This window comes from Castanea sativa, chromosome 7 (genome assembly GCF_040712315.1).
Source record: "Castanea sativa cultivar Marrone di Chiusa Pesio chromosome 7, ASM4071231v1".
In the NCBI taxonomy this organism is placed as follows: domain Eukaryota; kingdom Viridiplantae; phylum Streptophyta; class Magnoliopsida; order Fagales; family Fagaceae; genus Castanea; species Castanea sativa.
This window is the reverse complement of record NC_134019.1, coordinates 5,427,923-5,500,011: the sequence shown is the minus strand read 5'-3', so window position 1 is coordinate 5,500,011 and position 72,089 is coordinate 5,427,923. Positions and strand designations below refer to the sequence as shown.

At 32.0% G+C, this 72,089-nt stretch overlaps 5 protein-coding genes, 2 long non-coding RNA genes and 1 pseudogene across 9 annotated transcripts; 5 read left to right on the top strand and 3 right to left on the bottom strand.

The window, feature by feature from the left end:
• Window positions 1-9,980: 9,980 nt before the first annotated feature.
• On the top strand, window positions 9,981-15,948 carry LOC142642793 (GDSL esterase/lipase At1g29670-like). 2 transcript variants are annotated; one of them, XM_075817220.1, is made up of 6 exons: window positions 9,981-10,400; window positions 10,502-10,733; window positions 12,806-12,930; window positions 14,634-14,882; window positions 14,997-15,240; window positions 15,518-15,948. In XM_075817220.1, exons 1-6 carry the CDS (start codon window positions 10,398-10,400, stop codon window positions 15,742-15,744), a joined length of 1,080 nt encoding a protein of 359 aa, XP_075673335.1. In that variant the 5' UTR covers window positions 9,981-10,397; the 3' UTR covers window positions 15,745-15,948. The 2 variants fall into 2 exon arrangements, with proteins under 2 accessions (XP_075673335.1, XP_075673334.1); XM_075817219.1 differs by lacking the exon at window positions 9,981-10,400 and having other exon boundaries at window positions 10,422-10,733.
• A 15,002-nt stretch (window positions 15,949-30,950) lies between these two features.
• LOC142642795 (GDSL esterase/lipase At1g29670-like) lies at window positions 30,951-36,519 on the top strand. The gene is made up of 5 exons (XM_075817221.1): window positions 30,951-31,239; window positions 34,198-34,322; window positions 35,225-35,473; window positions 35,600-35,843; window positions 36,119-36,519. Exons 1-5 carry the CDS (start codon window positions 30,990-30,992, stop codon window positions 36,343-36,345), a joined length of 1,095 nt encoding a protein of 364 aa, XP_075673336.1. The 5' UTR covers window positions 30,951-30,989; the 3' UTR covers window positions 36,346-36,519.
• On the bottom strand, window positions 34,237-39,635 carry LOC142642796 (uncharacterized). Its single transcript, XR_012845731.1, has 3 exons — window positions 39,332-39,635; window positions 39,094-39,207; window positions 34,237-34,308 (listed from the first exon to the last, which is right to left on the bottom strand). It is a non-coding gene; the product is annotated as an uncharacterized LOC142642796 (long non-coding RNA).
• Window positions 39,636-40,669: 1,034 nt separating this feature from the next.
• Window positions 40,670-46,530, top strand: LOC142642375 (GDSL esterase/lipase At5g45670-like). The gene is made up of 6 exons (XM_075816727.1): window positions 40,670-40,927; window positions 42,931-43,168; window positions 43,366-43,490; window positions 45,257-45,505; window positions 45,627-45,873; window positions 46,164-46,530. Exons 1-6 carry the CDS (start codon window positions 40,778-40,780, stop codon window positions 46,379-46,381), a joined length of 1,227 nt encoding a protein of 408 aa, XP_075672842.1. The 5' UTR covers window positions 40,670-40,777; the 3' UTR covers window positions 46,382-46,530.
• Window positions 46,531-47,107: 577 nt separating this feature from the next.
• On the top strand, window positions 47,108-49,247 carry LOC142644469 (uncharacterized). 2 transcript variants are annotated; one of them, XR_012845941.1, is made up of 3 exons: window positions 47,108-47,381; window positions 47,503-48,017; window positions 48,780-49,247. It is a non-coding gene; the product is annotated as an uncharacterized LOC142644469 (long non-coding RNA). The 2 variants fall into 2 exon arrangements; XR_012845940.1 differs by having other exon boundaries at window positions 47,112-47,375; window positions 48,780-49,246.
• Window positions 49,248-54,366: 5,119 nt separating this feature from the next.
• On the top strand, window positions 54,367-56,387 carry LOC142641973 (GDSL esterase/lipase At5g45670-like). The gene is made up of 5 exons (XM_075816302.1): window positions 54,367-54,613; window positions 55,072-55,196; window positions 55,459-55,704; window positions 55,822-56,053; window positions 56,167-56,387. The coding sequence occupies exons 1-5, from the start codon at window positions 54,367-54,369 to the stop codon at window positions 56,385-56,387; spliced, it is 1,071 nt and encodes a 356-aa protein (XP_075672417.1).
• A 4,183-nt stretch (window positions 56,388-60,570) lies between these two features.
• Window positions 60,571-65,134, bottom strand: LOC142643894 (spermidine hydroxycinnamoyl transferase-like; annotated as a pseudogene).
• Window positions 65,135-65,755: 621 nt separating this feature from the next.
• LOC142642390 (spermidine hydroxycinnamoyl transferase-like) lies at window positions 65,756-67,148 on the bottom strand. The gene has a single exon (XM_075816735.1). It carries the CDS (start codon window positions 67,146-67,148, stop codon window positions 65,799-65,801), a length of 1,350 nt encoding a protein of 449 aa, XP_075672850.1. The 3' UTR covers window positions 65,756-65,798.
• Window positions 67,149-72,089: the final 4,941 nt, after the last annotated feature.

Sequence of the window (72,089 nt, the reverse complement as noted above, 5' to 3'; positions counted from 1 at the left end):
TTATTCAATATTCATTCTTCTTGCTTTCTGAGGTATATTATTACCAATTAAGTTTTCAGATTTAGGCTTTGTTAATATCTATTTTTATATTGATAATATGAATAATTCACTTAATATTTTTGTGATTAATCGATATTAAATATGATTTTATCAATTTTAAATTTGAAATACCTTTTCTTTTAAGAAATAGCGGTAATGAGTATTGTTAATAAAATTTTATAATCTCTATCTATCCATTTGGAAAGATCTAGTCTTTTATTTATTTATTATAAAAGTAAGAATTGTTTTATTATATATATTATCATTATTTTCATTGATATCTTTCTTTTATATTTTTTAATTAATTTCTAGATCTTTTTGATGAATTTCTTATTCATTTGTGATATTTTCTAAATTTTCTATTCTATCTTTTACAATGCCAGTGAAAATTTTATCAAGAGATCCCATTGGAGATTCAATTAAGTTTTCTACAATATAAGACTATAATATGAAATATATATATATATATATATATATATATATATATATATATATATATATATATTAATAGGTAAAGTTGATAGAAAATCTAATTAGATTTCAAATTGAAATTCAATTAGAGTCTAATTTTGTGCCACGTATCCCATCTAATCTAAGGCTTTAAAATTTTGTGCTGAGTGAGTTAATTCAGTGTAAAATTTGAATTTCAATTAGAGTTTAATTTTCCGCCATGTGTCCCATCTAATCTAATTTTTTTTTTGGTGTCAAATGAATTAATTTAGTGTAGAAAACGAATAATCCAATATAAATCATTCATAAAAAATATAATCATATATCTTGTAAAGTTTTAGACCCCTTAACACAGTATGATTAACTTAATATTAAGCCAAGTTGATCAACAAGTTTGTTAATTAACACTAGGTTAAACCAATATGTGTACAACAAATATAATGCGGAAAATATAAAGAATACAAAGATTTGATGACCTAGGAAAATCAAACGGGAAAAAAACCTGAGGATGATTTAACCTAACTATTCTCAAGATAAAACAGATCCACTAGGAAAGAATTGAAGTATATACGATAGAACTTAGACTACTAACATTCTATTACTACCTCGAGTAGAAAACTTACTACCACGACCACGTGACAGCTCTGAGTTCATAGACTACTTCTTTCTCTTAATCCATAGCAACCACAAGTTCTCCTACTTGTGACTTTTGATCTTCTTGAATGTTCTTTATGCAGCAACTGAAGCAATCACCAAGCTCTTGACATCAATCTTGATCTTGATAATCCTAAGTGTGTATGAAGGTAAACACTTCTAGATCTCACAAGAGATTCAAATACACAGCATATCAAAAGCCTCTAAAATGTAGCTAGGGTTTTTCTTTTTATATGAGGAGTAAAACATAAAACTTACACGTCAAACGGGCTTGGGTTGAGTTGGAATTCTGCAGAAAAAACAATCTGCACAATTCTCGATCAATCGAATCTAATTTTTGATTGATTGAGCCTTGCAGAATTTGCCCACTAATTTCTGCAATTACTCGATTCCAATTTTACCTAGACTCCATATTTTGATCATGATTTGCCAACACATTACAAATTGAAGTTCTAATTCATTAGTCCCTAAGGTATTAGACCTAACAATCTCCCCCTTCGGCAATCCATGACAAAACACATCACAAACATGACATGCTCAAAGTTACAAAAACATCCCATTTAAAATTAAAAAACCCTAAACACAATTCAACCTAACTACTATCTATCAATTGCCCAAAAAACTTTAATAAACACATAAACGCTCGTGTGGAAAATACAAGTAAACCAAAATAAATTCTTGATTTCACAAAACATAAAATAAAAGACATATACAATGAATAACCTCATAATATAAATTAATAACCAATGTAGCACATGTGAAACAAGAAACAAAGCATAAAGCAAAGTGTCTCCCCCTAACATATACAACTCATAAAAGAACAAAATACATCATGAGCCAAATAATACATCATGAAGCTCCTAAATACAATCTATCAAAAACTCCCCCTATCTCCATACATATGTACTTCTCTTTTTTGTGACGAATTGCCAAAGAGTAATTAGGACTCATCATCAAAAGGAGGTGGTGGAGAAGACTGTTGAGCACTAGCCAAATCCGCAAGCAAAGCCTGAAGTTCCGTGAGCACATCCAACAAAATCTGTCCATACGCCACCTGAACGGTCATGACAGTATCCAACATACTCTGAATGGATGGATCACTCAAAGAAGAAGGTGGAGGATCAACAGCGACAGTGGGATCGACAAACTCCTCAGTAGAAGGATCGCCTAAAGAAGGAGGTCGAGATGCATCACTTGTGGAAGACTCTACTCTAGGGTGTTTAGACCAATCTGAGTGTTGGAGTCATCAGAATGGATTGAGAGGTTCGAATAGAACTCTCTAATCAAGGTAGCTGGAGGAGGATGCTCCACATTTAAGAGAGATAACCAACCCCGACTCTCAAAGTTCCTCCTAATTATCGGATCTAACTCATCTAGAATCACCTTACGCTCAGCCCAAACCGACCAATAGATATTAAGCTTCTCATAGGTTTCTTGGTTTTTCTCAGTTTTGGACCTATCACTCTCAAAAACAAGGGTAGAGGAGGTTGTGGTTTTCTTATTTGCTCTAGTTTTCCTAATCATGATGCTAAGAGAGTAGGAAAATAGAAAAAAGAAAAAAAGAAAAGAAAAGAAACACAAGGGCAGACTGCATTAGAGAGGGTTAGAGCACAAAAAGCTTAATAAATAACAATCTATATGACGCATGTGATGAATGCACATATGATGTATGCTCTAATGCATTGACATTGTTCAATTTTATGTACAAAAAAAAAAAAAAAACCAATTGACTTGAACATTGAGTTTTATTCCAAAAACTCCAAATTTTGAAAAACCCAATTTCAAAAATTAAACCCAATTGATCAATTAACCATTACACTAGATAAGAAACATCATATAATGACATAATTAGTCAATAACCCAAGTCAATTTCATCAATTCTAGCCTAATTGAACAAAATCCTCAATTTCACAAAATTTCAAGCCTTGGAAATTTCAATTGATCTCAAAGCACCAAATTAATCAAATTAATGCATGGGAAACATGTTTACAACATCTAAGAACAAAAACCCATTGATCAAATATGATTAAAAATAACCCTAAAACCAAAAACCCCAAAAATTCAATGTTCGAAATTTCCAAGAAAAATGCATGAAAAATGTGATTAAGTTGAAAAAGAAAGGGTAAAAGAGACTTACAAGTACTTGAAGACAAAAACTCTTGAGAAATTTGTGGAGGAAAACGACAAAAATGGCTTAGATTGGATCGGTCGAAGAAAAGTTGTGAGGAAAAGTTTGAAAAGCTTTTGAACAAATGAAGAACACGTGAAAGAAAAAGCTTTTTAAAAAGTCCCTTTTCGAATTTCGATCGATTGAGATTTAGGTTCGATCAATCGAAAAATAAATTCGATTGCTCGAGTATCAATCGAGCACCAATCGAATCAAAATGATTCAACCCTCAATTTTAACACATTTTCAATCGGTCGAAAAACATGTTCGATCGATCGAAAATTTGGAAAATTCACATTTTTGAAAAATAGTGCAGTTTTATGCAAAAACTCCTCAAAGCACAATATTTCATGAATGAAATGCATGAGTATGAGATAAAAAGTTTTTCAAAAACATTTGAATTTAACCCAGATCTTCCACAAACAAGATTTTCACACAATTTGTCTCTAAAGACTCAAACATTAAACACATTTTACATTAAAATCATGGAACATATAACCTTGGATGGCACACCACGTTCACACACAATATCATGTAGTAAATTTAGCAAAGAATAACTTGTGTATTGTGTGCAACTAGCAAAAACATGAGATACATGTGAGGTGATAAGTAGATAGTAATCAATCACATTTTCTATAGAATTCATCACATAAGTTTGAAAGTGACTATTACCTAAAGAGTTACATCATATAACTCTCACATCTCCTAGAAAACAAACTTGCAATCATGGAAGTTTCTTGTAATGTCTCATAATGTACACACAAATTTTATTTAATTTGAATTTATTATAGCCCAATAATGTACACACCAATTTTATTTCAATTGAATTTATTATATCCGAGGCTACACCTTATGTTCTTTTTGTGCATGTGCTACACTTTCTTGAGCACAAAATCTTATGATATGCACTAAGGTGTTCATGATTGGCTAGTAAATAGTGGTGTGATAGTTATTTATGCATTTCTCTTAAGATTTTTTAGTCCTTACAATCAAAAGCATGTGATTTCAAAATTAAGATTATGTGATAAAAAACTATAAATAATTCCTACACAACATGCACCACATAGCCAAAACTAGCAAAGTGAAATAAAGTTAAGCTCATCCAGGCTAAACAAGCATGTTATGTAAAAATAATATGGCCAACCTTGATTACAAAATCCAAGATATATAATGCAAAACACATTTTTCCTTTCTCTTTTTATTTTTTTTATTTATATTTGGAAAAACAAAAAACAACCTATCATGAAATGCATGAATATAATGCAATACAATTTCTAAAAGCAAAAAGGAAAACAAAACAACAAAAGAAAATGGTCACAAGGAATATAGAGATGAAGCACAAGGACCAAGAGAACAAAGGGTGACTAGGGACACAAAATCACACCAATTACTTGATGAAGTGTCTCGAACTTACTTCTATCAAGAAGTTTGGTAAAGATATCAGCATTCTGACATTTAGTAGGGATATATTCAAGAGTCATAATTTTTCTCTCAATCAGATCCCTAATAAAGTGATACCTAATCTCTATGAGATGTCGATAGCACTAGAATACCACAATAGACAACCATGGTGTCTTGTGATATCCCATAATCACCTAAAAGCCTTTTCATCCAAAGAAGCTGTGAACAACAACTTCCAACAGCAATATATTCTGCTTCTGTAGTTGAAAGAGAGACAAAATTTTGCTTTTTACTCATCCAAGCAACAAGATTGGCCTCTAGATAAAAACACCCACCAGTAGTGCTTTTTCTATCATTGGCATTGTCGGCCCAATCTGCATCTGAGTATCAAGCAAGAGACATATTTGACTCTTTGCTAATGAACAATCCACTCACATATTTTATGATTCTTTTTAATAACATTTAAATGTAAAACCTTAGTATTAGATTGAAACCTAGAACACACACCAACACTAAAAGTAATATCTGGTCGACTAGCAGTTAAGTACAAAAAACAACCAATCATGCTTCTATATAGAGTAATATCAATAGACTCACCTGAAGGATCATTGGTTAGCTTTGCATTTGCAGCCATCGGTGTTCCAGCATGTGCAGCATTTTCAAGTCCAAATCTCTTGACAAGATTTCTAGTATACTTTGCTTGGTTGATGTAAATTCCAGACTCCGTTTGCTTCACCTGCAATCCCAAGAAATAAGTTAGTTCACCAACCATACTCATTTCAAACATCTTTTTCATTTCATCTGAAAAAGACATAGCAAGAGAATCATTAGTAGCACCAAAATATAATATCAACCTAACTACTATCTATCAGTTGCTAGTGTAGATAGCAACCACGACTGAATTAACCTATAAATTCCTGAAACACTTCAACAAACACATAAATGCATGTGTGGAAAATACAAGTAAACCAAAATAAATTCTTGTTTTTACAAAACATAAAATAAAAGACATACCATGAATAACCTCATAATATAAATCAATAACCAATGTAGCACATGTGAAATAAGAAACAATAAAAGAAACAAAGCATAAAGCAAAGTGTCTCCCCCTAACATATACAACTCATAAAAGAACAAAATACATCATGAGCCAAAGAATATACATCATGAAGCTTCTAGATACAATCTATCAAAAACTCAAAAACTTGTGGTTGAGTTTGAAATAGTGTCTGGAATATACATCTTGAATAAAGCTTTATTTCCTGTCATATGCCTGGAACAACCACTATCTAAATACTAAAGACAAGAATCACGTGCCTTTAAGGCGGTTAAAGCTGTATAACATACATAATTATCATCACAAGTAATTATACCCAAATGTTGAAGGAAAGACTTAACACATGCAACAAGCCATATAATCCAAAAGTAGACAAGTTGGATTTTTATTAAAAAGAACTTCAAAGAATCTATGACAGCAGGGGTCAAGGATCAACTCTTAGATCAAAGAATCTAAATACTAGAGCTAACCTGCTCTTATACCACTTGTAAAGTTTTAGACCCCTTATCACAGTATAATTAACCTAATATTAAGCCAAATTGATTAACAAGTTTGTTAATTAACACTAGGTTAAACCAATATGTGCAAAACCAATATAATGTTGAAAATATAAAGAACATAAATATCTGATGAGCCAGGAAAACCAAACCGGTAAAAAACCTGTGGAAGATTTAACTTAGCTATCCTCAAGGTAAAACAGATCCACTATGAAAGAATTGAAATTTATACAATAGAACTTAGATCACTAACATCCTATTACTACATTGAGTAGAAAACTTACTATCACGACCACATGACAGCTCCAAGTCCACGAACTACTTCTTTCTCTTAATCCACAGCAACCATAAGTTCTCCTACTTATGACTTTTGATCTTCTTGAATGTTCTTTATGCAACAACTGAAACGATCACCGAGCTCTTGACATCAATCTTAATCTTGATAACCCTAAATGTATATGAAGGTAAACACTTCTAGATCTCACAAGAGATTCAAACACATAGCATATCAAAAGCCTCTAAAACGTAGCAAGAGTTTTTCTTTTTATATGAGAAGTAAAACATAAAACCCTACACGTCAACAGGCTTGGGCTAAGTTGAAAATTCCGCAGATAAAACAATCTGCATGATTTTCAATTGATCGAATCTAATTTTCGATCGATCGAGCCTTGCAGAATTTGCCCATTAATTTCTGCAATCACTCGATTCCAACTTTACAATAAAAACATATTTTGAGTAAGCCTAAACCTAGACTCTATGTTTTGATCATGGTTTGCCAAAACATTACACATTGAAGTTCTAATACATTAGTCCCTAAGGTCTTAGAACCTAACATATATAACTCAATATATAAAATTAGAGAAAGAGAGAGTTTGAATGATTTTATATTTATGAGTTTTTTTTTTTTTTGTATAACTAAAAACAATTTAAATTTATAAGTTATTTATATAATATACCATGACTATGTATGGTCTTTTATTAACTAGGTAATATATATATATATAACCAAAGTTTAGAGAAAATTCAATTAAAATTATAATTGAATTTTGCTTTTGTTAGCTTTCCATACAAATTAATTTGTTTAAATTTCTATTTTTTTTTGAACAAATGATCATATTTTTTATACTGTTTCTATTTAGATATTTTAGTGCTGTTTGGATTCAGCGTTTTGGGCGTCTGGCGTTTTGCGTTTTCAGCTTTTTTTTTTTTTTTTTTAAAGCCCTGAATGTTGACTTTCTACATGAATAGTGCACCCGTGCACTGTTCACAAGACCCACAAATATCATTTTTTAGCAACTTTTTCATTAAAAATGGGTCCCATGATACTATTCACATATTTAAAAATTATTTTGCTATAGTGTTTTTAGTTTTCAGTTTTCAACTGTATCTAAATGGACCCTTTGTATACAAAGATATTGAAAGTAACAAATTGTAATTAAGCTGAATGATCTCAAATACTTATTCTCATTCAATTTAAGAGATACTATTTGACCAATTTATTATTTTATTTTGTGTTATATTTAGTATAGTTTCACAGACAATAATTATAAATTGATGGTAAATGATTATTCAACACAATAACATCAATTTCTTTTTTGGTGAAATAATTTATACCTTTAATTGAGATGAATTTCCTATCGGTTCATAATTTGGAGGCTTTGTTGGCATTAAGGGAGAGGGTAGGCTTCTTTTTTCCCTCAAAACCAATTGTTGACCTAATTTATTTGTTTATTAATTTTCAATGGGGGGCCAATGGCCTAGGCCTAGCAGGGCTTGCCCAAAAAAATAATAGTGGTTAATAGAAACTTTAATTCTCAAGCAATATTATTTTATGGGTCCAATTTACTATGGATAATGGATGCATGATTTTTTTTTTTTTTTGTGTGTGTTTTGAATAACAGTAATTCAGATATGATTTATAGTAGTCTAAATTTTCTTGTTTCTCAAAAAAAAAAAAAAAAAAAATCCTTTGTCATGAAATAGTTTTCTTTGCATTAAAATGGGCATCAATTTGGCTGTAAGTGGCAACTATTGTGTATTGGAACCAAAAAAGTTATTGATTAATTAAAAAAAAATTATAATGATTTGAATATCATCTAACAAATAGAATTCGGTTTTTCAGCTTAAGTTAGCGGTGGCTCTAGAAATATTATTAACGGTCAATTAAGAAATTTAAATTAAACAAAATTTAATAATGAGAAAAGGGTAAATTCCACAAACCTACCCTGAGGTTTGTGATAATACCAACTAGGTCCAGAACAATTTAAAACCTACCAATTTCATCCTCAAAAGACCATTTTGTCCCTAATTTTTATTATCTCTTCTTTCTCTCTCTTGTTTGGTTACTCTCCCTCCCTCAACTCTCTTCTCTGAGTTCTCTTTCTTAGAACACTCTCTCTAACCGGTGAAACCCATGAGTTTTGGGCACCGAAACCCATGCGGTGGTGATAGTGCTTCGATTTGGTTTTGCCAACAACAGCCCAACACTGTTAGTTTCTTTTCTTTCTCTCTCTCTCTTCTATCTGGTCCCAGATCCCTCTCTCTCAAACTCTCTCTTCTGCTCTCAAACTATTCTTTCAAATATCTCTATCTAATAGAACCATGGTCATCGGCGAAACCCATAAGCTCAGTCAGCAGTGTCAGCAACACCGCCATGCAAGGGTCTTCTCGATTCCCACCAAATTTGATGCCATCAATGGATTCTTGCCCTTCTCTCTCTTATCAGAACCCACGTGGTGGTGGTGATGGTGCTTCGACCTAGATCTCTCCATTGTCTTTGCAGCGGCAATGTGGATCTCGGCATGGGCTTCAAATTTCAAATTTGGCGTGGATCTCGGTGGCGTGGTGATGGTTTTTTATTTTATTTAATTTTTTATGTTTACTGTGGGGTCTTAGGTAGTTTTGTATTGATTCTTTGTGTTGTGTTTGGTTGGGATTTTTTCTAGTTTTTAGGGGGTTTTTGTTGGGTTTTTCTGGAGATTTCAATGGGGTTTACAAGCGGTTTAATGGGTTTTGAAAGAGTGATTCTTATGTGCTTTTTTGTAGCATTTTTAGGGGACCTTCAATGGGATTTTGGTACTGTTCTTATGGATATAGAGATTTGGGTTGGGTATTTTCGGTTAGAGAGAGGGTTGAGAGTGAGAGAGACGAGAGAGAATAGAGAGTTTGTATGTTTAGGGGCAAAATTGTCTTTTGAGGACCAAATTGGTGGGTTTTAAAATGTTATGAACTAAGATGGTATTATCACAAACCTCAGGGTAGGTTTGTGGAATTTACCCAATAGATAATTTGAATATATTGAGTTAAAAAAAAAAAAAAAAAAACACTCACAAATACATGAAGTTTCACAATTTCCTTCTTTTAGTTATGAGTTTTCATATTTTGAAATCGTTATATGATAGTTTATTATTAGTTATCATTATCTATTATCAATAAAGGTAAGTGTGACTATTTTATTTTGTTAAGTTTATATAAATTTTTTTTTTTTTTTTTCAAGTCAAATGATCCCCAAGAGTAGCTCTAGCACCATCCCTGTCCTTGGGGTACGTCTAATCAATGTGATACTGCTCTATAAACTATAGCTTAGTTGTTATTCAAACTCGTATAGCAGGCACTCCAATTCTCCATTGAAATTAGGCCAAGATATATTCTCTAAGGAGATCAATCTAGCATACGTAGAGTAGACATCTTTTTTTTTTTTTTTTTTTTTTTTTTTTTTTTTTTTGAGAATCAGTAGACATCTTAGTTTTATTACAACTTTAATGTGGTTGTCTGTGATAATTGCGGCAAGTTGGACCATTTTTGGGTTGACTTTCTAGGTTTCTCCATTTCTTAAGTTAACGTTTTAGGGTCATTTATTATGGTTGATGGTTGATTATAATTACTCATTTCTAGGGAAGAAAATTAATTAAGTTCTTAACTTAGTAATATAACTAGTGTGTGACGGTAGGAACAAATAATATAACTTAGTAACAATAGCATCTTTTCAAACGTTCTATATATGCTTGTGGTTTGAACTTTGAATCATGATATCTCCCTCTCCTCACCATCTATCTAAAAACAAAGGGTCCCTCCTAACAAATTCAATAGCGAGAAGCATTTACTTCCATTATTACCTGCTCGACTAGAGGCTATGGTGGGTTTATATATAGTTCTATTGTAATTTTTTCATTTCATCTCATTATCTCAATCAAAGTCCTTTACTCGTTTTGGTTTTCAATGGCATGTCTAATGAAGAAAATATTGTGGCTTCTGCTTCTTGTATTGCTGGTATTGAACTTGCAACATTGTGTTGATGGAACGCAACAAGTGCCTTGTTTCTTCATTTTTGGGGACTCCATGTCTGATAATGGGAACAACAACAACCTTGTGACAATGGCAAAAGCTAATTATCAACCATATGGGATTGATTTCCCTGAGGGACCCACCGGAAGGTTTACCAATGGTCGCAATCTTGTCGATATCATTGGTCAGCATTTACCTCTTTCTATAAAAATTTATATACTTTGCATTTTTCATAATTTGTTTCTTTTGGGCCATTTTGAAGCATTTGAATTTGAAAATATTGATTTTGATTCCAAGAGCTATCTATATCTACTCCCACTTTTTCTTTCTTTTTTATTTTATTTTAATTTTAATTTTTATATAGAAGATTTATACCTAGCTAAACCCACTTAATATACTAAATATTGTTTTTAATAATTAAGTAGTTACAACAAAAAGGAAATAGAGTTTTAAACTCTGAACATTTCCATTGAGAATACTAGAAAATATTAGTTGAGTTACGACTTACAACTTACAAGATTCTAGGTCTTAATTGACTAAATATTAGCTACATGTTTCAAAATGGCACAAAATACTCTCAAATTATTTGAAATGGAGAGAATCTATTTCATAATTTTTTTTAATATGATAGTAAAATACCAAGTTATTTAATTTTTTAATGACATGGCACTAGTGGCTAAGTAAAGATTTAATTTTACGGGGTAAAATTTATAATTTACATACATATATGTCTTCGTACATGCACATATACGAAGTTTTACACACATTATGGATAAGCACAATGTACAAACATAATATGTGTAATACTTAAGACCAATATGTCCAATAAAGTACCACTCATGTGGATACAAAGTGGTATTTAAATATTAAAAAATACTTAAAATAACATATATTAAATTGAATTTATTTGTTAGGGTTTTTTTTTTCATTTTTATTTAATTTAATCTAATTAAGTTGTGTTATAATTTTTCCATATTCAAAAGTTCACCTATAAATCATGTATAATGATTTCTAGAAGTTAAATAACATCAACTACAATTTATATTGATTTTGTTAAAATGATAAAATAGTTAAACTATAACAATTTAAAACCGTATAGTAACCATTTTTGCACCTAAAATTTTAGATTTAACTTGAAACAATATCAATTTATGAATTTTGTTACATAACTATTTACAAATTTTTATGAAAAATAATACGTTATTACATGAATGACTTATACTCATATAACACTTTAATTTGTAGGTAACAATATGTTTTTCTTTTGTTTGGCAGTTTTTCTCTTGCATTACATTTTTTGCTTCTTCGTCCCCCCCCCCCCCCCCACCCCCCCTTTTTTTTCTTCTTATCCTTAATTTTCTTTTATTACTTTTGAACCTTAACAAACATGGATATAATAGGATTTTAAAAAAAATCGATGAAACTTGTCCTATAAAAGAGGCATATTTGAAACAGCACATTAATAAAAAAAAAACCGTCTTATCCAAAAAAAAAAAAAAAAAAGGAAAAGAAAGAGAAAACTGAAATAACAAATAAGTAAAAAAAAGGTATATAGGGAGAGTTTTGGTGGGGCTAAGGGAAAATATCCCCTTTCAACTTTTTTTTTTCCTTGAATGAAAAAGTGGTCTTCGGTGTGGATTCATTGACCCCATGCCACGTGATGACCTTGGATAATACCACGTGGACCACAGGACCTTACTTGGGCTATTGCTCGAACTGCTCCTCTCTTGGTGCTGGGACAAAGACTCCTAATATCAATCCCCTTTCAAACCCTTACTCCTATACATATTTAGATATATAATATTTAATCTCACGGATATGTTTCCTAATACAACTTACTCAACCTGTGTGCATCTTTTTTTAATGATAACCTTGTAGACTTGACTACTTAACATGCTTTTCAACTTTTGCTTTGTTTGTTTAGACAAAAATGTTTTCTTAAAATCAGTTATTTTTCAAAAATTGTTTTACATAAACTATCTCATTTTCCTATGTTTGGTAATAATATTAAATGAATTGAAAAACAATTTTCCAAATTCTCTTATTTAGCTTGCTGTGAGAATTAAGATAGAGTTGTTTTTTTTTTTTTTAATTAATGAAAAAAATTTCTAAAAATAAATCGTACTTTTTCTATTAACCAAAGATAGTTTTTCTTTAATTCATTTTTTCTGATATTACAAAACATTGGAAAACACAGAAAGCTATCTTTATACAAAATTTTCCATTGAAATAAACAGAACTTTTTTCTCCTTACAGCTGAACATTTGGGTTTTAATAATTATATCCCACCTTTCGCAACTGCCAGAGGTCAAGAAATACTCAAAGGGGTCAATTATGCATCTGGTGCAGCAGGTATTCGCAAGGAAACGGGACAACAACAGGTAATTAGTCAATAGCAAAAATGTTAAATTAAGTTCTCTCATGTGCCAATTATGTACGCCAAATATGGAAGAGTACAAATTGAGAGCCATAAATTGTATTTTATGAAATTGATATTGTATGTGTTGTGAAAATTGGTGAAAACAATCTATTTACACAAGGTTAAAGAAGAGAGAGAAGAAAATGTTCCACAAGGAATTTACGTGATTCGATAATATGTTTACGTTTACGGGAGGCAACAGGATACAGTTTCATTATAATTTTGGAGATTACAATAATAGCTTGAAGACACTCTCACAAAAACCCAACTTCCAAATACACCCTTGATTCTTTTACAAATAAATAGAGAACACCCTATTGTATTAAGATAAAAGTTAAGAGGACACTTTAGCTTCTTATCTCTGGTGCACACACAAAAAAAGCTCTTTACCATCTCGTAGGAACTCTTTTGCTCCACCTCTATTTATAGCTAAAGGTTCAGCCAAAATATTAATAGCTTCAGCACATGAAACTTATCAAGTCAAAAGAAGATGGCCAAGATTTATTGCCAATGGAGTCATCCATTTTGGCTACAAGAAGAAGTACAATTTGAAGATTGTATGTTAGCTTTTGTTCCTTGTGTAAGTGCACAATTGCACCTGGACCCAAGAACAGTTATGGGCTCAGGCCCAATGAGCCTTAAACAATAAGAATTTGTAGAGTGTGGGTTTGAAACCCAGGTTGGAAGTATATGAGGATTAAATGACAAACTAAGGATTGCAAGTAATTGAAAACAACAAGGAATATTGTAACTGGGCCTCCTCGGACGTAAGCCGAGAGCTGTTCTTATATTATATCTCACCCTTAGTCTCTTGTCCTTTTAGGTTACAAAACGTTCCGTCCCTATTTCTGTTCCAGATCCCCCTTTAAATACCCTTCTTTTTAGTACTTTATACACGTGTTGCCCCAATCCATCCCTTAACCTAGATATTTCTTTTCTTAGTGCCTTTGAACAGTAACTAGAAGTTTCCCTTCCACTGTTCAAGTGTCACCTCCCCATTAATGCGGCCAGGGTGGTAGGTGCAGGGTCTTTAATGTGGAGGTAGCAGCCTTTATTTTTGACATTTCTTCAACACCGGTGCTTCTGGGACATTCTGGGGTTCACCCCCCTTAACCATTGGTCTTGACCGTGTCATTCCCTAACCTTTACCATGAAGTCTCAGATTCTCTGACGTCAGTCCGAGGGGAAAAACATCCTCGGCTAGGTCCTCGGATCCTCGGCGTATGGGCCGACCTAAACTATCAACAAGCCCTAAACTCAAGAGTAGGTCGGCCTTCCTTAGCAAGGCCCAATGGCCCATATCCCTATTAAGATATTTTTACTCCCCACACCTTGCTTTTTGACAATTCATGCAAAAAAGCATTAAATGCTTGCTTGTAATGTCAATCCACCGACATTAGAATTCAAGCCATTCCAACCTAATGTATAGACAGTAAGGTTAACTGGAGTAGTATTAGCCTTTAAAACTTCGTGTAAGAATTTTTAATACACTAAACTAAATGCCACAAAACTTAAACTATAGTCAAGAGGTTTGTAGTTCAAGTAACACATCTTAGTGTTTTTATTGAAAATGTTAAGGGTTTAAATATCCTCAAGCTTTCATTATTGTAATCGAGAATGAAAAAGCACCATCAAGTTAATATAATTTGGTGCATCATATTGCAGGGTGATCGGATAAGCTTGGATGGGCAGTTGCTAAATCACCAAGTCACAGTCTCAAACATCAAGATTCTACTTGGAAATAATGACTCATTGGCCACAGCTTATCTAAACAAATGCATATACTCTGTTGCAATAGGTTCTGATGACTACATAAATAATTACTTCTTGCCACAGTTCTATCCTACAAGCCACATATATAACCAAAAACAATACGCTACGGTTCTCGTTCAACGACTCTCTCAACAATTATTGGTTAGCACAACTTTGCTTTATTTGTTTTTCGTTTTTTGGTTCAATCAAAACATGGTTGTTTTTTCTCTTAAAATTGATAGTGAACATGGTTTTTCTTTTTCTTTTTTATGCTAGACTTTGCATAAGCTTGGTGCATTGAAAATAGCCCTTTTTGGGTTGGGTGTCTTGTGGAATACTCCAGTTGAACTCACTAGGTGCCGCATTAATTCTTCATGTGTGGACAACATCGACAATGCGGTCGCACTTTTCAATGATAAGGTTGTCACATTGGTGAATAACTTCAATAATAATCTACGAAATGCTAAATTTATCTACATAAACACTACTGAAATCTCACTTAGCAGCCTTACATCTGAAGGTAAGATTACCTAATAAACTTTTAAAACTCTTTTTATCTCTTTCCCTACTTTTATATTATCAATTGTTCTAAAATTTTAAGTTGTTACAAAATAGTGAATTTAATTATTTAACTAACATGTGAGATTTTTTTTTAAATGGGAGATAGATGAGTTTAAACTCAGAGCCACTTACTCTAACACTATAATAAATTACCGATTATCCAAAAAAAAGGAAGTTTAAGCTATTCAGAAATGTTGAATTCAATCATTTAACCACTATAACAAATTATGTACCAGGTTCCATAGTTACAAATGTTCCTTGTTGTGAAGTGTTCAAAAATCCGGAGCCACAGTTCCAATGCATTCCTTTTGGAATTGCATGTAGTAACAGGAGCCAATATTCAAGTTGGGATGCAGTTCATCCAACGGAAGTCGGATATGTGATTTTTGGGGGAAGAGCATATAGAGCTCAGTCCCCAGCCGATGCTTATCCACATGACATTGAACACCTCGCTCAAAGCTAATGAACAAGATGATGTGAGAAGAGAATTCTCAAATGAAGGCCTACAATATTGTTACTTGAATTTCTTTTGTGATTGTCCCGAACTTGATACTCATAATAAGGTTTATGTTCAATAATTGTTATAAAAATGACCTTGCACATAGACAAGGCACCATTATCCAAATATTATACTACCAGCAATAAAATAATCAATCATACAATATGTTCAATTATAATTGTGCCCTACGACAAGTTTTACTTTAGATGTATTTGAAGGAAAAATTCTGGTTTTGTATCTCATACAAAACACACAGCGGAAGCAACAAACAAGGATCTATTTCATTCATGATTGATAACGTGCACAAAGAAAATTTCAGAATTTAAGAACAAGATAGCGTACCTTGGTGTGGAGAAATTCAAAACAAAGATTAGAAGCACTTGGGAACACTTTTAATCTTCACTCCAATTCCACTTTACGCCCAAGATGTGTGGTCTCTCAATCAGTTCTTCAAAAGGAGAATGAAAGTGTGTCTCACACTCTCTTACACACCGTTTCTTTTTCTTTTCTAATCTCTTCTTAAAAAAATTCTGTATGTTTCTCCCTTTATAACTAACTGATTATCTAATTGGGCTGGCCTATTGGGTCTTTCCAATTGGGCTTTAGTGTGTGGCTTGGAGTGGGACCAAAAGGGACCAATAAGACACTAGCTCCAATAGGCCTTGGGCTTTTCCGTCAACTCTTGACAAGTCCAAAGTTACCATTAATTATATTTAATACCACTATATAAATATAATTGCACTCTACGTCTTATTAATAAATTATATTCCAAGACTTTATTATACACGTAACCCCTTCATAAAATATTCGTAGTAACACAAAGTCATAAATGTTGACTGCCACTTTGTAAATTACTACATCTTATCCTTAAGTATCCGGTTTAATCTTTTAAAGTTATTCATTATATATTTATGAAATCCAATTTCATAAATATATACTTTAGTAATTTCTTACTAAAATGGTTAGGCCTAACTCTCTGAATAACTGAAACCATTAAACTTATCTCAAGGGAATATTTTATATCTCCATCAAGAGACTATGAATTCCATCTTGAGAATATATGTTTCATCAACACTAAATGTGACTGCCCAACATACTGAGGTTTTGACCATCACTTCAGATCTCACTCCTGATATATCAAAGCAACCTACACTTCATGATCAAGTCCATTATTCTCTCAGGATTAAGAGTTCATGCAAATAGAAGTCGTGAGATTTATTATTCATTTGACAGTCATTAGGAGAATAATAAATCTCACAGCGGTCCCGTTCAATATGTTTTAACTCTTAAAATATATCAACATATCAACTAGAAGTCACCACTTCCATGATCAAGACAAATTATCTTAGTTGACACGTTATAGTCTTCGTAGATGAAATGCCCAATTTCATCACCGACTACGAACTATAAATTCTGAGTTTACAAAGAACTTGTGATTTACATCTTCTGTGACTTTTCACATAAATCACATACAATGCATCTCATGGATTATATGATAATGTCCAATATTCATGTTACCATTATTTTAGATAATAATAAAATAATTTTATCAATTACAATATTAAGTCATACATCATGTCATACATAATATCATACATAGCATCATACAATAGGATTTAAGGGCACAAATCCTAACAGTATTTTAATCCTATGATCCTCTCCCTATATAATGAATTGTGATAGGTGCACTAGCATGGGCAATGGTATAAAAGTTGGTATTTTATCATCTGAAAACCTGCTTTGTTTATTATACCAACTCACTTTACATTAATACACCTAACATCCTAGTTTTTATTTTTACATACAACTCATTAAAATTATATAACTACACAATAAAATAATATATAAAAAATGACTCTCTCTCTCTCTCTCTCTCTCTCTCTCTCAGCCACTCATTGTCATAATAGAGCAACTCAATAGCACCACCCACCACCACCGTTGAGCAATTCAAACCCAAACCCAAATCCCAAAGCACCCACCATCGCTACCCACCACCACAACTTTCAATGTGAACCTTTTAATGGGTATTAGAGTCACGATCTACTCTGTGGAGAGAGAAGCACCTGGCCCCGCATTTCCTAACTCACCAAATACCTAAAATAAAAATCACCAAAAACCCAAACCCCAAACAATTAGCCACTACCACCACTAACAGGAAGAAAGCCTAGCTACCGCTAAAACTTAAACATTGGAACCAAGCCCAGCAACTGCTACAACGCAGATCGTAGACCCAAACCACAACCACCAGTCCACCACAACCCAAACTCACCAATCTTCACCACGATCTCTGTGACCTAAGCCCACCAATCTCCACCATAAATGGCATTCTCCACCATGAGGGACAATTGGAAGAGAGAGAGAGAGAGAGAGAGAGAGAGAGAGAGAGAGAGAGAGAGAGTGTGTGTGTGTGTGTGTGTATGTGTGTGTGTGAGGCTGAAAAATGAATGAAGAGGAGAGAGAGAACAAACTCAAATAATAGGGAGGAGAGAGAATATTTTTATATTAAAAAAATTCTTTACTACCCACTATAGTCGATTCTTACTTATAAGAGCATCCACATCAGTGAATACAAATTTTTCGTCTATTTTGCACACAAAAAACTACTTTTTTTATTTTTTATTTTACACACATATTTTTACAAAACACCCACATAAATTATTTATTCTACACATTTATTCAATAAAAAATTCATTCTTTTACCATTTTTTATTATTTTCTTCACTACCTCTCTCTTTCTCTCAGAACCAACCACCATCATCATCACTACCCTAATCTCTCTCTTAGACCTAACCACCATCATCACTACCCTGAACTCTCTCTCAGACCCAACCACCAACCCAAGATCAGAAACCCATTCAAGATCAGAAAACCAATCGGCCCTAGACCCATTCAAGTCGGTGAACAGACCCAAGACCCATTCAAGACCCAAAGTCATCACCCACCCCGATTGGCCCTAGACCCATTCAAGTTGGCGAATAGACCCATTCAAAACCCCATCGCCTCGTTGCTTCAAGGCCATAGAGACATGGGTTCCAACGAAGCCAGCGGCGCCGATGACGAGGACGTTGAGGCAGGAGTCGGTGAGGCCGGTGACGAGGATGGCAAGGGTTGGAGCCAGAGGGAAAAAGAAGCAGAGACAAGAGATAAAAAAAAAAAAATGAGAAAAATGGAAAGCAACCAAAGAAGCAGAGATAAGATAATAAAATAATAAATGCAAGTGCTACAGTAACTGCGCATATATGCACGGTTACTATAGCAATTGTGCATAAATGCATAATTTTACACCCACTGATGTGTGTATTTTTTTGGGTCAAATTGTGTAAAAGGAGTAACTTTTTCTATTTTGTAAAACTTTATACAAGCTGATGGGGTTGCTTAAGAATCCATTGTACTAAGGTTGCAAAAAAATTTGGATATGCCCACTTGGATAAAGTGGGTATTTTTATGCTTTTGGGTTGTAAAATAGCAATTAAAACCCCTAATGCTAGTGCATTTAGATAAATGTATTTCTCTATTTTTTTTAATGAAATTTAGAATTAAGCGATGTATAATGAAGTACATACTTTTAGAAAATATTGTTATTGTGATAGGTTTTATATATATAGTGATAGCTAATGACCAAATGGGTAAATGCTGTTTTGTATTACTTTCATGGATCAAGATTTGCCTGAAACCATTTTTCATGTTTCTGAAAAAATTCTGGCAATTTTTTATTTTAGATATATTACATTAGTGGAAACATTTTATAATATATACTCCTTTTTCAATACCATATGTAAGGGCAAGTTTTACTTGGAAAGTTCAAAAGTGAAAAGGACTAAGGCTCAAAGAGCCCAAAACAATGAATTTATAGAGAGTGAGATAGAAACTGAACTCCAAGGTGTTGGACAGTAATCACAATAGGCTAAATGATATTTGAAAGCAAGAATAAGCAGTTCAATGCAAAGAAAATCCTCCTTGGCAAACACCGAGGATGGTAGTTCTTATATATTTCTCTCAGAATTAAGCACAATTACAGTTCTTGAGTGTACAATAATTTTTCTTTCCCTAGATTATCTGATGATCCCTTTGTAATGGGGATCTCCTTTTTTATATTCATTTTCACCACTTCATCTCCACCCTCCATGTGTAGATCAGATTACTGGTTTTGATACTTGTCCCATCAGCACTTTCCTGAAGTCTTCATGGGCAGTTGTAAGGTTGGAGGTTACTATTCAGGTATTACATCTACATTAATGTGGTCAGAGAATTAGCTGCAAAGCATTCAATGCGATGGTAGCAGCTTTCTTCTCAAATATTTTTATCGTTCCTTTGTCTTATCCCCATCGGATGCCTCGTCCTTGAAGAAAGGTCAGATCGTTGACCCCTACTGTTACGTCCCAAACCTGATACTTAGATTTGTGACCATGACCGGCATGTTAATATCAAGCCTAAACCTAGTATTAATAAGAACCAATTAAACTTTTTACAAAAGCTTCCCTCTTTCTTTTCATTCTTGTTTCTTTACTTCTTGAGATAACTTTTCACTTGATATTCAGAAAATCTACACTATACTCAAAGAATAACATAATCCACCAGTTACTCAAATTCTAAATTTCACATAATACATATCTTAATACTTTAAGGTACACAACTTTCATTAGATCCTAAAATACACAATACTACAAATTTAAACATCAAATTTCTATTTTGGAATCTACACTTTTAAAACTAAAACCAACTCCTTCCAAAACTCGGCTAAGGCTCCCTTTGCTCCAAAATAAAACCTGTTGACTGAAAGAGTAGAAGAGGTGAGCTACACAGCTCAGTAAGGGTAAGATACATAAAAATTTAATAAGAATGCATGTAAATTCAATCATTTCATTTTATAAATGTTCAGATAGGAGAACATCTTTTCATGCATAGTATTTTATATTATTTATAATAATAACTTATATGCTTTTCGTAGGAAAATAATTGTTCTCCCTTTTCTCATCAAAATAATATTACCAAAACCTTTCATGTTGAATTTCTTTAATTTCTTACAAAGTCACCAAGTACAATATTGATTGTTTAAAATCACACACACACACACACACACACACACACATATAGTCTTATTACAAAATAATCATTTTAACTTAAATCAAATAATTGGTAACTCTGTCTTCAACTAGAATCATCTTGACGAATAAGAAAAATTTTCTTTATAAACTTCTTCTCGTAAAATATTATAACTTTCATCGTCATAAAATTTAACGTTTCATAAAGAACAGATATCTAATGACTTTTTAACATAAACTTGTACTTTTATAAGAAGTTTTATCTTTATAGAACACTAAAACCTTTTCATTAGATTCTTTATCTTTAAAGCACACAAAACTTAGAAACTTTTATCTTTAAAGAAGAGCTCTTCTTTTCATTAGAAACTTCTTCTTTCCATGAGAGCTTTTAAATTTTCACAATGTATTTAAACAAAATCATTCGCTCATGATTAATAACATAATATAGCTGTTCACAAAAAACATATTAGTTAGTCCATATCTGATAAATCTGTACTTATTTGGGAGGCTTCTAGCACCACTGTGTTAGGCATCTAGTTAGGGCTGTCCAGACTCGACTAGAGCCCGACAACCCAGCCAAACCGCCAGACGCCAACCTGATTTCGGCCCGAACCGAAGGTCCAGTCGGTCAGCGGCGGGTTTTCGTTCTCAAAAACCAACACCGGCGGTTCGAATGGTGGGTTTGCATCTCCAAAACCCGAGCAACCCGAACCCGACCTGAGCTACAAAAAAATCCAGCCAAATCTTGCAAAAACAAGCTAGATTCAGCGAGATCTCGACCAAGTCCGGCTAGATTTGGTGGGATTTAGCTAGATCCGGCCAAATTCTAGCAGTTTCTATCCAAAAAATGCAGATTTCAGAAAAAAGAAAAAAGAAGAAAGAAAAAATCCAGTTTCCGGCGACTTTTTTTTTTTTTTCCAGATTTCGATGCCTTTTTAAAATTCCGGCAATCGTCCGACCTGACCGATGCTAACCATCACTTGAAACCGAACTGACCGATTTGTCCACGCGGTCGGTTTCAGGTTACTTTGCCCTCCATCCGATGCCGGTGGGTCGAGTCCGGGTTGGGTTAAAAACCGACCCGGCCTGACCCGTGGACAACCCTACATCCAGCATTCCTCACAATGCTAGGTATTCTCGGGATCACATCATAATACATATCTTCAACCATGGGATAGGTTGGCATCCTCCACAAGTTGGCTATTACCAACGAGGGCAGGTACAATAGAGCCAGTCCCACTTGTAATGGCCAATCACATAACATTTTCCATGGAAAGCTAGTAATTTAACTCCTACTGGCCGAGTTCAGATAACCAGAGAACATAACCCAAAAACATTTCATACTTATACATCATACTAAAATTCATAGTTTTCATAACATTTCATAATAAAAGTATTTCCATTGTTTTCTTTAAACATCATGTTCGTAGAATTAGTAAAAGCATCAATATACTCAAATCATATACATATGATTTCGAAAGCTCACAAACATATCCTTGTCTAAGACATGATTATATATCATACCTCTAATCAAATTCCTTTTAATGCATAATACACTTTAAAATAATTTCATGACTTACCAAATGCTCATATAACTTATCCCTTACCTGAAAGCAGAGGAATTGAGAGCCTAAAGTCGAAGGAGTTCAGACTTGGGTACTGGTAACACCTAAACCAAATATCAAAGCTTATTACTATCAATTATGCCTTAGAATAAACTTACACATTTATCTCAAGTCTATCTCTTAGAATCAAGGAAATCCTAATCCCACTTCAACGAGGTTCCCCAAACACAAGATACATTCATCAAACAACATGATGTACCAAATTATAGAGAAAACCATTATTTTAATGTTCATATCTAGAATGTGTTTGAGATTGGAAGCAATGGTGCACGCATAAACTTACACAAAGCAACATAACAGCTTTATAAAAACAACAGTTGAATGGTTTAGAACCCCTCCTATGAGTACTAAACCTTGAGCCAAGTTATACAAAATTTATCTATGATCTAGACATTCACCCTTGAACCAAGTTATACTAAACCTTAAAACAAAAGATAAGCATATTAAATTATAGCTCAAAACATTCATCCTAATTTTAGAATTAAATCATCAAAGTCAAAGTTATCATTTACTGTTTACTGCTCATTTTAGCAGCATATGCCTCATTGTTAAAATACAAATGAGCTATCTAAACACATCCAATCTTCATGCCAATTTATAGTACCACTCCTATGGATGTCTAGTAGATTCCATATAATATTTAGAGCCAAATAATAAAACCACGATTTAATAAAAATCATATAAGACAACATACTCAAATCTGTCTTGACAGAATTTCATGCAACTTAGAATTTAAACCATAATTTTTATATTGATCCAAATTCTGTGAGACCACTTCCATTACAACCATATGTGTCTTATTATTCATAAGAACTACTCTTAGCATTCTAATTCACTGTATAAAATTTAATACATAATTTATCATGCATAAACACAAAATTTGTCACAGTGACAGCTTTGCGACATTTTCTTGTAAATTCACAAACAGTTATCAAACAATGGTATTTTCTTATGAAATTTAATACACACATACTAGACGTATCATATAATAATTTTTGATAAACCTTTTACCCATAGCTATCCTAGAAGAATACATGATTTATAATGATTAAACAGGTTAGCCAATGAGTGCAACTCTTAACAAGTTCATGAACTAACTCTCAACAAGCTTCAATTATTGAATCAACTGTAGAGTTTATTTAGATCCCTTAAATCACAATTGGATTAACCTAGTTAACAAGCCAAGTTATTACTTAGTCCAAATTCCAGATATAGGTTAACACAATTATATAATTATATCAATGCAAAGTGCAGAATATAAAAACACAAAGATATGATGACCTAGGAAAACCAAACCGGTAAAAAAAAACTTGGGGAGGATTTAACCTAGCTATCTTCAAGGTAAACCTAAATCCACTATGAAAGAATTGAAGTTGTACAATAGCGACTTAGACCACTAACATCCTATTGCTACCAACCCGTAGAACTTACTGACACGACCACGTGCAAGCTTCGAAACCACAGACTTCTTCTTTCTTGGATCATCCAACAAGTACAAACATTCCTGCTTATGTATCTTTAAGCTCTTATGACAGTAACTGAATGATCATCAAGTTCTTGAAGTAATTTTATTCTTGATAATCCTAAGCTTGTGTGAAGGCAAGCATATCTCCGATCTCACAAGAGATTCACACAAACAGCAATATGAGCAACAAAGACTCTAGAGAGTTTTTTGGTACAAAACCCTAGATACAAAATGGGGCACACTCTTCTCTCTCTTAGAAGCCTTTAAAATCGTGCTTAGGGTTTCCTTTATATAGTGGGAGAAGTAGTTCTGAAACCCTAATCCTTAATGGACTTGAACTGTGTTTGGGCCGACTTAAAATTCTGCAGAAAATTCCTGATGCACGATTCTCAATCAATCTAGTTTATTCTTTGATCGATCGAGTCGTGCAGAAATAGAACAGTAATTTCCTGCAACTACTCGATTCCAAACTTACATTAAATCAAACTTTGAGCAAGGTTAAACCTAGACTAAATGTTTTGATCATGGTTTGCCAACACAATACACATTGAAATTCTAATACATTAGTCCCTAAGGTCTTGTTTATCTAGCTATTTTACTCCTCTTAACACTTACTCGTAACCGATTTTATCTTAGTCTATGATCTAGGAGCACATGCAAGCATAACAATGATTCAATTCATATTCATGAAATCAATAATCTCTAAAATCCAACACACCCATATACAAAATCATATAACTCTCACTTAAGTTTAAAATAGACAATAGGCTAAAAGAGTTATATTTTCCCCTTACTCAAAGCACAGTTCTTGGAGTGATAGAGCTAGAATCACTCTAGCTTTAAATTGAGAACAAAAGCTAGAGAAGAATTGAAAGAAACCTTTTTCCTTGCTGCTAGACCTGTAGGTGTGAGAGGGAGAGAAGAGTTGACAACTTTTCTTTCTTTTGGTGTTGGACCTGTGGGTATGAAAGAGGGAGAGAGCTTCTTAAGTCTTCTAGGTGCTTTGAGAAAGTCAAATAAGAGATAAGGTGCTGCCAATAAGAACAAAGAAAGAAGAAAACAAAGGAGCAAAGAAAGAAGGACCAAGAAAGTTTCTGGTGCAGCCAAGAAGTCAAGGGAAATAGCTTGGGTGGGGCACGTGTATGCTAAGGGAAAAATGGGCTGATGACTTCACCCTTACCACTTTTCAAAATATACTTACCACCCCTCCATAATCTTATATTTTAGATAGACCCAAATAATAAAATAACTTTGCATATAAATCTTTACCTTTATACACTTAATTAAACTCCAACAACTATATATCTAATAACTTAACCATTTAATATAGTTTTGCACATACTTAGTATATATTTATAATACAAAATGTCATTAATTATTTATAATATTTACAATTCTTATTCAATGGCATTATAAAATAATATGTTTATTAAATATTCTTATATTAGTTTTAGAAAGTAAGTGATTCAAATAATAATTAACCACTTGAACACATAGCTTAACTATAAAATTGGATCGGGGCCTCTTTGATACTATTGTTTAAACAACAATTTTCGATATTTAAACAAATAGTAGCTTGCCTAAGACATGGAGCGCGAATTGTCACACACATGACTTCTGGAAGATACTAGTCACCACGGGAGGCTCTTGAAAGGTGCAAGAAGGAGGAAGATCTTTGCCTCCACATTAATGAGAGGGTTCTTACCTAACCTCTGCCACATTAATGACACATAAGATAGTCTGAACAATACACCTCACCCCCAAGTCGTCAGAGTTACAAGATAAGAAGGTGCGGTGACTGATAAAGTAAGAAAAATATTCCTGCTACTCTGGGAAGAAGTGGAACAGCTATAATGATAAGAAGGAAGTTGAAGCTATAAAAGGAGGTGGAGGCCAAAAGGAAGAGGGACCTATCTTAAAAAGGAGAGACAAGTGATAACACAGAGAACACCATAGGAACGTAAGTGAGAACTTCCCATGGCTAGTGAAGCTAAGATTGTAATAGTATTTGTAGTATTATAATGGTCAATGACATCCACTGTTTGTGTTTCCCATTGTAGAGTGTATTTTCCCGTTTTCTTCCCTTTATTTTTATTAAGTAGGTGCTTGTAAAAGATTTCCAGGGGTTATTTCTTCAGGGATTATTTTCTGTGTCCCTACAATATATTGTCATTATTTTCATTGATATCTTTCTTTTATATTATTTAATTAATTTCTAGATATTTTTGATGAATTTCTTATTTATTTGTGATATTTTCTAAATTTTCTATTCTATCTTTTACAATGATAGTGAAAATTTTATCAAGAGATCCCATTGGAGGTTCAATTAAGTTTTCTACAATATAAGACTATAATATGAAAATAATACATTAATATATATATATATATATATATATAATATTAATCTATATCTATATATATAATAATAGGTGAAACTGAGAGAAACTCAAATTAGAATTCCAAATTAGAGTTTCAATTTTGCGCCATGTGTCCTAAATTATTTATTCTTAAAGAGTTTTATTTATTAATTTCAGAATCAAATATGAGACCACATCATAAATATTCATCAAAGTGAGTTATTAAGTATATAAATCAAAGAGTTTTAGAATAAATGAATCGTAAAAAAAAAAGTGATTTACAATAATTAAAAAAAAACGTGGATAATTTATATTTTATACTAATAATATCGTTACAGAATTTTTTTTTAAAGAGTTAACAAAATATAAAAATGACTATCAATAGTATTTAAATTATATATATAGAAAGTATATTATGTATCTTATTGTATATCTTTAAGTGTATCCATGCATATGCATGATGTTACAAGCTAGTAATAATAATAGGTGAAGCTGAGAGAAACTCAAATTAAAATTTCAAATTAGAGTTCTAATTTTGTGCAATGTGTCATAAATTATTTATTATTAAAGAGTTTTATTTCTTAATTTTAGAATCAAATGTAGAATCACATCATAAATATTCATCTAAATGTGTTATTAAGTACAAAAACCAAATAGTCTAAAATAAATGAATTGTAAAAAAAAAAAAAAAAAGTGTTTCACAACAATAAATAAATAAACATTTACATTTTTATACTTAATAATATTCTTACAAATTTTTTTAAAGAGTTAACAAAATATAAAAATGACTATCAATAGTATTTAAATTATATATATATATGAATTATACTATGCATCTTATTGTATATCTTTAAGTGTATCTATGTATATGCATGGAGTTACAAGTTAGTATATAATTAAATGCAAAGTTATGAGAAAATCCTATTAGATTCTAAATTGAATTCCAATTATTGTCTAATTTTGCACCAAGTGTCCTATTTAAGTTTTTTTTTTTTGTTCTTGGTGAGTTAATGTTGTGCAAAAGATGAAGGGTCTAATATAAATAAACCATAAAAATCCCAATAAAAAAGATAACCTCATGTGTATATAAAAAAAATAAAAAAAGAGTAAAACTCATGTATATATTTATGGCTTAAAAAATGTTTGACTCTTACACTAGGTATAATGTAAACTCATATATATATGTGTGTGTGTTTTTAATTGTACCGTGCATATGCACGGATTATACACTAGTAATAATAATAGGTGAAACTAAGAGAAACTCAAATTAAAATTCTAAATTAGAGTTCCAATTTTGCTTCATGTGTCCTAAATTATTTATTCTTCAAGAGTTTTATTTCTTAATTTTAGAATCAAATGTGGGACCAAATCATAAATATTCATCCAAGTGAGTTATTAAGTACAAAAACTAAAGAGTCTAGAATAAATGAATCATAAAAAAAGTGCTTCACAATAAAAAATAAAAAATATGGACAATTTACATTTTATACTTAATAATTTCCTTACAAATTTTTTTAAAGAGTTGACAAAATATAAAAATTACTATCAATAGTATTTAAATTATATATATAAGAATTATATTATACATTTTATTGTATCTGTTTAAGTGTATCCATGCATATGCATGAGATTACAAGTTCGTATATATTAATAGATAAAGCTGATAGAAAATTTAATTAGATTTCAAATTGGAATTCAATTAGAGTTTAATTTTACACAACGTATCCCATCTAATCTAAGTTTTTAAAATTTTGTGTCAAGTGAGTTAATTCATTGTGTAAAAATTGGATTTCAATTAGAGTTTAATTTTGCGCCATGTGTCCCATCTAATCTAAGTTTTTTTTTTTGTGCTAAATGAGTTAATTTAGTGTAGAAAACAAAGAGTCCAATATAAATAAATCATAAAAAACATAATCATACATCTAACTGTATATATAAAATTAGAGAAAGAGAGATTTTGAATGATTTTATATTTATGAGTTTTTTTTTGTATAATTAAAAACAATTCAAATTTATAAGTCATTTATATAATATACCATGACTATGTACGGTCTGTTATTAACTAGGTAATATATATATATATATATATATATATATATATATATATATATATATATATATATATATAACCAAAGTTTAAAGAAAATTCAATTAAAATCAAAATTGAATTTTGCTTTTGTTAGTTTTTCATACAAATTAAATTGTTTAAATTTTTGTTGTTATTTTTTCTCTGAACTAATGAGCATATTTTTTATATTGTTTTTATTTAGATATTTTGTATGCGAAGATATTGAACGTAACAAATTATAATTAAGCTGAATGATCTCAAGTACCTATTCCCATTTAATTTAAGAGATACTATTTGATCAATTTATTATTTTATTTTGTGTTATTTTTAGTCTAGTTTCACAAACAATAACTATGAATTGATGGTAAATGACGATTCAACACAATTACATCAATTTCTTTTTTGGTGAAATAATTTATACCTTTAATTGAGATGAATTTCTATCGGTTCATAATTTAGAGGCTTTGTTGGCATTAAGGGAGAGGGTACATTTCTTTTTTCCCCACAACAAATTGTTGACCTAATTTATTTATTTATTTGCTTTTTAATGGGGGCCAATGGCCTAGGCCTAGCAGGGCTTGCCCAAGTCAAAGTGTTTAAGAGTTAGTTAGTTTATTTTATTTTTTTATAAAAATTGTATTTTAAAGATAGACAAAACAAGTTAAAATTAATTAGGTATATAATTTTTTTTCCAAGGTGTTCAAATAGTCATTATGATTATGTCTAGGTACAAGATGCCAACTCAAATCGCTCTCCTCTATCTAATTTTTATTCAAAAAAAAAAGTCAAAGTGTTCATGAAAACCCGGCATCATTTTAAAGCTGCCACCTGTCCGCAGGCCTATAGGAATCCTTCAGATATACTAGAAACTACTTAACCATACGAGGAATATAGTCTAAAAAGAGCATTGGCCCTCAGCCACATTCTCAATATGGTATGGGTAATGGTGGGCGTGTTGACTTTTGCACAGTTTTGCATTAGATAAATAGGTGACCCTAAGTTAAGGTAATAACATTTCTTATCTCTTACATAACGTGTGGGAGGTTATAGGTCCGATTTGCTATGGATAATGAATGCATGATTTTTTTTTTTGAATAACAGTAATTCATACATGATTTATAGTAGACTAAATTTTCTTGTTTCTCAAAAAAAAAAAAAAAATTCTTTGTCATGAAATAGTTTTCTTTGCATTAAAATGGGCATTAATTTGGCTGTAAGGGGCAACTATTGTGTATTGGTACAAAAAAATTTATTGATTAATTAAAAAAAATTATAATGATTTGAATATCATCTAACAAATAGAATTCAGTTTTTCAGCTTAAGTTAGCAGCAGCTCCAAAAATATTATTCACGGTCAATTAAGAAATTTAAATTAAACAAAATTTAATAAAAAGATAATTTAAATATATTGAGTTATAAAAAAACTCACAAATACATGAAGTTTTACAATTTCCTTCTTTTAGTTATGAGTTTTCATATTTTAAAATTATTGCATGATAGTTTATTATTAGTTATCATTATCTATTATCAATAAGGGAAAGTGTGACCATTTTATTTTGTTAAGTTTATATAAATTATTATTATTATTTTTTCAAGTCAAATGATCCCCAAGAGTAGCTCTAGCACCACCCGTCCATGGGGTATGTCTAATCAATGTGATACACAGTGCTCTATAAACTATAGCTTAGTTGTTATTCAAACTCGTGTAGCAGGGCACTCCAATTCTCCAGTGAAATTAGGCCAAGATATATTCTCTAAGGAGATCAATCTAGCCTATGTAGAGTAGACATCTTAGTTCTATTACAACTTTAACGTGGTTGTCTGTGAGTCATTGTTTATCACTTTTACATGTACCCATTACACACAGACAATTACTTCAAAATTATGGTAAAAGTTGTGGATGAATTGAATGTGATAATTGTTGTAAGTAGATTGAACCATTTTTGGGTTGACTTTTTAGGTTTCTCCATTTTTTAAGTTAACGTTCGAGGGTCATTTATTATGGTTGATGACTGATTATAATCACTCATTTCTAGGGAAGAAAATTAATTAAGTTCTTAACCTCTTGGCATTGCCAAATGAAACTTTATTAGGGTTTAAAAGTTTAAAAGTGGGTCATTTGAGGAACAAATAATATATATATATATATATATATATATATATATATATATATTTTTAATACAAGATAGAATTATACTCTTTTTAAAATATATATATATATATATATAAAAAGATAAAATTCTACTCCACCCTAATCTATGTGTATATGTATGTGAAATTTCCTCTTGAAAACTTAAATCCTGGCCTTTACCGGTTTACCCCCACATTTTACAAACATTTATACTTATGAAATAATCATCGCATTAATAGTGTGTGACAGTAGAAACAAATAATATAACTCAGTAACAATGGCATCTTTTCAAATGTTCAATATATGCTTGTGGTTTGAACTTTGAATCATGATATCTCCCTCTCCTCACCATCTATCTAAAAACAAATGGTCCCTCCTAACAAATTCAATAGTGAGAAGCATTTACTTCCATTATTACCTGCTCGACTAGAAGCTGTGGTGGGTTTATATATAGTCCTATTGTAACTTTTTCATTTCATCTCATTATCTCAATCAAAGTCCTTTACTCGTTTTGGTTTTCAATGGCATGTCAAATGAAGAAAATATTGTTTCTTCTGCTTCTCGTATTGCTGGTATTGAAATTGCAACATTGTGTTGATGGAACGCAACAAGTGCCTTGTTTCTTCATTTTTGGGGACTCCATGTCTGATAATGGGAACAACAACAACCTTGTGACAATGGCAAAAGCTAATTATCAACCATATGGGATTGATTTCCCTGAGGGACCCACCGGAAGGTTTACCAATGGTCGCAATCTTGTCGATATCATTGGTCAGCATTTACCTCTTTCTATAAAAATTATATACTTTGCATTTTTCATAATTTGTTTCTTTTGGGCCATTTTGAAGCATTTGAATTTGAAAATATTGATTTTGATTCCAAGAGATATCTATATCTACTCCCACTTTTTCTTTCTTTTTATTTTATTTTATTTTATTTTTTATATAGAAGATATATACCTAGCTAAACCCACTTAATATACTAAAGATTTTTTTTTAATAATTAAGTAGTTACAACAAAAAGGAAATAGAGTTTTAAACTCTGAACATTTCCATTGAGAATACTAGAAAATATTAGTTGAGTTACGACTTACAACTTACAAGATTCTAGTTCTTAATTGACTAAATATTAGCTACATGTTTCAAAATGGCACAAAATACTCTCAAATTATTTGAAATGGAGAGAATCTATTTCATAAATTTTTTTTTTTAATATGATAGTAAAATACCAAGTTATTTAATTTTTTAATGACATGGCACTAGTGGCTAAGCAAAGATTTAATTGTACGGGGTAAAATTTATAATTTACATACATATGTGCATGGTTGTCAAAATCCCGATCTGGATCCTACGATCCTACGATTTTACGATCTCACCTGCTCAAAACGATTAAGATCTTTCAAGGATCTTTGCGATCGTTCAGGATCGATAGGATCACACGATTTTGACGATCCCAAACGACCTTTATTTCTTGTAATGTTTTTAAACTTAATAGATTGCTCAATTGGACTTAAATGAAAAATAAAATCCCAATAGACCAAAATTTTCAACTCTAATGTAGAGAGTGTGCCAGTTGGATCCGAATAAAAAATATTCCAATTGAGTGTCATGTTTTGAGATTTTTGACCTCTTTAAATAATGCTTATAAATGAATATAGTGATGTATGGTAATTATATTAATGAATGTATAATTTATGTGATTATTTAACACACAAATGTTTATTTTTTTTGTTTTTTTTTTCAAATAATATAGGATCTTACGATTTACGATCCGATCCTACGATCCACGATCTCACCTACCTCCTACGATCCTACGTAGGATCCCGATTTTGACAACCTTGCATATGTGTCTTCCTACATGCACATATACGAAGTTTTATACACATTATGGATAAGCACAACGTACGAACATAATATGTGTAATACTTAAGACCAATATGTCCAATAAAGCATTCTCAAAAAAAAAAAATGTACAATAAAGTACCCCTCATGTGGATACGAAAGTGGTATTTAAATATTAAAAAAATACTTAAAATAACATATATTAAATTGAATTTATTTGTTAGGGTTTTTTTTTTCATTTTTTTTTAATTTAATCTAGTTAAGTTGTGTTATAATTTTTCCATATTCAAAAGTTCACCTATAAATCATGTATAATGTTTTCTAGAAGTTAAATAACATCAACTACAATTTATATCGATTTTGTTAAAATGATAAAATAGTGAGACTATAACAATTTAAAACAGTATAGTAACCATTTTTGCACCTAAAATTTTAGATTTAACTTGAAACAATATCAATTTATGAATTTTGTTACATAGCTATCTACAAATTTTTATGAAAAATAATAAGTTATTACATAAATGATTTATACTCATATAACACTTTAATTTGCAGGTAACAATTTGTTTTTCTTTTGTTTGGCAGTTTTTCTCTTGCATTAAAATTTTTGCTTCTTTGTCCCCCCCCCCCCCCTTTTATCTTCTTATCCTTAATTTTCTTTTATTACTTTTAAACCTTAACAAACATGGATATAATAGGATTTTAAAAAAAAAAAAAATCGATGAAACTTGGCCTATAAAAGAGACATATTTGAAACAGCACATTAAAAAAAAACTGTCTTATCCACAAAAAAAAAAAAAAAAAAAAAAAAAGGAAAAGAAAGAGAAAACTGAAATAACAAATAAGTAAAAAATATATATATAGGGAAAGTTTTGGTTGGGCTAAGGGAAAATATTCCCTTTTAACTTTTTTTTTTCCTAAATGAAAATGGCGGTCTTCGGTGTGGACCCATTGACCCCATGCCACGTAATGGCAATGGGTAATACCACGTTGACCACAGGAACTTGCTTAGGCTATTGCTCAAACTGCTCCTCTCTAGGTGTTGGGTCAAAGACTCCTAATATCAATCCCCTTTCAACCCCTTACTCCCTTACATAGTTAGATTCATAATATTTAATCTCATGGATATGTTTCCTAATAAACTTACTCAACTTGTGTGCGTCTTTTTTTAATGATAACCTTGTAGACTTGACTGTTTAACATGATTTGTATGTTTACGCTCTGTTTGTTTCAGCAATGATGTTTTCTAAAAAATGAGTTATTTTCTAAAAAGCATTTTCTATAAAACTATCTCATTTTCCAATGTTTGGTAGCAACTTTAAATGAGTTAAAAAACAACCTCATAACTTCCCTTATTTAGCATGCTGTGAGATAGAGTTGTTTTCCAAAAAAATTTAATGGAAAACAATCTCCAAAAATAAGCCATACTTTTTATGTTAACTAAAGATAGTTTTTCTTTGACTCATCTTTTTTTATGCTACCAAACACTAGAAAACAAGGAAAATTATCTTTACACAAGGTTTTCCATTGAAACAAACGGAGCGTTAGATGAAAATGTTTTCTTAGAATGAGTTATTTTTCAAAAAGTGTTTTCCATAAACTATCTCATTTTCCTATGTTTGGTAATAATCTTAAATGAATTGAAATTTTTTTTCCAACTTCTCTTATTTATTAGCTTGCTGTGAGAATTAAGATAGAGTTGTTTTTTTTTAAATAAAAAAATTAATGAAAAAAATTTCTAAAAATAAATCATACTTTTTCTATTAACCAAATATAGTTTTTTTTTTAATTCATTTTTTTCTGATATTACAAAACATTGGAAAACATAGAAAGCCATTTTTATACAAAATTTTTCATTGAAATAAACAGAGCTTTTTTCTCCTTGTAGCTGAACATCTGGGCTTTAATAATTCCATCCCACCTTTCGCAACTGCCAGAGGTCAAGAAATACTCAAAGGGGTCAATTATGCATCTGGTGCAGCAGGTATTCGCAAGGAAACTGGACAACAACAGGTAATTAGTCAATAAGAAAAATGTTAAATTGAGTTCTCTCTTGTGCCTATTATGTATGCTAAATATGGAAGAGTACAAATTGAGAGCCATAAATTGTATCCTACGAAATTGATATCGTATGTGTTGTGAAAATTGGTGAAAATAATCTGTTTACACAAGGTTAAAGAAGAGAGAAGAAAATATGATCCAAAGAATTTACGTTTTTCGATAATATACCTACGTTTATGGGAGGCGATAGAATAAAGTTTCACTATATTTTTGGAGATTACAACAATAGCTTGAAGACACTCTCACAAAAACCCAACTTCCAAATACACCATTGATTCTCTTACAAATAAATAGAGAACACCCTATTGTATTTAGATAAAAGTTACAGGACACTTTAGCTTCTTATCTTTGGTGCACACACAGAAGAAGCTCTTTACTATCTCTTGTAGGAACTCTCTTGCTCCACCTCTATTTATAGCTAAAGGTTCAACCAAAATATTAATAGCTTCAGCACATGAAACTTATCAAGTCAAAAGAAGATGGCCAAGATTTATTGCCAATGGAGTCATCCATTTTGGCTACAAGAAGAAATACAATTTGAAGATTGTATGTTAGCTTTTGTTCCTTGCTTCTTGACAATTCATGCAAAAAAGCATTAAATGCTTGCTTGTAATGTCAATCCACCAACATTACAATTCAAGCCATTCCAACCTAATGTATAGACAGCAAGGTTAACTGGAGTAGTATTAGCCTTTAAAACTTTGTGTAAGAATTTTTAAAACTTCATTCAACTAACACATCTTAGTGTTTTTATTGAAAATGTTAAGGGTCTAAATATCCTCCAGCTTTCATTATTGTAATCGAGAGTGAAAAGGCACCATCAAGTTAATATAATTTGGTGCATCATATTGCAGGGTGATCGTATAAGCTTGGATAGGCAATTACTAAATCACCAAGTCACAATCTCAAACATCAAGATTCTACTTGGAAATAATGAGTCATTGGCCACAGCTTATCTAAACAAATGTATATACTCTGTTGCAATAGGTTCTAATGACTACCTAAATAATTACTTCTTGCCACAATTCTACCCTACAAGCCGCATATATAACCAAGAGCAATACGCTACGGTTCTCGTTCAACAACTCTCTCAACAATTATTGGTTAGCACAACTTTTCTTTATTTGTTTTTCGTTTTTTGGTTCAATCAAAACATGGTTGTTTTTTCTCTTAAAATTGATAGTGAACATGGTTTTTCTTTTTCCTTTTTTTTTTTTTTTTGATGCCAGGCTTTGCATAAGCTTGGTGCGTTGAAAATAGCCCTTTTTGGGTTGGGTTTTTTAGGGTATACTCCAGTTGAACTCACTATGTGCCACAATAATTCTTCATGTGTGGACAACATCAACAATGCGGTTGCACTTTTCAACGATAAGGTTGTCACATTGGTGAATAACTTCAATAATAATCTAACAAATGCTAAATTTATCTACATAAACACTACTGAAATCTCACTTAGCAGCTCTACATTTGAAGGTAAGATTACCTAATAAACTTTTATCTCTTTCCCTACTTGTATATCATCGATTGTTCTAAAATTTTAAGTTGTTACAAATTCGTGAATTTAATTATTTAACCAACATGTGAGATTTTCTTTTTAAATGAGAGATAGAGTGAAAATTGAGTTTAAATTTAGAAACCACCTGCTTTAATACCATAATAAATTACTATATGTAAAAAAAAAAAGTTTAAGCTATTTGGAAATGTTGAATTCAATCATTTAACTACTACTCTAACAAATTATGTACCAGGTTCCATAATTACAAATGTTCCTTGTTGTGAAGTGTTAAAAAATCCGCAGCCACAGACCAAATGCATTCCTTTTGGAACTACATGTAGTAACAGGAGCCAATATTCATTTTGGGATGCAGTTCATCCAACTGAAGTCAAATATGTGGTTTATGGGGGAAGAGCATATAGAGCTCAGTCCCCAGTCGATGCTTATCCACATGACATCGAACACCTCGCTCAGAGCTAATGAACAAGATGATGTGAGAAGAGAATTCTCAAATGAAGGCCTACAATATCGTTACTTGAATTTCTTTTGTGATTGTCCCGAACTTGATACTCATAATAAGGTTTATATTCAATAACTGTTATAAAAATGACCTTGCACATAGACAAGGCACCATTATCCAAATATTATACTACCATCAATAAAATAATCAATCATACAATATGTTCAAACATAATTGTGCCCTATGACAAGTTTTACTTTAGATGTATTTTAATCCTATGATCCTCTCCATGTATAATGAATTGTGACAGGTGTACTAGCATGGGGGATGGTATAAAAGTTGGTATTTTATCATCTAAAAACCTGCTTTATTTATTATACCAACTCACTTTACATTAATACACCTAACATCCTAGTTTTTATTTTTACATATAACTCATTAAAATAATATAACTACACAATAAAATAATATATAAAAAATGACTCTCTCTCTCTCAGCCACCCACTGTCACTATAGAGCAACTCAATAGCACCACCCACCACCACCACCGAGCAATTCAAACCCAAACCCAAAACCCAAACCACCCACCACCGCAACTTTCAATGTAAACCTTTTAAAGGGAATTAGAGTCACAATCTACTTAGTGGAGAGAGTAGCATTTGGCCCCGCATTCCTAACTCACCAAATACCTAAATTCAAAATCACCAAAAACCCAAACAAAACCCAAACCCCAAACAATTAGCCACTTCCACCACTACCGCTGAAACTTAAACGTTGGAACCAAGCCCAACAACTTTTACAACATAGATCGTAGACCCAAACCACAACCACCGGTCCACCGCAACCCAAACTCACCAATCTTCACCACGATCTCCATGACCCAAACCCACCAATCTCCACCATAAACGGCATTCTCCACCATAAGGGACAATCAAACGAGAGAGAGAGAGAGAGAGAGAGAGAGAGAACAAACTCAAATAGCAGGGAGGAGAGAGAATATTTTTATATTAAAAATTCTTTACAACCTACTAAAGTGGGTTCTTACTTATAAGAATCCATTGTACCAAGGTTGCAAAAAAATTTGGATATGCCCGCTTGGATAAAGTGGGTATTTTTATGCTTTTGGGTTGTAAAATAGCAACTAAAAACCTGTAATGCTAGTGCATTTTAGATAAATGTATTTCTCTATTTTTTTTAATGAAATTTTGAACTAAGCGGATGTATAATGAAGCACATACTTTTAGAAAATATTGTTATTGTGATAGGTTTTATATATATAGTGATAGCTAATGACCAAATGGGCAAATGTTGTTTTGTATTACTTTCATGGATCAAGATTTGCCAAAACCACTTTTCATGTTTCTGAAAAAATTCTGACAATTTTTTATTTTAGATATATTAAATTACTGGAAACATTTTATAATAGATACTCCTTTTTTAATACTATGTATGTACGTGATAGCATTTTTGTCATATGAAATATTTGAATTAGAAACTTTCTTTCGTTGTATTGTGTATTTGCAAATCTAAATATTGAATTGTTACAGATTTTATATTACAAGAAAGAATGAACTAAAAGTTTTTTGAGACATGGCCTTTGAAAATTCCAAGTTTTAGATCCTCCTCTTGTAAACTAAATTGCCGAAATCAGTTTATTTTTGCTACTATTCATGAGTCTTACTGTACTTTTTGGTACAATTTATAGGAAATGTACTATTTCAACTAACTTTTACCTTTATCTACAGTATTTTGAGCAAAAGTTTTTCAGTTTCAGCAAAATAAGCGGATTTTAAACAGACTCCAGTAACCATTGTAAGCAATAAAAGAAAAATATAAACAGAAATTCTTTTTTGGTCTTTATATTTTAGTGATATTTTCAATTTGATATTCATGTTTTAAAATTTTCATTTTGGTCCATATATTTTTAAACTTAATATTATTTTGGTCTTTCTTATTGCACTTACTAAGAAAAACACATTTTTAAGCTAGTGGTGCAGTATTGTAGTCCACATATATATATATATATATATATATATATATATATATATATGATTAAATTATCAAAATGTCCTATTTTTGGTAGGACACGTTCCATACTCCATTCAACCACCGACATAACAAGGGTTATTAAGTGAAAAACTATAAAAGTAAAGTAATCTCTACACCAAATAGAGAAGATGATTTCTGCTTTTACCATCTAAAATCATATACTAAGATTTCTAGAAAGTGTTTTGGTTTAACCCAGGGGCGTAGCCAGGAATTTTTACAAGGGGGGCCGATTCAAAGTATTGATATAAAAAACATAAATCACAAGTCTATTGAAGATGAAATTTCAATTTTGATATATCTTAAACATTAATGAACATACAAAAACTGTCTAGTTCACTATAAACATATGCAAAAATATCCACAAAAAAAAAAATATTTAACATCAAAATCATGTCTGACGACGTTTTTTCATGGAATAGAATTCATCCATAATCATAATTCTTTTAGCTATAAGAATATGACTCAAAAATTAACCTGAAAAGAACTTTAAAAAATAAAATTTTAATTAGAAATTTTTATTTAGTTATATGGATGTTATTCATACTTAAGAAAAAACAAAATTTTCACTTAATTTAATCAGTCAACCCATTTTTAATACAATTTTAATTAATAATAACCCCTCAAATAAAAACAAAAATTAAAGACACATATATTAGTACACAACATAAACCAAACAATTGAACAACACCACAGTATCAATTACAGAGAAGAAAACTCACCACTAGTTACAGCTTATACTAATATAAACTGTAAACAGGCTTGCTTTCCTTCAATGAAGTTGAAATTGCTGAATCAATCAACTCATGTGCATCTTCTAAATTATTCACCACAGCCTACAACAACAAAATTAAGCAAAAAAATTACAACTTTAACCAAATTTCCATATGAAAATCACATTTTTTTCATAGTAAAAACTAAAAAACCCAACTGGGTCTCAATCAAATTTTTTTTTTTTACCTGATAGCAAGTGACAGGCTCACAGGTTGAAAACACAAACATGAAACACCGAACTCACCATTTTTTTTTTTTTTTTTTTTTTTTTTTTTTTTCGGACTGTGAGGTCAGAGGAGAGGACTGATGCAGAGAGCTGGGTTTGGGGGCTGGTAGGCAATGAAACACCGAACTCACCAGGAATTTTATTTTATTTTTTTATTTTTTTCGGACTGTGAGGACTGATGCAGAGGAGAGGACTGACGGAGTTGAACTGTGGAAGTGGGATTGAAAAGTGAAGTCAGGAAGCGTGTTAAAGAAGACAAAAAAAAAAAAAAATATATATATATATATATATATATATATATATATAAAGTGAAAAATGGGATTCCGTGGATTAGGTGGGTGAGTTATTTTAGAGGGAGAGAAAGTGTAATTTTGTTGTTAGTGTTTGGGCAATTGGATTTGATGTAAGTGGGCTAATTTTTATTTATTTATTTGGAGTAGGCCTAAAACTTCAGCTGGACTTGGGAGAACAGTGAATATTTGGGCTATGGAGGGGCCAGATGTCCAAAATTGAAGAGGCCCAATTATTTTTTATATATACTTTAGTGGATTTTTTTTTTTGCAGGGGCCTGGCCCCCCCCCCCCAGGCACAACGTGGCTCCGCCCCTGGTTTAACCCTTTACATTTTGATAATTTACTGAAACATCAAAATGACCAAACCATGTGGTGTGGCCAGCTCTTGCAGTTTTTGCTGCCATTCGTAATTTCGTACTGGGACGAGACAAAAACCATTAAGAAGTCAATTTAGCAAACTGTAGCTCAAAACTTTAAAAAAAATAACATTTTAATATAGAGTGTTAAAAAAAAAAAATTTTATTGTATTGATGGTTGTAGTTGTTGGTTATTGTATTAGATATATAATTTTATTGTGTTATTATATTATTTTAATATGTTGAATGTTAATATAAAACCTTTGTTATAAGGTATATTATAAAATAGGTTGTTAAAATAAATAAGGTTCTGTTTTGAGTTAAAATGGAGCATTATCTGTCGTTATCCAAAGCAATTTCGTTTTCATGAATTTCCATAAACTTTTGAGGACTACAATTTTAACTGACAGAGAGGTCCAAATACAGTAAGATAACGTACGTACACGATCACTGTTGCTAATCAGGGCAATAATAGCGCACGTTGTTGAATTTGATTAAAATATTTATATCACTGCATTATATTGAGAAGGGTAGTTGAATTTGACCACTGATTATATCCCTGCAATAATAGTGCACGTTGCTCTCGCTTTGAACTTCTGGTAGACCCTCTCAGTCTCTCTCTCTCTCTCTCTCACTGATTGCGTGTTACTTTGTTTTGCACATTGTGTTCTTTTTAATTTTGCGAAAGCCAGAGAGGTTCTTGGACGAGCTATATATATATATAGGTAGCTAGCTAGGGAGAGCAAAAATAACGAGAATGGCACCAATGTTTGAGCCCAGGGCGAACATGGAAGATTTGGAAGCGAGTTTTTTGGACAAGAAGAAGAAAGAGTCGACTAAGTGGAAAGAAGGGGTCTTCTACTACACTCTCTGCTCTGCCTACGCCCTGGCTTTCTGCATTGCTCTGGTCCTCTCTTTCTCTCTTTCTTGAACTTTCTTTCTATATACGTTGTGTATAGCTTTCCTCTTGTTCTTATGCGATTCTCTTTTGTGCAATGATTCTTTTTATGTATTGTGGATTATAAAAGTAGATTAAAAACTTTTGTTGGATTGGGAAAAAGTGGGGCTTAATATGAGATTAGTGATTAGGGATTTGTTTGATATTGTTGTTTAAATAATAGTTTTCGACGTTTAAACAAATAGTATACTTATTTTTACAACAACTTTTCATCCATACGCATTTTCATAATATTTAAATAATGTTATTAAAAATTCCTTATTAAACGGGCCCTAAATTAGTGTTTTAGATAGAGAGAACAAGTCTTCATGTTGTAGTTACTTTTCTAGAGGAGGAAACCTGTTTTGAGTGACCAATTTTATTTTTATTGGATAGTAGTTGCTTGGTGAGAATGTGTCCAAATGTCTCACTTTAATTAATACTAAGGGTGTAAAACGATAAGAGAGAAGAGAAAAGTTAGTACTCACAAATGGTGTGTAAAACTATTTATGTTTAAGGTTTAATTTGGCTAGTTTTGAAATGTCTTGGATAGGGGTGTTTAGACCCGATCAAAACTCGAAAGCCCGAACAAATCGCCCAATGCTAACTCGAAAATAGCCCAAACCAAAGGTCCAATCGGTTGGCAGCGGGTATTTGCCTCCCAAGAACTAATGCCGGCAGGTAGAGTGGTGAGTTTCCTACTTTAAAACCTAAGCCACCTAACTCGATCGATGCTATATAACAAATCTGGCAAGGTCAAGTTCTGTTTTGGGGAGATCCAACAAGATCTGGCGAAATCTTGACTAGATCTAGTGCGATCTTGACTAGATTCGGCAGAATTTAGGAAAAACGGCAAAATTTTGTAGAATCTAGCTATTTTTTTGCATATTTTGGCAATTTTTTTACAGATTTCGTCAATTCTTACCATTGACCGAATCGACCAGTCATCACCTGAAGTCGAAACTGACTGAATAGATTGATTTCGACGGTTAGTTTTGGGTTCTTCCGCCTTCCACTCAATGTCGGCAAATTGAGTCTAAAATCAACTTGATCCGTCTCGTGGACAAGCCTAGTCTTGGATGTATCTAACATTATCTCAAATCTAATAATTGATCACTATATTTAATTCTATAGTTGTCGCAACGTAAAATACAAAAAACAAATCTAAAAAGCAAAGCAAAAAAGAAAAGAAAAGGTTGGCTGCATCACAATAACTCATATCAATAACTGACCTATACATCTATACACAGAGTGGTTGCATACGTACAAAACAAAAAACAAATATATAAAGAAAGAAAAAAAGAAAAAGAGAAATAAGAAATAAGAAATAAGAAATAAGAAAAAGAGAAAGAAACAGTGTTCAATTAGCAATTAGCAATTAGCAATTAGCATAACAAAAAATAAAAAATAAAAGTCTTCAAGACAACCAACACGGGTTCTCTCTTTACTCTTTACCAACCCGAATCAATATTTTTCTATCTTAAGCTACTCATACTCAAAAGTTGTGCAACCAACAAAACTTAGGGATTGAGGTTACGGGGCCCACTTTGTCATACACAATTAGATTTAGATTGAACCCAAAAATTTAGGGGCCCACTTCAAGATCTACCAACGTACAAATGCATTGAGATCTAGTTGTACTTACCAGTGTAAAAGTTAATACGTTAATTTTTTCTTTTTAACTATTTTGCCTTTTTACCTTAAAAGTGATAAAGTAAAACAGTTAAAAAAGTTAATAAAATTTTTTATTATAGGTGAGTTTCAGTTAACTCAATTGATAAAATTTTTAATGATTGGGTAAAAAATTTGAAATTTAATCTCTGTCTACATCAAAAACTAATTAATGTCTTGTTCTAATATAATTCATTTATTGTAATTTTACGGACTACTACTATTTCATCTCATGATTTCATCTCATTATCTCGATCTAACTCCTTCATTCGTTCTGGTTTTCAATGGCATGTGAAATGAAGACTTTGTTGATGCTACTTGGTTTCTTGCTGGTATCGAACTTGCAAAAATATCGTGTTACTGAAACGTCAAAACCACAAGTACCTTGTTTCTTCGTTTTCGGGGACTCGATATCTGATAATGGGAACAATAATGATCTTGTGACAATGGCAAAAGCCAATTATCAACCGTATGGAATTGATTTCCCGGAGGGACCCACTGGAAGATTTACTAATGGTCGCAATCTTGTCGACGTTATTGGTCAGCATTTAATTTGAAATATTTAATGAACAATTAATGTTGAAAACTATTAAAGACTTTTTGTTTTTTTTTGCAATAGTCGATTACTTATAGATATGTTTCCTAATACGGCTGGGCAGACCCATGTTAATTTATCTCCTTTTACAACCTCGCAAAGTTGACTACTTAACATGCTTTTCATCACTTTCTCCTTGCAGCTGAACTTCTGGGTTTTGCAAGTTACATCCCACCTTTTGCTACTGCTAGAGGTGAAGAAATAGTCAAAGGGGTCAATTATGCATCTGGTGCAGCTGGTATTCGCGAAGAATCTGGACAAGAACAGGTAATTAGATGTTAAACATTATTAGTATTTATGTGATTATGTCAGTATCATCCACATTCAATAAGCAAAATGTTAAGATTATCTACCTGTGCCATTGTGCCAATTATGCATGCCAAAAATTAAGGCGTCCACATTGAGAGTTTTATGGTATGTTTGGTAACTGTTTTTTCTTTTTATTTTTTGTTTTCAAAAACAAATTTCTATTTTTGAGACTAAAGTACTTATTTGGAAATTCAAAATGGACAGAAAACAAAAACTGTTCTCAAAACTTAAATTGTAAAAGAAGCTGAAAATATGCAAAAGGCTGTTTTCAGTTTCTAATTTTCAAAAATTAATGAAAACACGTATTTAATTTAATGAATCTGTCTCATTTAATGAGTTAGCATTAAAGTTCAAATCTTAGAAACAACATATTTTAGTATTTTCTATTTTTTTTCTTCAAAAAACTATCTTTTTAATTTCAATTAACCAAACGTGTTTTTTATTTAAAAAATACAAAAAAATTGTTTTTTCTTTATATTCTCCAAAACAAGTTTTTGAAAATAGAAAACAAAAATTGTTACCAAACATAACCTTACATTGCAACTTATGAATTTGATATTAATTGTATGATAGAGGAAGGTTAATGTTAGTTTTTAGACCCAAAAAACATATTGTTTAACCTTATTTTATAACCAAGTTGATACTTAAGTCAATTATGTAGATATGAGGTTAAACATAAGTCAATCATATTATGTAGCTAAAAATCTAAATAACACAAAATATGATGACCTAGGAAAACCAGTGAAACAAACCAGTTTCAAGATAAAAAAAACCTAGGAGGACCATTCTTAAGAAAAACAATCCACTATCAAATAGAAGTATACGGTCAAAAATATTTTATTTGTAGTAAACTTAACTATAATTATCATACCTAGCTCTAAAACCCTCAGATTTCTTTGACGTGGATCTGCTCTAAAATGGACTTCCAATTCACACTTTAGATCTCCAACATAGACTTCCAATCTATGACTCCAATACCACTCTTGAAGGTTTAGATCCAGCACCTTTGATGATTGGTATGTAGCAACTTTAGATCTACCGGTTCAAATTGTACATAGATTGATTTCTGGTAGTGACTTTGAAAGGAGAAGGCACATAACCTTTTAGATTTCAAAAGAGCACTTCCAAAGTCCCTTCAAAACATGCTTAAGGGTTTTCTTTATATACTTAGTGAAGTAGATCTGATACCCTAATCATCTGATGGGCCAATGGGCTTAATTAAATTTTGCATATTTGCAGTTCGATTGATCGAAGTTTAGTCTCGATTGGTCGAAGTTGTCATATTTTGAATTCCAAAACATGTTTCTTCCTTATTCTTGTATTTTGACTTGTAGCAACTTGATCAACATTGTCTAATATAATCTATAGACTCTATGATCTATAACTAGACAAGTTTGTACTCACAATCTGCTAATTGTTCTAGACTTTTAAAACCTAACCGTTAACTCATCCAGTAGTGCCCTTTTGGAACTTTCACTAAACTAAACGCCACAAAACTTTAACTATAATAAAGAGTTTTGTAGCTTAATTGATGTCTTCTAATGTTTCCATTTAAAATGTCAAGTGTTTAAATCCTTCTACCTCCATTGTTTTAACTATCAAATTATTAAAATAAAATAAAAAAATCAATTGCAATTAATTTGATTCCTTTGAACTTTCAACTGAAGAATGAAAACGCAAGATTGAGTTAAAATAATTTGGTACATCATGTATTCATATTGCAGGGTGATCGGATATGCATGGATAGGCAGTTGCAAAATCACCAAATTACAGTCTCAAACATCACCAAGCTGCTTGGAAATAATGAATCATTAGCCACAGCTTATCTAAACAAATGTATATACTCTGTTGCAATTGGTAGTAATGACTACCTAAATAATTACTTCTTGCCCCAGTACTATCCTACAAGCAGCATATATAACGAAGAGCAATATGCTACAGTTCTCGCTCAACAACTCTATCAGCAATTATTGGTTAGCACAACTTCTTTTCCATTAATCTATGTTTTTCTTTTAGGGGTTTAATAAAAAAAATGGTTGTTTTATCTCTTAAAATTGATATAGAACATAATGTTTCCTTTTTGGTTGATGCTAGACTTTGCATAAGCTTGGAGCAAGGAAGGTAGCCCTCTTTGGGTTGGGTCTATTAGGGTATACTCCTGTTGAACTCGCCACGTGCAGTACTAATGGCTCTTCATGTGTGGAAAACATCGACAATGTGGTTGCACTTTTCAATGATAGGCTTGTATCACTAGTGGATGACTTCAATACAAATCTACCCAATGCTACATTCATCTTCATCAACACTACTCAAATCTCGCTTAACAGTTCTTCAGCTGAAGGTAACATTACCTGCTATAATCTTAGTACTATTTTTACCTCTTTTACTAATTTTATATTACTAATCTCTCCAAAAGCTTAAGTGGTTATGAAATTAAGATTTTAATCATTCAATACATTGGATTTTTAACTTCTTAAATATTAGATAGAATAGAGATAAGATTCGAAATCAGGACTACTTGATCAGATACCATAATAAATTACCAACCATCCCAAAAGTTTAAGTTATTGAAAAATGTTGAATTTAATCATTTAACCACTACTCTAACAAATTCTGTATCATGTTTTACAGTTACAGATGTTCCTTGCTGTGAAGTGTTGAGATATCCACAACCACAAACTCAATGCGTACCTTTCGGAAAAGAATGTAGTAACAGGAGCGAATATTCATATTGGGATGCAGTCCATCCAACTGAAGTCGCATATGTGGTCTATGGGGAAAGAGCATATAGAGCTGAGTCCCCAATTGATTCTTATCCATTTGACATAGAAAGTCTCGCCCAACTCTAATGAACTAGATGATGTGGGAAGAGATTCCCATATGAAAGTCTACAACATTGTTGCTTGAATTTCTTTTGTAATTTTCCCAGACATGATGTTTATAATAATGTTTAGAGAAGTGATACGTTCACAACATTTTCACAATATTTTCACAAAAATGATCGGTGGAAGGTGTTTTTAGTTCTAATCTGAACCCATCACTAAAATTATTTTTTTGCCCACCAATAATAATCAATAATATCCTACTCAAGGTTTTGAAACCCGGATTGTTCATTGAACCGTAAAAGAGAGAGGTTCAAGTTTTTTAAGGTCGAACCAAAGTTAAACCGGGGTCGAACCGTAATGATGTCATAATTAATTAGTAATTATTTAAAATATAAATAAATAAATTAAATTAGTATAAATTAAAAAATTAACTAAAATCGTTTAATTAAAATAAAGATCCATATTTCAAATATATTTTTCATATCATAATTTTTACAAAATAAGTAAAAAAAAATCATATCTTAAGCATATATAGATATAGTATTTATTATATGTTAATTAGTAAAATCTTGATGATAATAATAATAGTAATAATAATAATAATAGTAGTAGTAGTACAATAATTATTATAATATAAGAACTTGTGGACAGCAATACACAGTACAATAATTTTTATTATCATCAAGTCATATCATGTACCTCCCAAGGCTGAACATTCAGCTCTTTCCTATTCACAAATTCAAATTTTCAACCTTTCCAATACAACTGCCAGGCTGTAGTCCCGTGGGGAGGCTTTTAGGAAACTTAAAAATAAATATAAAACAAAGAGAAACAGCATGTAAGTTACGCAACGGTGTTCTGCTAAAAAAAAAAAAGAAAAAAAAAAAAGAAAGAAAGAGAGGAGATTTGTGATTACAGAGGAGTGGAGCCGGACAGCAGAAGAAGAAGAAGAAAAAGAAGAAAGAAGAAGAAGCTACTGCTTCGTGGAGCCACTCTTGCTTCGTCATCCTTTTGACCTGTGAGGGTTGATTTCTTCAATCTTCATTTTTGCTTTTTTCCTTCTTCTTCGTTGTCTTCTTCTTCCTCTACTGATTCTTCTTCTCTATTTTTTTATTTTTATTTTTCTCCCTTTCATTTGGTTCCAGATCTGAAAAAACCCAAAGTATTGCTGAAGTATTGGTCGAAACTTTGCCGAAAAGAAGGAACCGTCCGAACCTCAAAAACTGGTCACAGTTCTCAGAACCGTATGGTTCGACTACGGTTCGTATGGGTACTTGCTTTTTTCGCCTAGGACGGTTCTTGAAGCTAAAAAAAACCACAGAACTGAGAGGATTGCGGTTTTTCCGGTCGGACCGTACGGTCCGGTTCGAATTTCAAAACTATGATCTTAGTGAAAATATTTATAAAAATATTATGGATATACCATTTCTCTAATGTTTATGCACTAAAAATGTATGAAAAATGAGCTTGTCCACAAACAATCATTATCTGAATATTATAATGCCAACAATAAATAATCAATCATGCAATAGGTTTTGATGATGCAAGATATCAGAGGGTGATTGTTCAAACTAAGATGCAATGGAAGACTTGAAAAGATGTGAAAAAATGTTATCAAAGTGCTGGTATGGTGCAGGCTAAGAAACCTCCGATAGTTAAGGTAAAACTTCTTTAAAGATCTCCAAAAACTCATAGTAGAAATTTCTTACTTAACTCAAATTTGGTGAGGTCTAGCCTCTTTAGAAGAGGAGATCATGAGTGGGTCTCCTTGTTTTATGCCAATCTCCATATGGGAGATATATTAGCTGAGTGGAGGTGGTGGGAGCAAATTACGGGGAGATTTCTCCCACATTTTGAAGTAGTGGACAAATGTGACAAGTCCCATTTCTGTCCAATGTCATTTAATTTTCTCAAGTGTTGAATTGCAGTGTTTATGGATGATCATCTTATTGTGGACAGTTCACTGCTAGCATAGACGATCTTTTAGATGAGGTGTCTATTTGATACTGTTAAGTTATAGTTTTTTACATAATATTTGTGTTGGCTTTGTTCTATGACAAAAAATGTTGTAATTGTATTAATTTATTTCTTTATATTTTGTGGGATTTATTTGTAATGAGTTTAGTATTAAGTTGGTGAAAATTTCTCAAAAAGTTGATCTCACGACTTAGCTCGCGAGTGGTGCAACTCGCGAAGGTCACATGAGGATAGGGATGGCAATTGTTACGTGACTCGTGGGAACCCGGCCCAACCTAACCCTAATAGGTTGAGTCTGGATTTTTCCAATACTCGGCCCAAACTTGGACCCGAACCCAACCCGCTTAATTTAGCTAAAATTACCAAAAAACCTAACTATATATATTACCTTATATCTAACCCTAACTCTCACTTTCATTCTAACCCTCACTCTTTGATTTAGCAGCTGCCCCTTTCACGCCTCATCCATACTCAGTGTCCAGTTTCCACTCTCCCTTTCAAGTCTCAACTCAAGCGATCAAGCACCATGCAACGGGCAACTCACCCAAGCCACCATAAGGAAAACCAAGCCCAGAAAACAAGATCCAAGAAAAACCTCGCCGATAGCTACAAGCCCAGCCACAATCAAGCACCTCGCTGACAAGTCAAAACTCTCAACAATCACGAAAATCTCCATAACCACTGTGAACCACCCCTCACCTATTACAGACCCACAACCGGTTGGGTTTGGGTTTTTTTCTTTTCGTGTTTTTGTGAGCAAAATTTGAGTTTTTTTTTGGTGATTCAAATTTGTTGGGTTTTTTTTGTGTGTTTTGTTGGTGGGATTTTCAAATTTGCTAATTTTATTTATGGGTTTGCAAAATTTCTGGGATTTGTTGGATTTTTTGTACAGGTTGGTTTGTTAGATCTTGGCATCTGTTTGAATGGCAAGAAAATGCTGTGATTATTTTTATTTATTTTTGGGTTCATTACATGTATGTTCTGTGATGATTTGTGATTTTGGGTTTGTATTGATTTCTTTTTTTGTGATTTTGGGCCGAGGCCAGCAAGCCTCGACGGGGTGGGTTTGGTTGTAACAAACAAATGAGTTTATTAAACGAGCCGGGTTCAGGTAACGGGTATGGGCCTGCAAGTTGGGTTCGGGAATAAAGAAACTTGGCTTGAACTCAACCCGTTGCTATTTCTACATGAGGAGCACATGCTGGAAGCTGAATAGTCAGTATGTTTCGCAACTCATCTTGCGACTTGGCCTACTCCCGAGATGACCCACGAAAAGCATTTACTAGCTAGATTTTAAGTGTGACATTTTCTCTTCTTTACCCTATACAATATATACCCTCATTATCTACAAAATTGAAAGGAGGCTATTCAGAAGAAAACCATAAAAAAGGTTTCTACAACACACCCACCTTGTTAGAGAAAGCTACACATCCTTAAGTGAGAATTCCTGTGTAGTTTTTTCTCCTCTCTCTCTCTCTCTCTCTCTCTCTCATTGTTATACCTTGAGAAGAAATTTGTACCCAAACACAACCTACATCTATTTAGAGTGTAGAGAGTGTTTGGAGCTTGGGAAGCATTTGGGATTTGCTAAAATAAGCTGGTGAGGCTTGATGGATGCAATCGGGTGTTATTATAGGATCCGGACAACTAGTGAAGATAAAACTCCGAGAAGCCCGTTGGTAGCTAGAGCTTAGAGGGCTCAACTACTGTAGGTAGATTAGGCTTCGATGGTCTTTTTGATATTCTTGCACTCTAACTTATTCACTAGTGGATTGATTTCGACTTAGATAGCGCAAAGATGTTTTTTGCCGAATTCTTCGATAACATGTCTCGATGTTATCTTGTATTTGCATCTCTCTTTCCTTGCTCTTTAAACTTCATATTTGTTAATTGCTTGCTTGTGGCTATGACTTAGAGAGTAGTTCCGGTTATTGCATATCATTTACTCTTACTTTTATTCCGCATTTAGATTTGCTCTTTTACACTATTTGAGCTTTTAGATTCCGTATCAGGTTCAAACAAAATTGTGCCCTAAAATATTGATGAAGTTGAATCATTGTATAATTGAAATGAAATCCAAAAGCAAACAAGTTAACTATAAGTGAATCCAAATTAATTCCAGGAAGCAAGAAACTGTTGGAAGTTGGTGAGCTCACACTCGTACTTACGCTCATATTCACACTCACAAAACGTACAAAGGAAGAGAATGGAGAGGGAGAATGGAGGAATGCTAGCATGGATACTATACCATGCAACCTGAACTTCTATCATATTAAATTGCATGACTTCAAAAAATCAATTGAATGTGTTAAGTAGTTACTTTACTATACTTATATTAATTATTATTATTAGTGATTTTTTTACTATGGTTAATTAACCAAAAATAAATTTAAGTTCATAATACAATTTTGTTCATAGGATTAATTCAACATAAAATCAACGAATGGTTCTAAAGTTTTTTTTCCTCTCTCCCTTTATAAACTTTACAATAAAGTGTGTGTTCAGGGGTAGTTAAAAATGAAAAACTTTGGCAACAATTTTAGTTGTAGACTAAGGTTACAACTCTACTCAATATATATATATATATATATATATATATATATATATATATATATATATATATATATATATATATATATATATATATATATTTATATATTTTATTGAATGTGAATTTTGGCAAATTCACCTTTGGATTACGTTTTCTTTTTATATTCTCCATACTTGTAAAATTTCAAAAAGATAAAATATTAATAACTATTTCATCAATCAAATATTTAAATTTCAAGTTTTTGTAGTATAAAATTATACATAAAAAATAAGCTTATTGATAAAATAATAAATAACATATGTTTGACATATGTTTAAAAACATAAAAAACATACAATTTAACAGTTAGATTTTCAAATTATGTAACCATGTTAATTTTTATATAAGGCTACACACTTAGTTGTAGCCTAAGACTACAATTAAGTTTGTAGCCAAATTTTGTCCTTTAAAAAACTCATTTTCATGAAAGTGTCAGTTAATTTTGTTGTTCCAAGTTTTGGGTGCCTATTTCAAATCATAAAACTTTTTCCTCAACTTCAGAATTTTGTCTTAATTTCCATTGACAACATTTCCTATGAGTTGCTCAACTTAAACTTCTTCCTCGACTTTAGAACTTTTTTTTTTTTTTTATTTATTAAAAATATGGAAAAAGTTTAGCTATAAAATTAGTTGTAGCATTAGACTACAAACTTATTTAATTTTTTTTTATTGGAGGTGAATTTTGACAAATCCACCATTGGATTACATCTTATTGTCCTCTATGCTTGCAAAATTTCAAGAAAATTAAAGATCAATAGTTATGTCATTAATAAATTTTTTAAATTGCAAGTTTTTGTAGTTTAAAATTATATACAAAATATAAGCTTATAGATCATGTGGTAAAGAATATCTGATTGACACAAAATTTAACATGTGTATTAAGGGCGTAAAGAACATGCAATTTAACGATTAGATTTTCAAAATATGTTATAATATTTAAGTTACAACCAATTTTGTTGCAAAATTTTGTCCAATTGACATAAATGAAGATTCCTAAATTTCCTAAGAATTAGGATTCTTAAATATAAACCGAAACTCTTTTAGAATTAGATCTTTGGGCTGTCATGTGACACTAATTCATTTGAAACTAAGGCTGCGTTTGTTTCGACTGAAAAGCATTTTCGAGTGTAAAATAATTTCAGGTGAAAATATTTTCAGGAAAGAAAGATAATTTCTAGTGTTTGGTTGCAATTTTAAAATTATATATATTAGAAAATAATTTGAAATTTTTGGTAACATTCTGAAAATGCAAATTTTCTACTAATTTCTCACATTTTCTTAGCCATTTTCTCAGCTTCCAAGCAAATTTTATATCAAAAAATCCACCAGCACCCACACAGCACCCATAGAAAATCCACACCACCCACACACTAGCACCACACAACATAAAAACCACCAAAACACCACCACCCACACCACCGCAACAACAACAAAAAAATCAGAGATCAAAAGCCACCAAAACACCACCACCCACACCACCACAAAAAAAAAAAAAAAAATCAGAGATCAAAGAGAGAAAGATTGAGAGATTGAGGGAAAGAGATAGGTAATGGCGGCCAGATCGGTAACGGCAGTTCGAGCTTGGGGCTTTGGGCGACAAGATCGGTGGTTTGATCTAGAGGCAGTAGCGACGATGGGGGTGGGTGGTGGGTTGTAGATCGGTGACATACGATCCTGCCAGCGATCTCGCGACTCGATCTCGCCGGTGTGAGCTCGACGACGCGTCTGGGCTTGGGGTGGTGGTCTGAGCTCGGCAGCGCGAGCTCGACGGCGCGAACTTGATCTCACTCTTTCTACTCTCTCTTCGTGGTTGTTCTCTCTCTCTCTCTCTCTCTCTCTCTCGCTCTCTCTCTGTTTTCAGTCTTTTCCATTAGAGAAGGGCTATTTTACCATCAAACTGTAAAATAATTTCAGTTGACCAAATTTTTCGTGCCTACCAAACACACAACATGGTGTAAAACAATTTTCTGAAATGCTTTTCAGCCAAAACAAACGCAACCTAATTCAAATTCTCATAGGTAGAACTTATTATGATTAACGCAAGTACATGCTTCAATAAAAAAAAAAAAAATTATTGACAATTTATTTTCCAAAAAACTAACCTTGCCTTCAATTTTTATTTATTTATTTTATATAATCATTGAATTTTATTTTACTTTTTTTAAAAATTTTAAAAATATTAACAAAGTTCTTTATATCATAATGACAAAAATTATGTTAAGTCAGTGTAAATAAATAAGTAAAAAAACTACCTTCTTTTTCTTACTTGAATGGAGCAATTCTCTATCAAATGATTGACAAATTAATTAAATGATTTCAAACAACCAAATTATGTTTTCTATTAACGATTGTTTTTGAGAAAACCAAATTTTAAATCCCTCGTTCAAAAGTACTATAGGTATTTGATAAATATTTCTAATTTCTTGTACAATATCTTTTTTAGGATAAAAACTTAGTACTTAATTTTCGATATGGGTGCTGATTGAAAATTGATAGTAACTGCAAAGTTTCAGCTTCATTTGCTAGCTACTCAAGCCATAAAGAAAATAGCATAAAGACGGCATTGGTTACTGTGTAATTCTCAGTTTGATACGCTAATGATAAATTAAATGCACGGTGCATGACATTCACATTTTATACGTAACCATTTAAGTTTTTTTTTGATAATTGGTAATTTATCATCATATTAATACTTGGGGTTTTAGCTTCAAATATTGTCTCTACTTTATCTTTTATTTAAAAATATTTCATATGTTCGACCTAAGATAGTCGGTAATTTATCATGATATATATCAATGCAAAAAATAGGTTCAAACTTTGTTTCCACCTTATCTCCCATTTTAAAATTTTCATATGTTATACCTCACTTAATCAAGATAGTTTTAACTTTGCAATTGATAATTTATCACTAAATAAAAAATAAAAAATTGTTAGCTGTTCACTTTTATACAATTGTTCACAAGGTATAAAGAGATATACGAAACTGATTAGGCTCCATGGTATTTCTTCTCTCATACATTAGGTGTGGGAGCTAATGGGTTTCAATACAGTATGCATGAGTTTTTTTTTTTGTAATAGAAGTGTTAAATACGCAAGAAAGGTCTTCAATTTTGGTTGTATTATTATTGAATATCATCTTGAAAAAATAAAAAATAAAAAATAAAAAACTTAATTGATTAGTTTTGAAAATGTAACATTATCTGCATGTCATATATCAAAGAATTTAAAATTAACATAGCTAGTTTGGACCTCTTGGTGACTTGGTCCATAATATTTTTAACGACTCCCATGAATTTTTTTACAAGAAATCTGTGTGTTTCCCGACTATAAATGTTTCTCCAAATTTTACGTCTGTGAACAATTCCATTTGTATTTCACCTCCATCTCCTCCTCTCTTTAATTGTCTCATTTCTAATTAAATTCTTTCAATTTTTTGATTGTCAATGGCATGTCAACTGAAGACATTGTTGATGCTACTTGTTTTCTTGCTGATATCAAATTTGCAACATTGTGTTAATGGAAGACCGCAAGTACCTTGTCTCTTCATTTTTGGGGACTCGTTGTCTGATAATGGAAACAATAACAACCTTGTGACAATGGCAAAAGCCAATTATCAACCATATGGGATTGATTTTCCTGAAGGACCCACCGGAAGGTTTACCAATGGTCGCAATATTGGTGATATCATTGGTATGCAAACTTACTCTTTCACAATATGTATACATAAATCGATGCATGTTACTTTCACATAAGTTTTTATATAATTTTTGGTTCAAATGATTATCCATTTTGAAGCATTTGATTTGGAACGTAGCAAATCTTTAATTAATGACCAAAAAAAATTGATTTTGGCTCCAAAACTAGCTTATATTTTTGTTAGGTCATTGCATATTTACTACAGTGTAAGAATTACTAGTAATTGACCTAAGTGTATTTCTTGTTACAATTCATTTTTGATTTGTTATTGATTTTTTCTTCCAAGGAAAGAAAAAATCGACCTTTCTACTTTACAAGTCTGTCTTTCTTCATTGTGGTTGTGTACTTGTGATGTGGTAAGTTGACGTGTTGACATGGTGCATTTATATTTCATAAGTCTTCTATTACTGTGGTTACCAAGTATTATTGTTTTCCATACTTTCTCGTTGCAGCTGAACTTCTGGGTTTTGAGAATTACATCCCACCTTTTGCTAATGCTGAAGGCTTCGAAATACTCAAAGGGGTCAATTATGCATCCGGTTCAGCAGGCATTCGCAATGAATCTGGACAACATCTGGTAATTTTAAGGTCATCTCCAGTGTGATGCATGCCAAACTTTGAGGAATCCCACATTTTCAGTCTGATATGTTTATTGCGAAATAGTATCATCTCAATTTTATCACGATTAAGATTTTATTTTTTTTAGATTTAACGGTATATAGATTGCCACATCGTTTAAAATTTTCTAGATGTACAGCAAGCTGTGAATCTCTAGATTCATAACACATTTAATCTGAAGTCTGAACCATTTCTTAAAATAATATAGTTCAGAATTGCAGGGTAATCGGATAAGCTTAGATAGACAATTGCAAAATCACCAATATACAGTCTCACACATCATTGAAATGTTGGGAGGTAATCACAAAGCAACAATATACCTAAGCAAGTGCATATACTCCATTACAATTGGCAGTAATGACTACCTGAGTAATTACTTCTTGCCAATGTTCTACCCTACTAGCCTACAATATACACCAGAGCAATATGCTAAGCTTCTTATCCAGCAACTCACTCAACAAGTAATGGTTAGCACAGATTCTTTCACATTTATTGTTGTTGTAGTTTGTTCCATCATGAATAAGATGGTATTTTGTCTCTTATTGATACAAGAAAACTAAATGGGACTTTTATGTTGATTCTAGACTTTGTACAGATATGGAGCAAGGAAGGTAGTCCTTTATGGGTTGGGTCAGCTAGGTAGTATTCCAGCTGTACTCTCTTTATGTGGAATTATTAGCTCTTCATGTGAGGAAAGCTTCAACAAAGTGGCCCAACTATTCAATGATAGGCTTATATCACTGGTGGCTGACCTCAACAAAAATCTATGGAAAGCAAAGTTTATCTTCATAAACACTACTAGTATGGAATACGCAAGTTCTACATTTCAAGGTAGACTGCCTAAACTGGTAACAGTCTTTGCACCTCTTTTGCCAATGCTATAGATTTTCTTCTTTTCCTTATGAGATTGAGATGAAATTTTGTGACAGGTTCCATTATTACAAATGCTTCTTGCTGTGAATTGTTGGGTTTTGGACAGTTCCAATGCTCTCCTTTAGGACATGTATGTCATAACAGGAGCCAATATATGTTTTGGGATGCAGTCCATCCAACTGAAGCCGCATATAGGTTCTATGGGGGAAGGGCATACAGAGCTCAGTCCCCAACTGATGCTTATCCATTTGACATCAGCTACCTCGCAAACCTCTAATGTACAAGATCACATGTAGGAAGATAATTCTCATGTGAAAGTCTGTAATGCCATTGTTTGCAATTCTTGTGCGACTGCCCAACTCATAATAAGGTCTATGTTTTGAAATGCTGGTTAGAAGAATGGAATAAAATTGACGATACTACATGGCTTCCAATAGGTTCAACTAATTAAGTTTTTATCCTCTAATAAGGGATTTGGGATTGAATCTCCCCTCCGCTAAAATATGTATTGGTAAAGAGCAATTGTCATGTAACACACGTTATAGATTCAAATCCAATTCTATCTAAAAGTAAAAAGAATATAATAAAAAAAAGAACCGAAAAAGAAAGAGGTTCAAGGTATTTAAGGTCAAACCGAGGTTCAACCGAGGTCGAACTGTAATAACATCATAAATTATTTAATAATTAAATTAAATACAAATAATAGATAAATTTTAAAAAAATGAGCAATATTAATTTAAAAAACATGGACAAATTAAATAATTTTCAAATACATTATCACAACTTTTAAATAAGAAAAAATAATAAATGATAAAGCATAAAACAATACATTACAATTATAATTAACAATTCAAGTATAAGTTATAACAAGAAATACAAAATAGGATTCAAATACTATCAGTCTTATTTACTTTTTTTTATATAATAGTGTCAACTAAATAAGATGTTAATATTATATGAAAAAAAATGTCTATTTTGTTTTAAAAAAAATTGTCAACTCATGAGATTTATCTCACTGAGCACGTCACCCACTGGCAATTTTAACTTTTAGTTTAAAAATAATTTTAAAGTAATAAAAAGGACATCTCATTTCCACAATCACATTTTCCAAGCAATCTGATAACTTCTTCTACACTTTTCTTTCCGGCACCTACTTCTAATATTTTAAATTTTGTGTCTTTCTCTCCTTACTTCTCAGTCTCACATCTTTGGTCTTTCTCAATTCTCAAGCAAATTATAATTTGAAGGTAAGTATCTCTTTCACAGCTTCATCCTTTACTCACTTTCCCTCTTTCTATTCCCGTCTCACTCATACTTCCTAAAGAACATAACCAGCCAACCTAAAATTGCTCTTCACGAAGAAATTTTCCAAGGAAGAAATCGAAAAAATCGTGTCCGGTTCAAAAAACCGTGCGGTTTGAACATGATTCGAGAGATTCACGGTAAAAATATAATTTCCGGTTTTTTGTGTTTAAAGAACCTTTTGGAATTAGATCAACAATGACACCAATACCCTGAATCTTTAAACCTTGCGATTTGGAATTAGCATTTATAACCCTTTTAAACTTGTACCGTTCCTATTCATTGGTTGATAAATAGTTAAAATATTTTAATGGTATAAATCATGGCTTTTAAAGATATTGTAATGTTAACTATTGTACAAATCTATTAAAATATTATAAATGACAAGAAAATATCTATTGAAAATCCATAACAAACTGTAAAAAATACATTTTATTTTTAGTAGTCTCCAAATACTTTAATTTCTTTAAATATTTAGTCAAGATTATTAATATTTATGCATTAACTTTTATTTATTTCATATTAATTAATTATTAAATTAATTATTATGTCAGCACGGTCCGACCTCGGTTCAACCTCGGTCTAATCTCAAAAACCTAGAATCTCTCCCCTTTTACGATTCTTTGAACTGTCCGGGTTTCAAAACCATGCCTCTCACCCATGCACGTGTCTTTTCATTTTTCTTTTTTTTTTACACTTCCCCACAATTTTTACACTTCACCTCATTTTTATTTACACTTCGGGTCTGTTTGGATAGAACTTATTGCTGAAAACTGAAAACTGAAAATACTGTAGTAAAATAATTTTAAAATGTGTGAATAGTACCGCGGGACCCATTTTTAATGAAAAAGTGGCTGAAAAGTGAAATTTGTGGATCCGTGAACAGTGCACGGATGCACTGTTCACGAAAGACAAGTCAACATCTGCGGCTGAAAAAAAAAAAAAAAAGCCTTGAAACGCAAAACGCAAAACGCAGCCCCTTTTCAGTTGAATCCAAACACATTCTCTCTCTCTCTCTCTCTCTCTCTCTCTCTCTCTCTCTCAGACTTTAATTAAATAAATTATTCATTTTATCTATTAAAATGATATATATTTAATATTATATGAAAAATAAATGCTTAACCATATATAAAATTGACCCTAAAAAAAAATCATATATAAAATTATAAATTTAATAATTAATTAATATACGAATTGCTGCCACACCCGTATTCTAATTTTTCAAATATTTTCTTATCGTCATATCGTATCTATACATGTACCCATACTGTATTTGTGTCTGTGCTTCCTAGATGCCAACTTGATTCAATTTGATAGGGGTTGAGGCCTGTACTCCATGTTGGCTCTGTTGGCTTTATTGTCTGCAAACCTTTAAGCTTACCGTCAAATTTACTTTTAGGGGGCGTGCTTGCGAAATATGAGAAAAGTTCAGAATACTGTTACATTTTTTATTGCACACCTGTGTAGGTTTTTATGGGCCAAATGGCGATGGTTGTTTCCCCTTTTTCTTTAATATTTTATTTTATTATTTTATATATTTTTAGTTCTATAATTAGAAGATGAGGATTTAAACTTTGAGTATCTTCATAATATCAGGATGTTTTAATTAGTTAAGTTATATGGCTCTTAGTTGTTGACAAAGTATAAAATGAAACCTAATTAACTCCATGATATTAAAATGTACCAACTAGTTGAGTTATAAGACTTTAAGTTATTGACGAAGAATTAAATTTGATGAAGAGAAATATTCTCTCCCACTTTTTTTGTTTTATTTGATGCTCTATCAAATTAAGTAATTTTCTTTCCAGGTTTATAATTAATAGAAAAATTACTAACACTGTTAATAGATTTCATTAAATTAAAAAAAAAGTATAAAAATCGAGCTAAACGAATTCTTCTCTCCCACTTAATCTGTTTCACATTATGTTTCACCAAATTAGACAACATTGTTCCTAGTTTATAACTAATACACAAATTACTCATACCTTCAAAAAATTTAATTAAAATTCAAAAAATTAATGAAAAAGTGTAAGTTTTTCTAAATCCGTGCACTAGTCACATTGAAATGTTCATTGAGCCTTTCATGACACAATTTCAACCTTAAAATTTTTGTAGGAATAATAATAATTTTAAAAAATAGACATAGAGAAAGGAAAAAAAATTATGAAAATCACAAATTTCTTTTTCCCTCATAATTCTTGTAGCTATGAAGATAAAATAGAATAAAATTTTTTTTAAGTATGATTCCCCCTGTAAAACAAGAAGTCACACATAACATTTTCCCCATGTAAAAGAATATACCAACTTTTCGTTATTGAACTCATTGTAAGTAATAACATTTTAGTATTTTCAACAAAAACTTTCATAATACGTGGTTAATATAGGTCAATGTTCCATGACAACCAGAGCTTTCATATGCCGGCAGTACTTCCCTGTCGGTGCGTAACAGTAGGATCGTTGTGCCATTTCACGGATGCCCCATCCAAAACCCACAGCCTTTTCCTTTGTAGCAAAAACTTGCATGCACTTCAAACACGTAAACACCTGAGTTGGACTTCATGCACAGCTCCTTAATGCCTTGGCCAACAAATCATAATAGATTGCCAAATTCGGAAATGACTTCTTCAGTGTTTTTGCACCATCTGTCGTGACACATTGTTTGAAGTAGGACACATCAATTTGTTATCCTTTTCATGGACAATTGAATATTCTAAACACTTAGTTGTATTGATGACTTAAGACCAACATTTGTTATCTTTTTCATGGACAGTTGAATATGATGCAACTATGTGTTTGAATTTAATTTATATGATTAATTACTCAACTAATTAATGCCATAAAATACTTAATTGGAAATCAATTACTTGTTTATTAAAGCATGAAATTACTACCGTGTGCTCTTGTCGTGATGATCACTCTACAAGTATAAATGTTTGTAGGGGTACGGGGGCAAGGGTGGAGATTTAAGTCTCTAAGAGAGTTTTACACACTTAGATTAGATTAAAGTAAAATTTTTATTTTGTATAAAAAATTAAAAAAAAAAACATGGAATTAATTTTATTACGAATTAAACATCAACAACATGTAGACTAAAAAAGCTAAGCACTTTCTTACAACTAATTCTTCTTTTTCTTGCTACTCCTTATTTTTATTCAAATTCATGACCATTCCATAAAATATATTCCATAGAAGTGCTTCTTAAAATCATCAACATGAGCCACTTGCAGACACAAAGCCACAGTCAAAGATCCATCTCCATCATGACTTGGAAGGACAAGCGAGTCTCCATCAATATCATGTGTTCCTAGCCCCATATAAATCTCCTTCCCCCATCCAAAATCGAGGCCATAGATTGGCAAGCTCAACCAGCTTACAACCCCAAAATTTGGATTTCCATGGAAAGGTCCTTGTGTGCTCCCCACGGAATGAATGTCTTGAACAGCGTCAAGTCCGGTTGATTCTTCAGAAAATCAATACCCAAATTCACAAACTCATCATTCACTTTCTTGATAGCCTCTCTTACCCTACTTGAACCATAGCTTAATGGTTTGGACATCAAATCCACAGCACGACTCGTAGCAAACACATCCAAAGTTGCATTGCCAAAGTAGTAGAGGCGACGCCACTCAGTAGCCAGGGTGTTCCTAGGAACACCCTGGCTTGAATTTTTTATTTATTTATTTATATATATATAAATAATTTAATTTTTTTATTTATTTCCCTTAAAAAAAAAATAGGAACACCCTCAAGCAATATCAAGAACACCCTCAAAAATTTTATGCCAAACATATTTTGAACTAAAAGGCATACAGAAGTAGGGGTGTGTGCACACATGAGGTGTGTGCTAACGCACAGTAGGGTGTGTGTTAGACTTCTAATAGTTAGTAAAAAAAAATGAATGAAGCAACTAAACACCAATAATTAATAATTTAATTAACTAATACATTATAAAAGACAAACAAATTAAATTATGTTAGGCTAAACAACAATTAATAATTTAATAATTAATGAAACAACAATACAACAAATTATAGTTTATAAAAGACAAACAAATTTATGAAACAACTAAACAACAATAATTAATAATTTTATTAATATTTCAAATAAACTTATAGTTTATTGTACTGGTACCTTTGTTCATTAATTTCTTTTCTTTTTATTTTTTTTAATTTTTTTTCCTTTATAGGTTTTTCGGTGTACAGAATGTAAATTTGTTTTGGTTTTAAGAATTTTTTTTTAAGTACAAACTTCATGCTTGCCAAATTTTGAATTTCGGCCGGTATTTACCGAAATGTCCCGAAACACCTGAAATAGACCGAAATGACCCAAAATTTTTTCAAAGTGAAATAGAAATATCTTGGACAAAATTCCTGGAGTCGCCACTGCAAAGTACCCAATTGACAATGGTGTACTCATGCGCCTTCTTAAGTCAACACAAACACATAATGTCGTAGGTTGTTCATTTTCGTGTTTACATGCTTTGCATGCACATCTCCAAATGTGTCCCGCCAAAGTCCATACCGAGTGTAACCACGCTCTAAATCACTACTGCTCTGATCTTCATTTGCCATCTTCTTTAGCTTTTCGACTTGGTTTTTTGTAAGCTTTAACATGGCCACCGTAGTCTTCTTTCGCACTTCTAGATCATCCAATTTCCCAAGCAAGAGTAGTAGTTGAATAAAAGCCTCATGGTCTATGCATGGACTGGCTCTTGGGTGACCCCCAGCTCTTAAAACCCTTCGATCAATGAAATGGTGGTGTCCCTAATGGCTCACCTCGAGCAAGCCTAGCCCACTCTGTAAATATGTGTAGTGCACTTGGTCCATCAGGCACTGCATGTGATGTTAATAGGCCAAGACTAATGCCTCCGCACTTGAAGTTTGTGAGTTGCACCAATAATAATGGCATTTCATGAATTGGGACACTAAAATTTACACCTGGGAATAGAAATTCATACTTTGCTGTGGTAGAAAAGTCACCAAAATCTTCTAATCTTGACTCAGATTCAGCTTCAAAGAATTGAACCCCTTTAGCATTGCAATCAATCTGAAGACGGCCTTTGCCTATCCAATGCAAACGACCAGCAATTGGATAGAAAGGCACCGATGCTTTCCTTAGCGACTCTTTTAGAGTATTGGTAATGTTTTCTGGTGGTAAAAGCCTTAAGATTAAAATGGCTACAATTTTGTGTGTGTGTGTGTGTGTGTGTGTGTGTGTGGCTATAGGATTTTGTAGGCCAAATGGGGATGGTTGTTGCTTCTTCTTTTTTATTTTTTATTTTATGTCTTCTGGATGGTTGTTGGCTCATGCTTCTATATAAAGCAGCATTTTTTTTTAACCTATAATTGAAAATTTGGAGGAGAGGATTTGAATTCTGAGGGTGATTTTTGCATGGATTATTTTTATCAACTTATTTTATTATGTAATTTATTTTTGCTAATATTTATAGGTCTTACTATACTTTTTGATACTATTCATGGATCTCACTGTACTATTTTAATTAACTTTTATCTTTATGTACAGTACTTTCAACAAAAAAATTTCAGTTTCAATAAAATAAGCGGATCCTAACTAACAGCACTAAATATCTTCAACGAATCAAGAACTTGCATGCACAACAAACACGTAAACAACTGAGTTGGACTTCATGCACAGGCAGCACGTACAGCTCCTTAATGCCTTGACCAACAAATCAAAAAAAGATTGCCAAATTCGCAAATGACTTCTTCAGTGTTTTTGCACCACCTTATCCTTATGGTAAGTCGTGACACATTGTTTGAAGTAGGACACATCAATTTGTCAAGTACGTAGGACACAAGTATATTTATGTTATTGTGAAGTCGTGTATGTAAGAGAATTTCTATTATCTTATTTTCTTTTCAATCAATTAAAGAAATTTATATTTATTTTCCTCGTTCCATTTTTCCTTCCCTTCAATCAAATATTATACAGTAAAAAACTAAACTCTTTTTCTATTTCTAATGTGTTCCATCCTCCTAATCAAAAAGAGCTTTTGTCATGTGTAATTTTCCTTTAAATTATATTAATGAGGATTATAAATGAATCAAGTTCTTTATATAAAAAAACTCCTGCTTAACTCAAAAAAATGCTTATTTACCTTCACTTGTTTAGCCGACAAGCCAAATCCAAGCACAAGTTTCATCTTGACAATTAAACGAGCCAAGTCAAACATAATAATGTATTTTTGAATAAGCTTATGAACATGACGTTTAATTTACCTATATAATATTATCTTTATAAATGTAAACTCGTCTAAAAATATATTTATATAGACTTGAATTTGGATTGTGTAATCTAAAAATTGGTCATATGATATTAAACTAAGATTTGTAGTTTTGTTGATAAAATAAACTATCCATTCATAGTAAACAAATTATAAATTTGTGAAGGTTAAAAAATTTTAGTCATGTTTAACTATATATGGTAAAATAATATGTTAATCGAATTAATATTCCCCTTGTCCCAAATTATTGTTTATGAATTTCAATTTGGGATGTTCCAAAATGTTGCCCTCTTTGAAAAGATAATAAATTAATTTTCTCACATACCTTTTACACTTTATTTTTAAAAAGCAATATATTCTTCTGTTTAAATTAGTGGGATAGTTTCAAAAACTTGTACTTTTTAAACCAAAAGGCAAACCATTAAATAATGTTAACTTAAATCTTTGATGTTCTAAATAGGACCAACAATATGGGACAAAGTTAGTAGCTTGCGAATAAGTTTCAGCTTATTCGACAATAAAGTAAACTAAGTTTAAACTTGTAATCTTTTTTGGTAAGTAATAAGCACAATTTTGGCTCCCATACAAACTAAAACTAAATGAACAAATGTGAACCTTTAATACTCATCTCAACTCTTTTGATACCCTAATATAAATCACAAATAATATTCTTGAAATGTATTAAATCATGATTTTTTTTGTTAAAATAAATATATATAATACACATAAGTGAATAATAATAATAATAATAATAATAATAATAATAATAATAATAATAATAATAATAATAATAATAATGTTGGAATCAAAATATGTGTTTTAAATCATAAAGTGAAAATATTTTTTATATGCTTTAATATGCACAATATAAGATAAGAAATATAATAATAGCAATACTGAGTGATTTTTTTTTTTTTTAATTATGGATATGAATGCAACATAGTGAGGGATGCAAATGTAACAAATAAATCCATGCCCTCTCAAAATCTTTTTCATTTTATGAGATACAAAATAAACCATGTTATAGTTTTCTTTTATTTAAGAAAAAAAAAAACTCAATGCATTTGTATCCCTAGCCTAGCTCTCTAAATATAAAATGAAAAAGAGTTTGTTTTTAGGAAAAAAAAAAAGAAAGAAAAGAAAAGATTTTGATAGAGAGATGCTAAAATATATGCTTTAAATGCATATATTGTTAATGAGTTATATATGACAAAACAAAGTTTTAATATTAAGAGAAATAAAATAAGATATTAATACTTTAAATAGGTATTTGTATTTTTTTTTCTTAAGTATGAAGGGGCTATTAATTTAAATTTGCACTCTAAAAAAGTGTTAAGAAACTATAGGTAGTGGAGCCGTGGAGGGGGGAGAAATTCGAAAAGCCAGCCCTTCTCCCCTCTGCCCTTGATCTGAGTGTGTATATATAAGAGGATCCATGAGTATTTTTACTGAAGGAGGCCCTTATATTCGACATCCATTATTCTGCTTTTGGTGATCTGACATTTCAAATCGGTGGAGATAGATATATAGAGATCAAAATTGGCGTATGAAGACTAGATTAACAAATGCTTATAATCTCAACATTACAAATGTAAAATGATTCACTATGTTTATGGGCTCACCCTTAAAATAACTTTTTTTTAAAAGAAAAGACTCTAAAAAATTGGTTGAATAATAATTTAAAAAAAGGGAAAAATTAATGATTTTTAAAAAATTTTATATGTTTTTTAGTTAATTTTTTGTTGTGACAGTTTAATAGAAATTTCATTCAATGATCAAATTTCAACACACACACAAAAAAAAAAAAAAAAAAATTAAAAATCAGGTACAATAACTTAGATTAAAAATATTAAGTTTTCTAATTAAATTCAAAAACTTTGTTGCATTGATTATTAAATACTAACATTTGTTATCTTTTAAATAAGATGACTCAACTATATGCCATGAAATACTTAATGGGAAATCAATTACTTGTTTATTCAAGCATTAAATTAATTTCTTACTGAACATCAACAACATATAGACTTAAAAAGCTAAGCACATTATTACTACTTATTCTTCTTTTTCTTGCTACTACTTGTTTTTATTCAAATTCATGGCCATTCCATAAAATATATCCTTTCTTTTCTTTTCATTTTCCCACTAAATATCTTCATAGAAGTGCTTCTTAAAATCATCCATATGAGCCACTTGCAGACACAAAGCCACAGTCAACGATCCATCTCCATCATGACTCGGAAGGACAAGCGAGTCTCCATCAAAATCATGTGTTCCTGGCCCCATATAAATCTCCTTCCCCCATCCAAAATCAAGGCCATAGATTGGTATGGTCAACCAGCTCACAACCCCAAGATTTGGATTTCCATAGAAAGGCCCTCGGGTGCTCCCCACGGAATGAATGTCTTGAAATGGTGTCAAGTCCGGTTGATTCTTCAAAAAATCAATACCCGAATTCACAAACTCATCATTCACTTTCTTGATAGCCTCTCTTATCCTACTTGAAGCATAGCTTAATGGTTTGTACATCAAATCCCCGGCACGACTCGTAGCAATCACATCCAAAGTTGCATTGCCAAAGTACCCAATTGGCAATGGTGTACTCATGCGCCTTCTTGAGTCAACACAAACACCTAATGCCGTAGGTTGTTCATTTTCGTGTTTACGAGCTTTGCATGCACATCTCCAAATGTGTCCCGCCAAAGTCTCATACCGTGTGTAACCACGCTCTAAATCGCTACTCTGATCCTCATTTGCCATCTTCTTTAGCTTTTCAACTTGGGTTTTTGTAAGCTTTAAAATGGCCACCGTAGTCTTCTTCTTTCGCTCTTCTAGACTATCCAATTTCCCAAGCAAGAGTGGGGGTTGAATAAACCCCTCGTGGTCAATGCATGGACTAGCTCTTGGGGGATCCCCAGCTCTTAAAACCCTTCGATCATGAAATGGTGATGTCCCTAATGGCTCACCTCGAGCAATCCTAGCCCACTCTGAAAAGAAGTGTAGTGCACTTGGTCCATCAACCACAGCATGTGATACCAATAGGCTAAGACTAATGCCTCCACACATGAACTTAGTGAGTTGCACCAATAATAATGGCATTTCATGAATTTGGACACTATAATCTACACTTGGGATTAAGTACTCATACTCTGGACAGGGAGAGAAGTCACCAAAATCTTCTAATTTGGACTCAGATTCAGCTTCGAAGAATTGAACCCCTTCAGCATTGCAATTAATTTGAAGACGGCCTTTGCCTATCCAACGCAAACGACCAGCTATTGGATAGAAAGGCACCAATGCTTTGCTTAATGACTCTTTAAGAGTATTGGTAATGGTGTCTGGTGGTGAAAGCCAGTTTTGTGTTGGACGGTAGAAATAGATTGTGGAAACATGAGTTGTGGTACCAACTTGATCTAATTCTGATAAGGGTTGGGGGCCATTCCATGTTGGCTCTGCTGGCTTTACTGTGCAGCAATTCTTTAAGCTTACTACCATTATTTCTTTTAGAGAATGATTGAAAGAGATGAGAAAATGTTGGAATAATGGTTACATTTTTATTGTATAGCTATTGGTTTTTATAGGCCAAATGGAGGTGGTTGTTTCTTCACACTTTTTTGTTCACCAACAAACTTGAGAATTGAGAAAAGGATTAATGGCACTTATCCTCCCCAAATTATGGGGTCAGTTGTAATGTCCCAAAAATATACAATTGATTAATGTTGTTAAATTTTTTTTTTTTTTGTAAAGCTATTGGGTTTATTAGGCCAAATTGGGATGATTGTGATTCATACTTATAATTTGTTCACCGTTGCTCGGAAATATTTGTAGAATTATGAAAATGTAATTATATTTTTCAATTTATATATTTTTGGTTGAACTTAATGACAATATTTTAAATAAAATACATTAAGTTTTTTAATTAAATTCAAATACCAGGTTGTATTGACTATTAAATCCTAATACTTATTTTTTTCAAGGATAATGAAATTCAATGCAACTTTATTTCTATTTTATTTTTAAAAAAAAAATTCCGATTTCATGTATTGTACTCAAGTTTTATCTTCAAAAAATTTATAATTTTCTATGTTAAATTTTTTATTGTTATTTGAATTTAGCAACTCTCTTGGGGCAATTTGCCTATTGCCCATGATTCATGGATTCAATGCTCAATTTTGTACTAAAAAAAGAAAACTCCAACCGAATCCATAATTTTAGGGAAGAGTGCAATTAACCCATGAAGAAAAGATGTTTCATTCAGCTGCCGCAAATGATGTATCCAGTTGAATCCAAATATTCTGTCCATTTTTCCTATCCTATTTTATGCTCTACAAATAAAAAATTGTCAAGTGTCCACCTACTTAATTAAATGCTAATTTAATTTTTTGTCTTCTCTTATTTCAGTTTCCTAAAATAAATAAAATCAACCCCTCGTTATTTTCAAATCCATCACTAGGGACATGTATAGAGAAATTGCGTTGTCATGTCATCAACTAGCATCTATTAATTGAATCCACCAACCTATGGTCTATTTTGGTGGATTGATAAAGTATATTAGAAAACAAACTAATATCAAGTGGCTTTGTGGCTGTGATTTTCTGTTCGTATTTAACTTAAATTGCATTGGGTATAGACTTTGATATTATTGTCTTAGGAATTTAGGATCCTGCATTTGCTTTTGAAGTAGAAGGGGACTATTTCATGATATGGGAGTACGCTCGGGTCCATTTGGTTCAATTTTAAGAAGAATTTTATAATAAAACAAACATTTTCAGCTTGAGAAAACTTTGGTTGAACGTACATCCAACATATTTGAAAAATTGTATAGTATATCGGAACACAAACTTAACTGGTGGTGGATAGTTGTCAATGGCACCAGTGCTAGTTAGAGGTGGTGGCTGGTAAGGCTTGTGGACACTAGGGGTTATTTTAGGGAGTCGCCACCTAGTTTTTCAATAGTCTAGGAACCATATATATAGCGTCCCTTCAAGGAAGGACCTTTGATCTTACTACCAGAGTATGGGTTCGGAGTTTAGGTATGCTCTTGGGAAGGTGTTAGGCATCCAAGATTGTCTAACCCTAAGGTTGGCTTCCCATCATTGTGTCTTATACCTTAACCTTATTAAAAACAACCTCAACACTTGCATCCTAAACTCACACACACACTAGTATGCATCTAACATACAACATGACATCTTTCATCCCAAAACACATACAGCCTATCTTAAAGCAAAAGAGAACCAAACACACAAAAGAAACCATAGCATTCATTTAGCATGTGAAAACCCTATCATACATCTAAAACAAGGCAGTGAGCATATCATCAAACACAACACATATCATAAACTAGGCATTAACACATTAGAAACCCTAATCATACATCTAAGCATGTTTCATCATATTACCAAAATACAAATGCATGGACATTTTTAATGCATGACTTACCATTTACTTACCTCTCAGCAACACAGCACCCATGGCATTGATGAATGGCATGTAAATGAATGGCATGGTATCAAAATGAAAGAAAAACCCTAATCTAGCATGTGATAGCAAACAAGCACAGGTACAAGCATGTATAAGCATGTGAACAGACTTTGAAAAGGGGGTAAAGCATGTGAAACAAACCAAGCAAAAAATGTGGGGAATCTAGATTAGGGTTAGGCAGAGGCCTACGTACGTAGGTTTTAACCTGTGTATGTATGCTCATGACATACATGCGTGAGACTTGTTCAAAAACCCTAACCCAAAAACCTGAAACAAAAAGTAGAGCACAAACAAAAACCTAATTCTAACTATCTAGCATGCTTAGAACATAACAGAATTATAAAACTAACCTAAGCAAACATATAAAAACCTAAATTACGCAAAGAAGCAGGACTAAAACTAAAAAGAAAGACAAAAAATGAAAAAAAAAAAAAAAAAAAGGAAGAAAGAAAGAATACCTTAAAGCAAAAGCTCATAGACTTGATTTTTGACCGTTCTCTCAGTCAAATCTATCTCAATTCAATAAAACAGCGATTAGAAACTCTAAACTTAAAAGATCTCCTGATCAAATAAAAATGACTTGAGAGTGTTTTGTGAAAAACTCCTTTTTGATTCACTATTTTCTAGTGAATCTTAGGTTTTTTCCATGAGATTTCTATGTATTTTGAAAATGTACCAAGTAAGACTTTTTATAGTGGAAAAAATGAGGTTTGGAACGACTCCCAGACAATGTGGGATTTATTTCAAACTTCAGCTATTATTACAAAAAACTTGTCTTTCTTATGCTTCTAAAACCCTAGCTCGTACATAGGAACGTGCCTGCATACACATGCTTTGGCCTGCGTATGCAGGCTACGACCCACATACGCAGGCCAAGAGCCACTTTGGTCATTTTATTTTCAAAAATAGATTTTTGCTCATTTAAAAGATTATATTTTCCATTTTAACGCTCTCTGAGTCAATTTAATATCTGATTAGGCTCTAAACTAGCCTTGGGCCTTATAGTTCGAGCATCATTGGGGAACAGGGGCTTAAGTTGTAAATGGTACAAAATGCAGTGTTTATAGGGCTATGTTGGTTTCTATTTTATTTATTTTAGGAAATTGAATTAAAAGAAGTAAAAAATTAGTATTTAATTAAGTAGGTGGACACTTGGCAATTTTTTATTTGTAGAACACATAATAGAATAAAAAAAGTGAAATAGAAGATTTGAATTCTATGCAGTTTGCCAAAATGAGAATTTCATGAGTGCTATGGCTTTGAGGCTAGCTACACGAAACCCAATATGTACGTGTCCAGCCTAAAGGTATCACATTTAAGCTCTTTAATAAGCTTTCATTATCAGCAACCAACAGAACCTGCCAAGTCCCCTATTCTGTTTGAAATTGGAGAATGTGAGAGATGTGAGTGGAAGAGAAGAACCTGTGTGTGGGGGCGATGACTAATGAGTAATGTTATAAGACTAAGGCAAGATTTTATATATATATATATATATATACACACACTGATTTTAGCAATTTTTATTTTATTTTAGCAATTTCACTCAATAAAATTATATTTGATCCCCTTAACAATATCATTGATCTTTTTAAAAATTATAAATTATAAATAAACTCATAGATATAAAATCCTCTAATGCATTTTGTGTTTTCCAATTTAAGCTTCACCAATCACAACTTGACACATATCATTTTTCTTTCTTTGTAAATAAACAAAATTTTAAAATGGAAAAAAAAAAAAAAAAAAACTGTGGCAAATGATATACCAATTGGCGGAGACGGAATTTTATTCCCTCAAAAACTCATGAACTTTTATATTTAGCATGTTCCACTCAAAACATTTTAATGAATTTTCTCTCAGCAATCAGTCTTGAAATGAGAGGCCTAATTTTTGGTCAGTCACTGCAGCTCTAGTTAAAATAGATTTCGGACTAAACTGGTAGATATCTTGCTAAGCTAAGCAATGGTATTCACTTGCTTTACCCTCCTGATATTTCTGTAGCTACTAGAATCCCTTGCATCTCTCCCTCTTTTGCTGCTTATACACTTGCATTTCTTGGGATGAATATATGTTATGAGCATAATTTGATGGATTTCTTTAAACACAATGTAACACAAACTATTTTTCCTAACCCGTCCTTATAACATGTATATCTTGTTGGAAATATTTTAGTGAATAAACAAGTTTTGATATAAAATTAATATCCCAAATAATTAGCAAGAGCATAAAAATAAAAAGGAGTTTGGAATGATCTCACAATGCTATAGAATCACGCTACGAAAGCGTTGTCTTTAAAGGTTGATTCGTATCACCCGGAGTAAAACTCGGTGCAACTAATTTTCTTGGCCAAACAACCCCCCAGGATTAGATTAGAGCATCAACTATCATGATGAACACACTTCCACTCACAAACGTTTAAGAACAACCCTCTATTGCCTTTCCTTAGAAAAAATATAAATTGTAAAAAAATATGTGGGAGAGACATATAATAGGACGTGTATATCTAAATATAGAGTAGTAAAATATGACTTATAAGAAAGGGTGTGATGATGGGTATTATGTAGGCTATTTATGACAATAATAACATATAGTTATTGGTAACTAATACCCATAAAATCCAATGGCTATATTATCCATTATTGCCCAACGGCTATTTTTCTCATAATTTCCAATGGCTATTTTACTCATAAATTCTCAACGGCTAGAAAATAAATAATAATAAAAGTATTTAGAACACACACCCGCACCAACAATCCTCCACATGTTACAAACACAAAATAGGAAAGGCAAGCAACTAAAGAAAGCATGCATCAATATGGTACTAAAAGGTTTTAACCGTACTTAGGATAAATAAGTGGGAATTAAAAGACGATGGTGGAGTTAGAACTCTTTTAACCAAGTTATTAGTAATCCAAACTTACCACCCACATAACTTTCTTTACCAAGGCTGTT

Coding starts and splice junctions, on each gene's coding strand:
- LOC142642390 (XM_075816735.1), bottom strand. CDS start 67,148: ATGGTAGTAAGCTTAAAGAATTGCTGCACAGTAAAGCCAGCAGAGCCA.
- LOC142642795 (XM_075817221.1), top strand. CDS start 30,990: ATGGCATGTCAAATGAAGAAAATATTGTTTCTTCTGCTTCTCGTATTG. Junction 35,474..35,599: donor AACTCTCTCAACAATTATTG/GTTAGCACAACT, acceptor TTTTGATGCCAG/GCTTTGCATAAGCTTGGTGC. Junction 35,844..36,118: donor TAGCAGCTCTACATTTGAAG/GTAAGATTACCT, acceptor ATTATGTACCAG/GTTCCATAATTACAAATGTT.
- LOC142642375 (XM_075816727.1), top strand. CDS start 40,778: ATGGCACCAATGTTTGAGCCCAGGGCGAACATGGAAGATTTGGAAGCG. Junction 45,506..45,626: donor AACTCTATCAGCAATTATTG/GTTAGCACAACT, acceptor GGTTGATGCTAG/ACTTTGCATAAGCTTGGAGC. Junction 45,874..46,163: donor TAACAGTTCTTCAGCTGAAG/GTAACATTACCT, acceptor CATGTTTTACAG/TTACAGATGTTCCTTGCTGT.
- LOC142642793 (XM_075817219.1), top strand. CDS start 10,484: ATGGCATGTCTAATGAAGAAAATATTGTGGCTTCTGCTTCTTGTATTG. Junction 10,734..12,805: donor CAATCTTGTCGATATCATTG/GTCAGCATTTAC, acceptor TTCTCCTTACAG/CTGAACATTTGGGTTTTAAT. Junction 15,241..15,517: donor TAGCAGCCTTACATCTGAAG/GTAAGATTACCT, acceptor ATTATGTACCAG/GTTCCATAGTTACAAATGTT.
- LOC142641973 (XM_075816302.1), top strand. CDS start 54,367: ATGGCATGTCAACTGAAGACATTGTTGATGCTACTTGTTTTCTTGCTG. Junction 55,197..55,458: donor ATGAATCTGGACAACATCTG/GTAATTTTAAGG, acceptor TCAGAATTGCAG/GGTAATCGGATAAGCTTAGA. Junction 56,054..56,166: donor TACTAGTATGGAATACGCAA/GTTCTACATTTC, acceptor ATTTTGTGACAG/GTTCCATTATTACAAATGCT.